A 72,089-nucleotide genomic window follows, 5' to 3' on the forward strand; every position below is an offset into this window, starting at 1 on the left:
ATGACAGCCTGCCTTCCCCTCATTCAAACACAGCCAGGATGCATTTTGGATGAGCCTCTTGGATTCTGGGAATTCTGCAATGACTGATTGCAGGTAGCTCACAAAGAAAATAAGAACTCAAGCTTCGCAATTCTTCCTCTCTGGCGGACTGATGCCATGCAGAGGCTGAGGATCATAAGAGCAGACCCTGTTGGGAGTTAGAGGGTCACTGCCATCCACTCTCCCTGCCTGTGTGGTTTGAAGTCCATGGGTGTTGGCATTCCATCTTTCTTCTCTGTAAAATGATGTGTGAAGCATTTATTGCTACTTTTCTTTCAGGATGATTTTTGTTACAAGCCAAAGCATCCCCTGGGTTAGCTCACACACCAGACTCACTCCAACCCAGGCTTTCTTGCTTGTTTTTAACCAATGCACTGAACTTCTACATGTGGGGGTAAACATTGGTTCCTGCACAAAATAAGCAGCATAAAAATCACCCATTATTATGTATAAAGCATAGACACAGTAATAAACACACTATGTGAAAACAGGGTAGTGCTCTGTTCAGGGGGAGGGGGAGAGATTGTTTGAAAAGGTTTAATAGGGTCACTACAATGACTGGGAAACATGAATCTGACCAGGGATGCATGTGATCTCAGGACTGGAACGGGGCCTTTGGAGGTCCCAGGCCCCTCTGCCAGCCCTTCCAGGTGAGGCCAGCCTGGCATGCTGGTTTTCTTTTTCAGATCCACTCATGCTTGCCCTCAGTGAGGATCTGGTGGCTTTGGCTTATTTTCTGTGTTTTTTTTTTTTTTTCCCCTCTAGGTTTGGCATTGCTGGCTCAACCAATGTGACAGGGGACCAGGTGAAGAAGCTGGATGTCCTTTCCAATGACCTGGTTATCAATATGCTGAAGTCATCCTTTTCTGCCTGTGTTCTTGTGTCTGAAGAAGATAAACACGCCATCATAATAGAGCCTGAGAAGAGGGTGGGTCTGTGTCTGCACTGTTGAAGGCTTGCATGTAGCTGTTTCCCTTCTTGGCTACATGCAAGATTGTATTCACTTCTCCAAGCTAGATTTCCAGGGATTACCCAAGCTCCTCTGTTCAGTCCTCCTGTCATCTTAAACCTCTGAACTCTGTCCCAGAGGCTCCATTGATCCTGTTCTTCCCATTTCTCCAGGGTGTGTCTCCATTCCTGAGTGGTCACTGCTGTGTTTAGGTATCTTCAAAGCCTGGCTTCTGCTAATTGCCTCTTCGATATGACCAATTCCCAGCCTTCATGGTAGACCCACTGCCAAGCTGAATTGGCTCCACATTCCAGTGCCAGCTCAGGTGATGGGATTCCCTGGAGATCAGATTGCTTTGTGAAGGCAGAGAACAAGAGACAGTCTGTGTGATGCAGCATCTAGCTCCAGCCTGGCATGCTGTAAAGCTCAATGACAGACATCTGGGGGGTGCGGAATAACCACTGGAGAAATGTTCAACATTGCAGAGAGGCTCGGGGACTTCGGACATGACATGCTACAGGAGAGAGTTTGTTCAGCTCTTATGAGACAGGGCAGCTAGTAAAGCAAATCCGAGACTAGAAGCAGTTATACTTTCTGTCTTTCCTGGATGGAGGTGAGTTGGGGGCATGGAAGAGTAGCACTGGGAAAGGAAGGGGCAGGAGCCAGCTTAGAGTGACGTGCTCTACAGCCCTTGTAGCAGATCGCCACATGCCACAGAAGTCCCCATCTTTTCTGCAGTGTTGGCCAGTTCTCCAGCACCCCCCCCCCCATGCTGTGACATGCCATCACAGTGGCTGCAGTCTTATTTTCCAGTCTGCAGTTTCCTGCATCCATGGAAATGAATTGTTAAGAGCAAGCAGTCAAGGAGTCCTCTGAATCTGGGGCAGAACATTAAACATTCCCCCCACATCTAAAGAAGCTAATTGGAGATGGAAAATTCCCAGTGATGAGCTGGTAAGCTGGCTCCCCAGAAAAATTTCTCCAATTTGTTGTACTTAAAAAGCTCAAGGGCATAAATGTTCAAAGGCTGGACTGTCACTGACAGTCACTGACAGAGCTTGGAAGAGCCTGTCCAATGAGCTTGTGAGCTGGAGCTGGCCAGCCCAAGCATGCCACTGATGTTTTGCTCCCACCACAATACAGGGCCATTTCTCTTAGGAGTCATATCAGGGATATTGTTGGGAAATCTGTGCACTACAATTTCATGTAGCACCTATCAAACAAGTGACAAACGTCTTACAGATGTAAGTGCTAAGGACATCTTCCCTGCCCCTAAGGCATTACTTCTTTGCCTTACAAGAAAGAGAAACAAATGACTGCTTTTGTTTTTCTTTTTTCCTTTGGCTGCCAGGACACTCCCAAACCAAAATTATGATTCAGTTATACCAGTGATGTAGGAAGTTGTGATTTAATTATCTGTGTTTTACCACTTACATACTTCCTACTCTAAATGATATTTTCTCTGCCTAACATTTAACTGTCTGTCTGTCCATCCATCTTCTCATATCCTTCACTGACAGAATATAAACAAATAAGACTTTATTTCTCACCTTGTCCTTTAGAGTTCATTCAGTGTATACTTACCTTGTTTGCATTTTGTTTTCTTTGCCCAGGGTAAATATGTTGTCTGTTTTGATCCCCTCGACGGCTCATCCAACATTGACTGCCTTGTGTCAATTGGAACCATTTTTGGCATTTACAGAAAGGTAAAGTGTAGTGTAAAAAGCCATTGGATTTGATCAGAAAATGAATGTGGAGCAGAAAGCTGGGGGCTTAAATAGATTCACAGCAAGGTCTCATTGCCCTGCACATTCTGTGCATGCTTTTATCTTAGCACAAAATGGCTAAGATACAGCAATAAAATGCTGGTGGAAGAAGAGACCATTTCACTCTTTCAGCCAAATCTCTCTTTTACAAAGAAACTGAGATTTAAAAAATGTCAAGACAGATATAGTGACAACCTCCCCAAACCAGCCCGACCTGCCTTGTTTTCTTCTTTAAGCCAAAAGCTTTTTTAAAAAAAGTTATTTTCATACAATAAAGAAAACAAAACCAAACAAATCTTTCCCATGAGATGATTCACCCCTCTCTAGTCTAGTCTTCCTCTAGAAATTGGCAGCATCCTTAAAAACACATTTGGTTTCCATAACTAAGGATGGAATTTTAAAAAGAATGGTTATTTGCCCTTGTGAGGGAAAGGCTTTGTGAATGATCCCACCCATTCTGCTTGACTTTCTCCTCCACCACCTCAATTGATGGTGTCCACTGTGTGCTCCTTATGGGGCAACATGGAATGATACAACCTAATGCCCATGACATTTGTGGCCTCTGAGGGAGGAGAAGAAAGATAATGCTCAGCAAGTGCTGGCTGTGCCCAGTGCTCTGTACTTGGCAATCCCAGGCAGCTGTGAGGGTGTAAGCTGGACTTCCAGGGGAAAGGTGTTCATTGCTCTGACTTTTCAGGAGAAAATGCAATCAGGAAGGATTAGGGTTGGCCGGGGGAGGAACTTCTGATCCAGAGATTCTTTTGAGTATGTGAACATTGCAAAGAAGTGGTCAAATTCCTCATTTCAAGGGCACTGAAGAGTATAAGGGTGTTGGGTGACATCGTTCAGGAGGTGACATGAATGCTTGGTGCTAGGCGTGGTGAATCTATGGAGGACTCTCCTGGGTGGACAGCTGTTTCTGTGAAGCCTTAGGGCAAGGAAGGTGAGATAATTAGAGGCCTGTGTCCCATCTTTGTGTCACTGGCTTCCAGGGAAGAAGGTTACTGTTGAGATACACCTGGCAAGCAATCCAAACTGACAAAGGGTGTTCATTTTCTTTTAGTTACACATGGACCAAATTTGCCATTTAGGGAAACCAACTAAAAAAATTTTGTTTCTTTTTCTCACCAACTGCTCAGCCTCTAGTAGCCCTCATTCCCTCTCAGGTTCTGAAAGGCCAGCTTTAAAATGTGCCTCTTACTCTGGGTCGTGGGGAGAAACATCAGCAGCATCTGGCCTGTCCTCTAATGACTCCAGAGAGATGCCACAAACTGTATTTCTGAGAATTTCTTTGATGTGGGAGTAACTGACCACACTGCTCAGTGAGTGTGTGTTTCTATTGACTGATGGAAGCACACAGAATCAATTTTCCCCTGAGACATTCAGCCCTGCAGCCCTGTGCTAATCTGTTTAAATAACGATGGAAGAAGCAGGTGAAGACAGAGGCCTATAATCAGGTTTCATTAGTGGAGCTGGTGAGAAGGCATACTGCTTTTTAGAAGTGATAATGGAGACATGAGGGAATATTACATTAGGAAGATGTGAAGGGGATGTTGATAGGAAAGAAGGATCCTGATGCAGGAAGCTGGGCTGTGGTAGTGATGCAACCAGAATGCTACTTTTGTGCAAAGGGAGGCAACCTCGGGGAGCTGCTCGCTTTCCTTAGCAGTGGTTCTCAACCTGTGGGTCAAGACCCTTTTGTGGGTTGAGTATTGGATATCCTGCATATCAGATGTTTACATTAGGATTCATAACAGTAGCAAAATTACAGTTATGTAGTAACAATGAAAGTAATTTTACAGTTGGGTGGTCACTATGACATGAGGAACTGTGTTAAAGGGTCACGGCATTAGGAAAGTTGAGAATCACGGCATTAGAGGAATATGCTGCCATGCATCCAGTTGATGGCTGGACTGGAGAAAAGGACCACAAACCAAAATGAAAATATGTTTTGTTTTCTCTTTTGCTTTAGAAATCTACTAGTGAGCCTTCTGAGAAGGATGCTCTGCAGTCTGGCCGGGACCTGGTGGCAGCTGGCTATGCACTCTATGGCAGTGCCACCATGCTGGTCCTTGCCATGGATTGTGGTGTCAACTGTTTCATGCTGGACCCGGTGAGACATCTCTTAGGTTGGGCGTTTGGCTGGTAGCTTTAACCTTGTGCATGGTGTATGTGTGTGTGTGTGTGTGTGTGTGTGTGTGTGTGTGTGTGTGTGTTCCAAGTGTGTGGTGCCCTTAGAGGTCAGAAGAAGATGTTGAATCTCCTGGAGCTGGAGTTGCAGGTGGTTGGGAGCCATTCAACATGGGTGCTGAAAATCTATCCTGAGTCCCCTGGGAGAGCAGCAGTGCTGAACCATCTCTCCAGCCCCTCTTTCTTTCTTTCTTTCTTTCTTTCTTTCTTTCTTTCTTTCTTTCTTTCTTTCTTTCTTTCTTTCACTCTCTTTCTTTCTTTTTCTTTCTTTCGTTTTTTGTTTTTGTTTTTTACAAATAACAACAAACCACACACACACAAGGTACAAAGCACAGCATGGTGTCCTCTGTGAAAGGCAGTTCACTCTTGAAAGGACTGTGGGAGTGTGTATAGGGTGTGGCAAATCTGCTGTAAATCAGAACATTGGCTACCTTTGATCCTTAACACAACTGCACTTTCACCTCCCTGGGAGCATGGGCACTTAATAAATAAACTAAGACTGGAGTGGAGGGTGACAGCACAAGTCGAAAGTCTCTGCATAAGGCCTCAGGGGAAAATAAGACAGGTTCAGAGTAAAGTTTAATCTGAGAGAAGGGTACAGCTTCTGAAAGCAGTGATGTTTGCTGAAGTATCATCTTAATCTCCTCATCCTCCTGCCTCAGCCTCTCTAGTATTGGGATTAGAGTTGTGCCCTCTCATGTCTGGCCTTATAAGCTTTCTTTCTTGTTTTATGGAAATCATTGGCACTCTTAAACCCTGGCACCCTTTTACTCCCTCCATCCTTCTCACCACTAGAGACTTTGGGGGCAGTCACTGCACTGGGATGAGATGTGGTCACAGTCCATGCGTTGTTCATGCCTAGAGGAGCTTGTCTACCTTTCTCCCTTGTTTCAAAGGCCATTGGAGAATTCATTATGGTGGATAAGGATGTGAAGATCAAGAAGAAAGGTAACATCTACAGCATTAATGAGGGCTATGCCAAGGACTTTGACCCTGCCATCGCGGAGTATGTCCAAAGGAAAAAGTTCCCTCCAGTGAGTGAGTAGGCAGGTGGAACTGGTGTGGTGTTCATCTTTGGGAGGAATGTCCTTGAGAGGAAAAGGGACACTTGGCATTAAGAAAGGCCTGGACTTCATCTGGGACTCTTGCTTTATGAGTAAATCTACTGATGTAAATTATCCTGGAGATGAAAGGAGAGAGAGGTAGAAACCATAGAACCTAGGTGTTGGGGCTGGAGTGCTTGCTTGGGGACACCAAAATTAGAATATTATTTAGTCTTTATCTCCAAGCATAATCTAGACAATAAAGTCAACCAGATGAGCTCCTTTACAACAATAAAGCATTTGTATTTCTGGGCCCCTGGACCCCAAGTACTTACCACATGAGGTTTGTACCTTCAGGCTTATGTTCTTGATGAATTTCTGTCTGCTGTATTAGTATGGTTGGTGTCAGGCAGGGGAGATGGCTCAATGGCAAATTGCTTGCTTCACAAGTATGAGGACTAGAGATTGGTCCCCCAGGTCCAGCTTACAGTAGGCCTGCTTGTCATACAGTGTAGGGAGGCAGAGAAGGGATCGCCTGAGCAAGCAGTAAGCTAGGACAGCCAAATCAGAAGTTCTGGGTTCACGTGAGAGACTGGGTCTCAATATATAAGGTGGAGAGTGATGGAAGAAGACACCAGACATCAATCTCTAGCTTCCACATGCACATACAAATGTGTACACAACTGCATGCATACCATCACACACACACACACACACACACACACACACACACACACACACACATACACGTAGATGTAACCAACCATCCTTTTAAATAAGAACCACAGAACCAATGCAAAGAAGAAAGCCAAGAGGTCAGAGCTAAAAGCTAAAACCTTACCCTTCCTCCTGCAGTGGTCCTACCTCTCCGAACCAGAGCTACTTTCTGTGTTAAAGTCTTTATATATAGTTTCTGTTCTGCCATCTCATTGGTTGTAAACCCAACGACATGACCGCCTCGTCACGGCCTGTCTGTAAAGGCCTCCAGGTTTTCTATGATTGGTATTGAGATTAAAGGCATGTGCATCCAATACTGGCTGTATCTCTGAACACACAGAGATACCAAGTGCTGGGATTACAAGCGTACGCCACCACTGCCCTGCTTTCCAATGGCTTGCTAATAGCTCTGACCCCGGGGCAACTTTATTTATTAACATACAAATAACATTTTAATACAAATAAAATATCACCACACACACACACATACACACACACACACACACACACACACACACACACACGATGGACAACAGTGTCTACTTTAGTATCTCACTACAGAGGTTACTAGTTAGTGAATATGAGGAAGGAAAATGGCTGATTGTCCAGGGGGCTCTATAGGGGTGTATGATTTTGCCTTACCATTGCTGCCCTTTCTGGAGGATGAAGCCCACATATTAACATGGCAATCAGGGTCCTCAAAGACAGCCCCAGGCTTTCTTGATAGCATGATTTTCTCTCTTTTCCCATACACAATCCCTACACATATACATGCTGGCATGCCCTGTGGCAACAGCACTTACCTCTATGCTGTTAAGCCCTTACTTGTACCAAGTCCTCTCCCACAAAACATATAACTCTGCATATGCCTTGTTCTTTAGTTTGACAAAATCTTTGTCAACCTTCAAGTTAAATTTTTCATATTGCATGTTCCAACCTCACAGCCAGAACCAATCACATTCTTCTTGAGACTACTGCTGGAAGGTGGACTGCTGGAGATATTCAAGAGGTCATGTGCCCATGACTTCCCTTCTTCTTCTTCCCTGGAATGGCGTTGTCTTACGGTTTACTATTGCTGTGAAGACACACCATGATCATGGCAACTCTTACAGAGAAAATATTTAATTGAAGTGGCTTACTTGCAGTTCAGAGGTTCAGTCCATCATGGTGGGGAGCATACAGGCAGTGACACACTTCCAATAGAGCATGTGACCCAGATTAAAGGTGTGCCCTCCAGCTCAAGGTCTGGATTAAAGGCATGTGCCACCAGCCTCCGCATATAAGACCACATTTCCTCCAACAAGGGCACACTTCCTAATAGTGCCATTCCCTATGAGTTTATGGGGGTGAAACACATTTAAACTACCACAGGGATTTTCATTTCATGTTTTAGCTCAGCTCCAAGTGAGCATTTTGTAAGATACTTGGTAAATGACTATGGAATGGAATAAGCATCAGGGACACTAAGAGTACACCCTTTATCTTCCATAGCTCTAATTTTTTGCTGCTCTTAACCTTGTAGGATAATTCAGCTCCCTATGGTGCCCGATATGTGGGGTCCATGGTGGCTGATGTTCACCGAACTCTGGTGTATGGAGGGATCTTTTTATATCCTGCCAACAAGAAAAGCCCCAATGGAAAGGTATGTATATCCCCAAGGAAGTGAGCAAGAAGCAGCAGGTTTTGTTTCCAGCCTGAGGATATGATTTCCTTAGGTAGAAAGGTCATAGAGCTGATGAACTCTCCTGTGGTTGCTTAAATGTCTGTGACAGTCTCTAGATTTGAGGCAAGGCCCAGACTGTATCAACTAAATGTGAAAATGTCTCATGAGGGCCCTTCCAAAGCTATGGCAAAAGAGAATTAATGGAACTCCAACAGGGGGGGACTAAAAGCACTCAAAGCTTCCAGGGGGCATGGGTTTGGCTTGCACAGAATGGGTTCCATTCATAGAGAGAAATGAAATAGTCCTGTCTCATTACCAAGATAGCAAATCAAATATGCATTGCAGAGAGGGGTCTGCTTTAATGGCTCCCAAAAGGCATAAAATAGATGTAGCTAATGAGCTTGGCATTCGCTACTTGGAAAGCGATGTTGTCTGATGAGGGACAAGGATGTGGGGAAACCCAGAGCTTCCAGGTGGATTTTTCCACTGACTACACTGGCCATGTTATGGCCAGCTCTCCAGCAAGTCACAGGGCTGGTGTGCCTTCTAATGCTGGCTAGGGGGCATCCTTTGCATCTTCACGCAAGGCAACAAAAGGCTTCCTTTTCAGGTATTCTGTCCTCTTCTCCACCTCTTTTGTTTTTTGGGACAGTCTCATGTGAGTCAGGCTGTGTAGCCAAAGGTGACTTTGAACTCCTGATCCTCCTTCATCCATCTTCCTAAGGCTGGGGGATGTGAACCACCATGCTGGGTTTTACATAGTACTATGATCAAATTCAGGGTTCTGTGTATGCTAGATAAGCACTCTTAGCAACTGAGCTACATCCCCAGCACCTCTTTTTTATATGAAAGAAGAAATAGGAGGGACAGTGCCCTTAAGATGTCAGGAACTGAGATTGTGGTCTGATGGGTCTGTTCACGGCTCATGGTGTCTGCTTCACTGAAAGCATCTTTCTTTGTTCTTTTAGCACACCTGTCTTGCTGTAACAGTCCAGAAGTATTCAGCCAACTTGCTTTATTGCACTTTTCTCAAGGGATTCACTTTCTTTTTCTTTGACAGAAATGTGGAGGTGCCTCCCTTTTTCAGGTTTTCAAGTCTGGCCCTGATTCCCATATGGAAACAGAGTCAGGAAATACTAGCACAGTCTGTCTGCTCTACAGGCCAACTGCATGAAAATGTGCTCAATAAAAAATTAATATTCACAAGCAAACATCAAGATATATGGCAGACAAAATCCCAACCCTAGAGCATTAGGAGGCTTTCAAGAGGAATGTACAGGGCTGTGGACAATAGTACACTGTTTGGAGGAGCCAGTCTGCCTTCCAGATGTCTGCAGCCAGACACCACTGTGGATTTTTAAAAATGCCTTTAAAACAGACAAAGCTCCATCCAACACACACAGAATCACTCATTAAGTCCAGTCTCTGGCTGTAAAGAGTTTGGAACTGTTAGTACTGCCAAAATGTCACTCTGTCCCAAATCCAGGTGGTCTGCCTTATGTTTGCATCAGGTGGCTGGCTAGCTCTGGCTCCATGAATGGTTTTATTCAACCAAATAGCTAATGGTTTTGTCTCAGATGCATTGTGGGAGCACTGAGGGAACTTTCCTAATTGAGAAGGAGAGAGGGAGAGAGTACCAGTTACTATGGAAACTCCCACCAGCTCTGCAGAGCTTTACAACAGAACAAATCCCCCACCCTGATGCTAACACCTTCTAGCTGAAGACCTTGGTCTCTGGTCTTGTTTTCCAGTTGAGGCTGCTGTATGAGTGTAATCCTATGGCTTTTGTCATGGAGAAGGCAGGAGGACTTGCTACCACAGGAAAGGAAGCTATATTAGACATCATTCCCACTGACATCCACCAGAAGGCACCAGTCATCATGGGGTCTCCTGAAGATGTACAGGAATTCCTGGAGATCTACAAGAAGCATGCGGCTAAGTGAAGGCTGGCTTTGCTCTTGCCTCAAAGCAGAGCCTTTTATCTGGACTTGCAACCTCAAGTGGCACTACCCCATTCTGACTGTGTGTTGTATATTCCTAGACAACAGACCTAACAGTGTGGGTAGTTTCACAGTTCAGTGCTTTGCAATGCCCAGGACTGCCTCACCCACATGCCATAATGCCATTGTAACAGGTAATATGCATTTTGAGAAGGAAGAGAAATAAACACATTCTTCCTTTATATTTTTTGCACTTTGTGTCAACAGAATATTAGACAAATCATCTAATCTCCACAACAGCTGCATAAGTGTAATGCTATGTTGAGTTCGTTTTATCCATAATGAAATGGAGAACTGAGGGTTGATGATATCTGGTGAAGGTCTCCAGCCAGTGGGTGGTAGGCAGGGCTGGGAGATGAACCCAGGCATCCTGGTCACTAAACTCAGTTAATGTCACTTCTTACATGTGCAGTCTTGTTCAGTTTTGGTTGTCTCTGCCCTTCTAGAAATTAATGAATATCTAGCTTCTCAGCCTCCTGCAGGTATCTATAATGACCCAAGATAAAATGACAGTTTATGTTACTATTCAATGGTATTTTTTATGCAAGAATGGCATTGAACAACAAAGCTGTATAATTTCTAGGGAGGGTCTGGTTGTCATAATGAAAATAATTGACCATAAGAGGTAAATTTATGGAAGTAAGCTGTGTGCCAAGCAGATACTTTTTGGGTCAGGGGGCTTTCCTGAGAGGACCTGCCACAGCTGGTCCTATGCAGATGGAGCGTAGTGAGAAATACACCCATTTGGCCCACAGTCTATTCTGCACATGCTTCATCCCTTTCTGAATCAGAAGATCAAGATCGTGGTAAGTTATATCAGGTGTTAGGAATTCTGTATCCTGTGTGAGCTCTCTCTCTCTCTCTCTCTCTCTCTCTGTGTGTGTGTGTGTGTGTGTGTGTAAAACGTGCTTTTTTCACATGTGAATGCTCCACCAATTCCATGTTCTTAGGAAACTTGGTTCAATCACAAGCCTTGGATTTGCTTTTGTTTGCTGACCAAACTGCCTGGTATTGTTTGATTGAGATGTGGGTTCAGTTAATGGAATGCTTTTCAAGAATGCTTATTTGTATGCTCTGAGTACCTCCAAGTTTTTCTCTGTATGTAGCCCTGAGCCAGGAACAGGATCCAGAGTAATAACAGCACAAATATCAGTTCTCTTCTGGTCACTCTTAGATTCAGTCCTGGAGGTTTTTAGATGCTGTCCTTGGAGAGACGAGGTGATGGGACACACTCACTATCACATGAAAATAAACGAGACATGGTTTCTACAGAGTGGCCTTGCCCTGAAGTAGGGGTTCCTTCTACTTTCAAACACACAGCATCTCCTCCCCTCACATAGCAGGCTGCCAGGTCTCTCTGCCGACATCTTTAGTGCCAGCGGAAGCAGGAAGTATCAAGAGACTCCATTCCTCACCCACTTGGTTTGTTCTTGGAGTTTTCATAGCTCTGCCTCTCACCTTCCAACTTAAATCACACAGGAAACCAGCAGTGGGTGCATCACCGTGTATGCGAGAGGGAATCCTTCAGATTGACTGGAAGCAATTCCTGCTTTGGCTTTGACAAGGGCAGGTTACACACAGGGCCTTGGATGAAACAGGTCAGGCAGGGCAGAGATGGAAGCTCCACTTTAGCACTATTAGCTCTCAAAGCCCTCGGAGTAAGTGCAGCTTGATCCTCAGCCTCAGGTGTGGGAATCATTTCAAGATGCCTGTAGTTGGTTCACTGGTTCCCTCTGGGAAGACACATTCACATTCAAATCTCCAGGATAGGCTGACATGACCTTATTTGAATAAAGGGTCTCTGCAGGTGTGATAAAGCTCAAGATTTTGAGATGGGTTCATCTTGGACCCCATGGGTGGGCCCTATAAGATCACATAGAAGGCCATGTGTATTAGTCAGTTCTCTAAAGGAACAAAACAGATTGTGTGCATGTGCATGTGCGTGCGTGCGTGCGTGCATGTGTGTGTGTGTGTGTGTGTGTGTGTGTGCATGTACATGTGCACACACACATACACATGCACACATGCACACATATGTAGCTAGAGTTTTCCTGCCTGGCCCACAGTCAGGATATATCTCTTTCACCTGCCAGTCCCACAGCCTCTCAGACCCGACCAAGTAAACACAGAGACTTATGTTGCTTTCAAACTGTATGGCCGTGGCAGGCTTCTTGCTAACTGTTCTTATAGCTTAAATTAATCCACTTCTATAAATCTATACCTTGCCACGTGACTCGTGGCTTACCAGGATCTTCACATGCGGCTTGTCATGGTGGTGGCTGGCAGTGTCTCTCTGACTCAGCCTTCCACTTCCCAGCTTTATTCTCCTCCTTGCCCCGCCTACACTTCCTGCCTAGCCAACAGCCAATCAGTGTTTTATTGATTAATCAGCAACACATTTGCCATACATCCCACAGCACACATATGCATGCATACATACATACACACACACACACACACACACACACACACACACACACACACACACAGTTATTGGAGGGGCTTCCAGGCCACAGCCTGTAATTCAATAATGGCTGTCTCCAACAGAAAGGCTAAAGAATGAGTTGTTCTGTCAATGAGACAGGAGGTCTCAGCAGTCCCAGTCTGGTGCTGGAGGTTCATGTGTCCTGATCCACTTAGACTTGTGAGTGTTTTCCAGGGAACACAACCAGGTCACCAATAACTCTGTCACTAATATGTTGGCAGTCCTGAAATATCTGTGAGGGGCAGCTGTCACCCTGCCTCTGGACTGTCACCACAGCTGCTCTAAGTTTACACTCTGTCATGTGCCCCCCCAAAACTTCGGCATTTGCAAAGGTCAGCAGCTGCCGTCACAGACCATGTAGGCAACTTGAACTTGTACCATTTAAATGCAGCTGTTCTCTCACTGAGCACAGTGCTTACTGATTTGATTAGACTGGCTGGCCAGCAAGGCCCCATTGCTCCTGCTTCTTCCCCAGAGCTGGGATTACAGGTATACTCCAATATGTCTGGTTTTTAACATAGGTCCTGAAGAATACAAACTCAGGTCCTCAGGCCTATATGGCAAGCACTTTACTAGTTAATCCAATCATCCAGCCATCCCTCCAGCCCCAGAATAAAGCTTTGAAAGGGACCTTTGACTACTTGAGAGGATGTCATAGCTACAGACTGGCAAATCTATGGTCTTTGAGAAAAACAAAATAAAAAAAAAACACATGCACAAATTTCCTTGGTGCCCTTGGAAGTCAGAATAGGATACTGGATCCCCTAGAACTGGAGTTGCAGATGGTTGTGAGCCACCAAACTGGGTGCTAGGAATCAAACCCAGATCCTCTGCAAGAGCAGCCAGTGCTCTTCACAGCCGAGGCATCTCTCCAGCCCTGATGTTTCTTTTCAGATAGAGAAATATTTTTTAAAATAAAAATAAAAATCCAGCTAAACTAATAAATCAACCCTGGGACTAGACGCTTTGCTAGGAATGTCATATTTATATTTCAGGTTTGGGTACCTCCCACGGACAGCCCTCTTGCCATACATGCTTAATGGAAATAAACCCGAAGGAACCTTTGTACAGTCATCCTGGGATTGCCATTAGTTATGTGACCTATGCCCTAGACAAGGTATCTGCCAATCTGCCATCTGAGACTAACAATGAGGCCCTGTGGCAGCTATCTGCAGAGAACACTTTTGTGTCCACATAAGAAGATTTTGTGGGTCATTTTTATTACCTGTTTTTCTTTCCTCTCACCTGCGGCTGATCGTGGCTTCTTGGGATCTTCAAAAACAGGAGCTCAAGTAGAGAATGAGGCAGCCCTTCCCAGCAGCGCTGTTCTATTTACAGCCTGCTTATTGCGCCTTGGCAGCTGCCACCCTCAGGGAGGCTAGGGAGGTTTCCTTGAGGGCTTGCCCAGCTATCTGAGTCACATGGGCTGGGGCCGTTTTCCCTTGGGGCCTGGCCCAGACAGCAAGGCCATCTCTTCAGCGTGCAGGCGGTGAGGCTGCTGCCCCAAGAAAGCAAGGGTTCCTGTAAGGAGGAAAAGAGGCTCTGAGGTCTCACCTGCCACAATGACGGACAGAAGCCCTTTTGAGACAGACATGCTCACCCTGACCCGCTACGTTATGGAAAAAGGGCGACAGGCCAAAGGGACCGGGGAGCTCACACAGCTGCTCAACTCGATGTTGACTGCCATCAAAGCCATCTCCTCGGCTGTGCGCAAGGCGGGCCTGGCTAACCTGTGAGTCCTGGAGAGCGTGTACAGGCACATTTGCCCAGAGCCCTAGGCCCAGGTCAGAGTGTGGGAGCCACCGGTGCTTGCGGTAGAACCCAGGTCCAAAGCTGACTTGCCTTTTGTGCCCTAAGGATACTGCATTTAAGTCCTTTGTGTCTGCTTTGATAAGACAGACTTTGGCATATTTTGCCAGAAAAGGGAAAAAAAAAAAACGCTTAGTGGCAAGCTATGGAGAGAAGTGAGATTTTTTCCCCCCCGTTACCACTGACTGTAATGGTAACACAGTGGTTTATTGCCTCAAAACCTATATTGAATTCTCATGACTTATATTTGCACCAACAGATTCTTACTGGGACTTTAAAATGTGTTTGATGCTATTTTCGTATATAAGGGTTTGGTTGTCACGACTTCTGCCAGTAGGGTGGGGGTAGAAATCACCAGAACACAGATTTACGGGACCCTGCCGGTTATGGAAGGAACCTGTTCTCTTCATCTTCACGTGGTGTGTGGGAATTTGGACATGCTGGGCTGGGGCAGGCAGAGCAGAGTGCCTTCGATTGGTTCTCTTTTGCAGAATGAGGCTGCATTCATGCTGGAGCTGCTGGTGGCCATAGCCAGGGGTCTGGTTTTAAACCACGATGAAAAGAAATCATCTTCCTTTAGACTTCCATTTTGATTGCAGTTATTCCAGTGAAGCCCCCCTTGGAAGGTGAATGGACCTACATGTTTTGGGAGGGTGGGGTGGGAAAAACCCCAAAAGGAGAGCCAACAAATTCCACCCATTTGAATATTTATTCTTAACAGTGTGGTACCTTTAACCCCAAACTGTGACAGCATTCATATCATAAATGCAGTCATAAAACCGTTAAAGAGCTTATTATATGAGTGTCAAGGACTAGTAGTGGGATCCACATTGAAGATGCTTGTCTGCTTCTCTTGCCCATGGATTCGATAAACGGTATTATTATCTCATTTGGCAGAATGGCCAAGCTCTGCCTTTAAGAACACTATTCCAGAATGTGAGGTGCCTACATGTGTGACGATCACCCTGAGTGACATTAGATAGCATCTTTGCCTCTCCTGTGTCCCAACTCTGCTATAATTAGGGTGGTTGCCTATGACCAGTCAGGACTTTTGCCCACACTTTTACCTTTCTTCTGTGCAGGCCTCTCAGCCTCTCAGCTCCACAGCTGCTGTCTTGGGAGAGCTCTCATATATCTGCTACAAACTGCTTCTCAGTGATTCCCTGTGCGACCAAGGGGTCTTAGGGACTAGATAATTAAGTGGTTTATTTAACTTAGTTTTCCTTACCTTGTGGCTGTGAACAATGGTTTATTCTTGCTAAGACCTCCCTGTTTGTGAACTGGGGAGGTACTAACTGCTCCAATTCACAGGGTTGTAGTAAGGGTTAGTAAGTTATTGTGATGACAGTTCTGACAGTGCAAGGCCTGTGATAAATACTCAAGAAATGCCTCTACTTAACTAACATGGTTCCAAGACCAGACTGGAAGAAATTTGAACCCCGGGCTATGTGAGATTGACCACTAGGTGGCAGTCACCACCCTAGAAATGGTGTCAGACTGGGCCCTAGGCCCCTGGATCTGCTCCTCCAGAGAGAGACAGTAGCCACAGCTGATGAGACAGGGCTGCAGGTGTCCTGGCACTGTCCCGGCACTGTCCCATGCAGGTGTGTTTAGCCTTTTGGCATTATGACAGCACACTGTGGTTTACAGATGTGTTGGGCTACATTCATAGCTATCCTGGGATGCACGTGGCCTATGGGCTGCAGGCTGGACATTTGCCCAGCTCTTCATGCTTCAGCAGCAGCTGCCTCAAGACTCATTATTACACACGAGGCTGTGATCCTGATGCAAAATAACTCAATTTTATTGTTCCTGTTGTTATTGGCTTGAATGCTTCTGTTTTAAACCAAGAGGTAACAGCCTCTCACCAGGGTTTTTTCCCAAGGCTCATCATACCATACATCAAATTCTGGATGGGAGTGAAGTGGGAGGGGAGGCTGTCAGTTAGGAAGGAGAGGGGATACATTTGCCACAGTCAGAGTCCATCAGCGGTTCTCAACTTAAGCCACCTGCTCACATCATCTGAGGATTTCTTTAACAAATAAGTGAAATTAAAATAGAGAGAGAGGTAAGTGGCTTTTGTGCCATCCTTCCTCCATTGCGCAGCAAACACTTATTGTGCACAGACTATGGAAATGCAGATAGCAAGATGTGGCTCTTGTCCTTAGCAGGTAGATGATACAGATGGAAGTCTCCCACAATCAGTCTGTGCCTCACCATGAAGGTACCACAGAGGTGTGCCTGGTGTATAGACAGGACATGGAGGGTTCTTAAGGTGCTTAGGAAGGTAAATAGAAAGCATCACACTTTGGGGATGGCAGGAGCAGAGAGGTAAAGAGAGGAACGGCTACCTGGGGTGGAACCGGTCAGATGAAGCAGGGTGTCTATGCTGGTGGAACTGGAGCAGCCCAGGCAGGATTTGACAGTCTCACTGCTGGAATGGGAGGTGAGACACCGAGGCTGTTCTAACAAGATGGTCTTACACGTCTGACATCCATATAAGTACCTGGCTCTGAGTGTGGGTTAGTTAGCTCCCCTGTTGTAATAAATACCAGGATCAAAAGCAACTTGGAGGAGGAAAGAGTTTATCTTATCTTACAGCATGCAGCCTAACAGCAAGAGAAGTCAGAACAGAAACTCACAGCAGGAACCTTATGGCAGGAACTGAAGCAGAAACCAGAGAGGAAAGCTGTTTACTGGCTTGCTCTTCATGGCTTGCTCAGCCACTTTTTTTTTTTTTTTTTTTTTTGGTGTGTGTGTGTGTGTGTGTGTGTGTGTGTAGAATCCAGCACCACCACCTGTTCATGGGTGACACCACACACAGTTGGCTGGGCCCTCCCACATCAGTCAATAATAAAGAAAATGCCTAATGGACATTTCCACAGGCCAATCTCATCAAGGCAATCCCTCAATTGAAGTTCCTTCTTCCTAGGTGCTTCTGGTTTGTTTCAAATTGACAAAATTAAAGTAACATAGAGTAAGGTGAGATTGAGGCTATTGGGAACACCCTGAAGGGTTGAGGCATGAGAAGGGGATGGCTGTATATTACTGTTCTAAAGCTCAAGCCTCTGTGGGTGCCTAAAGCTGAAGCTTGATGTTCCATAGTTGAAAGGCTATGGCACCCTTAGTTATCATGATGTGTCTGATTTTAGGAGCTCTCCCATCCTCTCTAGCTGCAAGTGCCAAGCAGGGGTCTGCATTTTAGTGAGGCTGAATCTGGTCAATCTCCCTGACAGACCAAGGAACTATGACAATGTCCCCAAGGTGTAAAGGAAGTAATGTTGATTGCCACTTTGAGTCATAGCACACTCCCTATATATTTATAATTTGGAGATGGCAGAGGCATGAAAGGAGGGTAGGTGTGGTGGTATTGTGTTCCCCAAAATATTGTGCACCCTAATAAATTTATCTGGGGTCAGAGAACAGACAGCCACTAGATACAAAGGCTAGAAAATGGTGGCATTCATGCCTTTAATCCTAGCACTCCAGAGGCAGAAATCCATGTGTTCAAGGATACAGCCAGGCATGGTGACTCATCACGCCTTTAATCCCAGGGAGTGGTGGTAGAAAGCAGAAAGGTATATAAGGCGTGAGGACCAGAAACTAGAAGCATTTGGCTGGTTAAGCATTTGGCTGGTTAAGCTTTCAGACTTCGAGCAGCAGTTCAGCTGAGAGCCATTAGGATGAGGACACAGAAGCTTCCAGTCTGAGGAAACAAGACCAGCTGAGAAGTTGGCCAGGTGAGGTAGCTGTGGCTTGTTCTGTCTCTCTGACCATCCAGCATTTCACCCCAATAACTTGCCTCGGGTTTGATTTTATTAATAAGACCATCTAAGATTCATGCTACAGGTAGGTGTGCTGTTGGTTTGGGCTCTGGAAGTTCTTTACTGGAGTTAAGACTCCTTCAATGACTTAATCCATCCTGTCTTCTTAGGTATGGAATTGCAGGAAGTGTGAATGTGACAGGAGACGAGGTGAAGAAACTGGACGTGCTATCCAATTCCCTGGTCATCAACATGCTTCAGTCCTCCTACAGCACCTGTGTCCTAGTCTCGGAAGAGAATAAAGAGGCAGTTATCACAGCCAAGGAGAAGAGGGTGCGTCCAGGGTGGGCTGCAGTGCCCCGCTTCATCAGTAGATGGTGCTACTGGGCTGAGAGACAGGCTATCTTGCTTAGTCTTTTTCTGGGATTTTCTTCTATTTTAGGACGTTTGTTTTCTGGAAACAGAGTTTCTCAGTTCTTTAGTTGGAAATCTTACGTGGTCTCATGTCCTTTGGGGTATACGCCATCTAGTGCATCATTAAACAGGCCTTAGCATCTTTGTCTTCTTTTTGGGAAGAGCTACACAATGCATTCGGATTCAGTCCTTCACTATTTCTTATCTATGGCCGTCATTACACATGTCCTCAAGAGGTCTGTGATTCCTCCACGGAGGTGGATCTTCCCATGCATGACAAAACAGACCAATTCAGGGAACAGTTCATGATGATCCTGTGCTCTTGGCAGTTAGCCAGTGCATCAGAAAGGTTTACATCCACTGAATTCACAACAATTTATTAAAGAGTGAAGTTTTCTAGTGACCAAAAATTAGCAAACATTCAATCACAGTATCATTCAGGTTAATTTTTGTCAACATGACCCAAACTAGGGTCACCTGGGAAGAGGGAGCCACATTTGAGGTACTACCTCCATCAGATTGGCTCATGGGCAAGTCTGGACATTTTCTTTATTTATTGTTGATGTGAGAGGTGGGCGATGGTGGGCGATGGTGCCATCTCTGGGAAGGTGGTCCCGGATTGTATAGGAAGGTAGGCTGAGCATGCCATAAGGACTGCAAGCCAGTAAGGAGCATTCCTCTATGTTTCTGCTTCAGTTGCTAACTTGGGCTCCTGCCTGGGCTTCCTTTGATAATGGATTGTGACCTTGGAGGTGTAAGTTAAAATAAACTCTTTCCTCCAAAAGCTGGTTTGGGCTAGAGTGTTTTATCATAGCAAAAGAGAAGCAAAAATTACTGTGTTCTGTGCTGACCTACTGGTCCTTGTCATACACATTGGGAATTGGGCAGCAGAGGGGATGGGGTGGGTGGGTCAGTGGGTGTAATTTCTTTGTAATTGGAAGAAGGACTGAAAAGATAGAGTAAAGCCAAATTTATTAAGCCCTTTACCTCTGTTTGTCACAACCCACATCACATATGTTGTCTTCAGCTTTAAATTTCAACTGATATGGCTCTCACCCCTCCCCACCATGATCTATCACTCCTGCATATTAGTTCCTGAATGTATTCTAACCTACTTTGTTTACCAGGAACAATCGACGATCTGCCTGCCTGGCATTCTTCTGCCAAGTTCTCTATGTGTGTGCTTTCCTTAATCCCAGCCAGGTCTACATCAGACGTTAGTTTTGCTTACTTTCTGTCAACTCACCTACTTAAGTTATCTACGCAGCACTTGCCACACCTTATTGCATGTTTGCCATGTATTGTGCTTTTGAGCTTGAACATTGGTTCACCCACTTGAGCCTTGCAGTAAATGACCCCAATTTTTTTTTCCAGCACACACCAGACACATAACAGACTCCTGCTGAGCTGTGCCCATGAGAAACGGCTTTTGAGGACACAGAAATGCAGGCCCATGGGTCTAAATCTCTTGATAGTGTAAATACCAGTCACATGTGGTTCTAATATAGAGCAGGTGTGGCCATGGGCAGGTGTGCTGACTGGGTGTTTTTCTCTGTGATTTAGGGGAAATATGTGGTTTGCTTTGATCCACTGGATGGATCTTCAAACATTGACTGCCTGGCCTCCATTGGAACTATATTTGCAATCTACAGAAAGGTGAGTAGACAAGCTAACATCTTTCCAGATAGCTCCCAGACTGACAACTGAGCCTGGAGGTCTATCTTTTTCTCCACTCACTAGACACAACACTATAGACAACTCCAGAAACATAATAAACCCCTGCCTTGGGTTCTCCATTGGGAATCTCCATCTACCTTTTTCTAGAATCCCCTAGGAGGGCAAAATGGTAGGACTCCCATGGGATCTTGTTTTGATTGTCTGGATGGACCAGAGATGCCAGGCACTGCACAGACTGAATATTCTTTATCCAAAATACAGGGACCAGAAGTATTAGGGTTTCAGATTTTGGATTTTTGCAAATACATAGTGAGTTGTTTTTAGGGATGAAGACAAAACTCATTATTGTTTTTGTTACACTCCTTGTACCCATGTATGTAACTTTATACAATATATGTTTTACTGTATCTGCGATTTGGCTCTGGCTCACAACACCAGGACAAGTGTAGAATTTGCCTTGCATGGCCTCATGTTAGCACTTAAAAAGCTTCAGATTTTAGAGGATCTTATTTCTTTTTCTCTTTTTTAAAATTTTATATGCATTGGTGTTTTGCTTAAATGTATGTCTGTGTGATGGTGTCGGGTTCTATGGAACTGGAACTACAGATGGTTGTGAGCTACTATGTGGATGCTGGAAATTGAACCCGGGTCCTCTGTAAGATCAGTGTTCTTAACCACTGAGTCATCTCTCCAGCCCCTTATTTATTTATTTATTTATTTATTTATTTATTTATTTATTTATTTATTTATTTACTTACTTACTTACTTACTTATTTTTATTTTTTTTTTATTTTTTTTAATTTTTATTTTGCAATACAATTCAGTTCTACATATCAGCCACAGATTCCCTTGTTCTCCCCCCTCCCGCCCCCCCTCACCTTCCCCCCAGCCCGCCCCCCATTCCAATCTCCTCCAGGGCAAAGCCTTCCCCACAGACTGAGATCAACCTGGTGGACTCAGTCCAGGTAGGTCCAGTCCCCTCTTCCCATGCTGAGCCAAGGGACCCTGCATAGGCCCCAGGTTTCAAACAGCCAACTCATGCAATGAGCACAGGACCCGGTCCCACTGCCTGGATGCCTCCCAAACAGATCAGGCCAATCAACTGTCTCACCCACTCAGAGGGCCTGATCCAGTTGGTGACCCCTCAGCCATTGGTTCATATTTCATGTGTTTCCGTTTGTTTGGCTATTTGTCTCTGTGCTTTATCCGACCTTGGTCTCAACAATTCTCTCTCATATAAACCCTCCTCATTCTCGCTAATTGGACTCCCAGAGATCCACCTGGGGCCTAGTCATGGATCTCTGCCTCCAGATCCATCAGTAGTTGGATGAGGTTTCTAGCACGACAATTAGGGTGTTTGGCCATCCCATCACCAGAGTAGGTCAGTTCGGATTGTCTCTCGACCATTGCCAGCAGTCTGTTGTGGGGGTATCTTTGTGGATTTCTGTGGGCCTCTCTAGCACTTTGTTTCTTCCTATTCTCATGTGGTCTTCATTTACCATGGTCTCCTATTCCTTGTTCTCCCTCTCTGTTTTTGATCCAGCTGGGATCTCCCACTCACCCAAGCTCTCTTTCCCTCGACCCTCGCCCTTCACTACCCCCACTCCTGTCCAGGCTGTTCATGTAGATCTCATTCCATTTCTCTGTCGTTGGGCGATCCCTGTGTCTTTCTTGGGGTCCTGTTTTCCAGGTAGCCTGCCTGGTGATGTGAGTAGCAGTCCAGTCATCCTTGTTCCACATCTAGTATCCTGTTATGAGTGAGTACATACCATGTTTGTCTTTCTGAGTCTGGGATACCTCACTCAGGATGATTTTTTCTAGATCCATCCATTTGTCTGCAAACCTCATGATGTCATTGTTTTTCTCTGCTGAGTAGTATTCCATTGTGTATATGTACCACATTTTGTTTATCCATTCTTCAGTTGAAGGGCATCTAGGTTGTTTCCATGTTCTGGCTATTACAAACAACGCTGATATGAACATAGCTGAACAAGTGCTCTTGTGGTGTGGTTGAGCATTCCTTGGGTATATGCCCAAGAGTGGTATAGCTGGATCTTGGGGGAGATGGTTTCCCAATTTTCTAAGAAATCGCCATATTGATTTCCAAAGTGGTTGTACAAGCTTGCATTCCCACCAGCAGTGGAGGAGAGTTCCCCTAGCTCCACATCCTCTCCAGCATAAGGTGTCTTCAGTGTTTTTGATCTTAGCCATTCTGACAGGCGTAAGGTGGTATCTCAGAGTTGTTTTGATTTGCATTTCCCTGATGATTAGGGATGTTGAGCAATTCCTTAAATGTCTTTCAGCCATTTGAGTTTCCTCTGTTGAGAATTCTCTGTTTAGTTCTATAGCCCATTTCTTAATTGGACTGTTGGGCATTTTGATGTCTAATTTCTTGAGTTCCTTATATATTCTGGATATCAGTCCTCTGTCAGATGTGGGATTGGTGAAGATCTTTTCCCATTCTGTAGGCTGTCGCTTTGCTTTGTTGACCGTATCCTTTGCCCTACAAAAGCTTCTCAGTTTCAAGAGGTCCCATTGATTGATTGTTTCTCTCAGTGTCTGTGCTACTGGTGTTCTATTTAGAAAGTGGTCTCCTATGCCAATGTGTTCAAGACTACTTCCTACTTTCTCTTCTAGCAGGTTCAGAGTAGCTGGATTTATGTTGAGGTCCTTGATCCACTTGGACTTAAGTTTTGTGCACGGTGATAGATATGGATCTATTTGCAGCCTTCTACATGTTGATATCCAGTTTTGCCAGCACCATTTGTTGAAGATGCTTTCTTTTTTCCATTGTGCACTTTTGGCTTCTTTGTCAAAAATTATTTGTTCATAGGTGTGCGGATTAATGTCAGGGTCTTCAATTCGATTCCATTGGTCCACATGTCGGTTTTTATGCCAGTACCAAGCTGTTTTTATTACTGTAGCTCTATAGTACAGCTTGAAGTCAGGGATCGTGATGCCTCCAGAGGTTGTTTTATTGTACAGGATTCTTTTGGCTATCCTGGGTTTTTTGTTTTTCCATATGAAGTTGAGTATTATTCTTTCCAGGTCTGTGAAGAATTGTGTTGGTATTTTGATGGGGATTGCATTGAATCTGTAGATTGCTTTTGGTAAGATTGCCATTTTTACTATGTTAGTTCTGCCTATCCATGAGCATGGGAGATCTTTCCATTTTCTGACATCTTCTTCAATTTCTTTTTTCAGGGACTTAAAGTTCTTGTCATATAGGTCCTTCACTTGCTTGGTTAGTATTACCCCAAGGTATTTTATGTCATTTGTGGCTATAGTAAAGGGTGATGTATCTCTGATTTCCTTCTCCGCTTTTTTGTCCATTGTATATAGGAGGGCTACTGATTTTTTGGAGTTGATCTTGTATCCTGCTATGTTGCTGAAGGTGTTTATAAGCTGTATCAGTTCCTTGGTGGAATCTTTGGGGTTGCTCAAGTATACTATCATGTCATCTGCAAATAGGGAAAGCTTGACTTCTTCCTTTCCAATTTGTATCCCCTTAATCTCCTTATGTTGTCTTATTGCTCTGGCTAGAACTTCAAGTACTATATTGAATAAGTATGGGGAGAGCGGACAGCCTTGCCTCGTTCCTGATTTTAGTGGAATTGCTTTGAGTTTCTCTCCATTTAATTTGATGTTGGCTGTTGGCTTGCTGTAAATTGCCTTTATTATGTTTAGGTATGTTCCCTGTATTCCTGATCGCTCCAAGACCTTTATCATGAAGGGGTGTTGGATTTTGTCAAATGCCTTTTCAGCATCTAGTGAGATGATCATGTGGTTTTTTTCTTTGAGTTTGTTTATATGGTGTATCACATTGACAGACTTTCGTATGTTGAACCATCCTTGCATCCCTGGAATGAATCCTACTTGATCATGGTGGATAATTGTTTTGATGTGGTCTTGGAGTCTGTTTGCCAGTATTTTATTGAGTATTTTTGCATCAATGTTCATGAGGGAGATCGGTCTGTAGTTCTCTTTCTTTGTTGTATCCTTGTTTGGTTTGGGAATCAGGGTAATTGTAGCCTCATAGAAGGAGTTTGGTAATGTTCCTTCTGTTTCTATTGTATGGAACAATTTAGAGAGTATTGGTATTAACTCTTCTTTGAAGATCTGGTAGAATTCTGCACTGAAACCATCTGGTCCTGGGCTTTTTTTGGTTGGGAGACTTTTAATGACTGTTTCTATTTCGTTAGGGGTTATTGGACTATTTAAATAGTTTATCTGGTCTTGATTTAATTTAGGTATGTGGTACCTATCCAGAAAATTATCCATTTCTTTTAGGTTTTCCAGTTTTGTGGAATAGAGGTTTTTGAAGTATGACCTGATGATTCTCTGGATTTCCTCAATGTCTGTTGTTATGTCCCCCTTTTCATTTCTGATTTTGTTGATTTGGATGCTCTCTCTCTGTCTTTTGGTTAGTTTGGATAAGGGCTTGTCTATCTTGTTGATTTTCTCAAAGAACCAACTCTTTGTTTCATTAATTTTTTGTATTGTTCTCTTTGTTTCTATTTTATTGATTTCAGCTCTCACTTTGATAATTTCCTGGCATCTATTTTTCCTGGGAGACTTTGCTTCTTCCTGTTCTAGAACTTTCAGGTGTGCTGTTAAGTCACTAGTGTGAGATTTCTCCAGCTTATTTATGTGGGCGTTTAGTGCTATGAATTTCCCTCTTAGTACTGCTTTCATAGTGTCCCATAGGTTTGGATATGTGGTGTCTTCATTTTCGTTGATCTCTAGGAAGTCTTTAATTTCTTTCTTTATTTCTTCCTTAACCCATTGGTGATTCAGGTGGGTATTGTTCAGTTTCCATGAGATTGTAGGTTTTCTGTAGTTTTTGTTGTTGTTGAAATCCAACTTTAGACCATGGTGGTCTGATAGAACACAGGAGGTTATTCTAATTGTTTTGTATCTGTTTAGATTTGCTTTGTGACCAAGTATGTGGTCGATTTTAGAGAAGGTTCCATGGGGTGCTGAGAAGAAGGTATATTCTTTTTTGTTAGGATGGAATGTTCTGTAGATGTCGATTAAGTCCATTTGAGTCATGACATCAATTAAGTCCTTTATTTCTCTGTTAAGTTTCGATTTGGGGGATCTGTCCAGTGGTGAAAGTGGGGTGTTGAGGTCTCCCACTATTAATGTGTGGGGTTTTATATGTGATTTAAGCTTTAATAATGTTTCTTTTACATATGTGGGTGCCCTTGTGTTTGGGGCATAAATGTTCAGAATTGAGACTTCATCTTGGTGGATCTTTCCTGTGATGAGTATGTAATGCCCTTCTTGATCTCTTTTGATTGATTTTAGTTTGAAGTCTATTTTGCTGGATATCAGGATGGCTACACCCGCTTGTTTCTTAAGACCGTTTGATTGGAAAGTCTTTTCCCAGCCTTTTATTTTTAGGTAGTGTCTATCTTTGAATTTGAGATGTGTTTCTTGTATGCAGCAGAAAGATGGGTCTTGCTTTCGTATCCATTCTGTAAGCCTATGTCTTTTTATAGGTGAATTAAGTCCATTGATATTGAGGGATATTAATGTCCAGTGATTGTTCATTCCTGTTATTTTTTGGTGGTGATGTGTGTGTACTTTTCTTCGTTGGGGTCTACTGCTGTGGCTTTATCTATTGCCTGTGTTTTCGAGGTTGTATCTGACTTCCTTAGGTTGGAATTTTCCTTCTAGTGCTTTCTGTAGGGCTGGGTTTGTGCATAAATATTGTTTAAATCTGGCTTTGTCATGGAATGTCTTGTTCACTCCATCTATGACGATTGAAAGTTTTGCTGGGTATATTAGTCTAGGCTGACATCCATGGTCTCTTAATGTCTGCATTACATCTGTCCAGGACCTTCTGGCTTTCAAAGTCTCCATTGAGAAATCGGGTGTTATTCTGATAGGTTTGCCTTTATATGTCACTTGGCCTTTTTCCTTTGCTGCTCTTAATATTCTTTCTTTATTCTGTACGTTTAATTGTTTAATTATTATGTGGCGAGGGGACTTTTTTTGGGGGTCTAGTCTGTTTGGTGTTCTATAGGCTTCCTGTATCTTCATAGGCATTTCCTTCTTTAAGTTGGGAAAGTTTTCTTCTATGATCTTGTTGAATATATTTTCTGTGCCCTTGAGTTGGTATTCTTCTCCTTCTTCTACCCCTATTATTCGTAGGTTTGGTCTTTTCATGGTGTCCCAAATTTCTTGGACATTTTGGTTCATGACTTTGTTGACTTTAGTGTTTTCTTTGACTGATGAATCCATTTCTTCTATTGTATCTTCAACGCTAGAGATCCTCTCTTCCATCTCTTGCATTCTGTTGATTATACTTGCATCTGAAGTTCCCAATCGTTTTCTCAGATTTTCTATTTCCAGCATTCCCTCTGTTTGTGTCTTCTTCATTTTTTCTATTTCCCTTTTCAGGTCTTGGACTGTTTCCTTCATTTGTTTCTTTGATTTTTCTCGATTTTCTTTCAGTATTTTATTGTTCTCTTCCAGGACTTTATTGATTTCTTCTAATTTGTTTGCCCTTTCCTCTAGTTGTTTACAGCGTTCTTCACATTTTTTTGTCTTTTCCTCTACACGAGCCTCTAGCTTCTTCATGATGACATTCATAAGGCTATTTTCTTCTGCTTCTTCCAATTTCTGATGTTCAGGTCTAGGTGTTGGAGGAGGGCTAGGGCCTGGTGATGGTGTATTACTATTCATTTTGTTGTATGTGTTTCTGCCTTGACGTCTGCCCATCTCCTTGTGGTTCGTTCCTGGCCTTATTCGCACACTTGGTTCAGAGCTGACAGATTCAGGAAGTCTCTCTCTCTTGTCCAGATGGGAGCTCTCTTGTCCAAATTGGAAGTCCAGGACAGGATGGAAGCTCTTGTTCAGAAGGGAAGTCCGGGGGAGGATGGGTGCTCTCCTCTCTCTCTCTCTCTCTCTCTCTCTCTCTCTCTCTCTCTCTCTCTCTCCTCCAGATGGGAAATCCACGGCAAGATGGGAGCTGGGGGCCAGCCTCTAAGTCTCAAGAAGAGGCTTGGGGCTCAGGCGGATGGGCGTGGGGGCAGGGCGTGGAGACTGCAGGGTCTGCCAGGGGTCTTGGAGAAGGAGATCCTTCCCGGTGGGGCTAGAAGGGCACCTGCCCAGGGACCAGAACCTGGGGCCAAGTTGGGCAGGTCTTCCCTGGAGTTGCTGGTGCCCAGGGATGGGGTCCGGGGCAAGCTAGGGCACTCACCTGTGCTTCAGAAGGGAAGTCCTGGGCAAGATGGGAGCTGGGGGGCCTGGCCTCTAAGTCTCAGGAAGAGGCTTGGGGCTCAGGCGGATGGGCGTGGGGGCAGGGCGTGGAGACTGCAGGGTCTGCCAGGGGTCTTGGAGAAGGGGATCCTTCCCAGTGGGGCTAGAAGGGCACCTGCCCGGGGAGCAGAATCTGGGCCCAAGTTGGGCAGGTCTTCCCCAGAGTGGCTGGTGCCCAGGGATGGGGTCGGGGGCAAGCTAGGGCACTTACCTGTGCTTCAGAAGGGAAGTCCTGGGCAAGATGGGAGCTGGGGGCCGGCCTCTAAGTCTCAGGAAGAGGCTTGGGGCTCAGGCAGATGGGCGTGGGGGCAGGGCATGGAGACTGCAGGGTCTGCCAAGGGTCTTGGAGAAGGGGATCCTTCCCGGTTGTGGTAGAAGGGCACCTGCCCGGGGACCAGAACCTGGGGCCAAGTTGGGCAGGTCTTCCCCGGAGTGGCTGGTGCACAGGGATGGGGTCGGGGGCAAGCTAGGGCACTCACCTGTGCTTCAGAAGGGAAGTCCTGGGCAAGATGGGAGCTGGGGGCCGGCCTCTAAGTCTCAGGAAGAGGCTTGGGGCTCAGGCGGATGGGCGTGGGGGCAGGGCGTGGAGACTGCAGGGTCTGCCAGGGGTCTTGGAGAAGGAGATCCTTCCCGGTGGGGCTAGAAGGGCACCTGCCCAGGGACCAGAACCTGGGGCCAAGTTGGGCAGGTCTTCCCTGGAGTTGCTGGTGCCCAGGGATGGGGTCCGGGGCAAGCTAGGGCACTCACCTGTGCTTCAGAAGGGAAGTCCTGGGCAAGATGGGAGCTGGGGGGCCTGGCCTCTAAGTCTCAGGAAGAGGCTTGGGGCTCAGGCGGATGGGCGTGGGGGCAGGGCGTGGAGACTGCAGGGTCTGCCAGGGGTCTTGGAGAAGGGGATCCTTCCCAGTGGGGCTAGAAGGGCACCTGCCCGGGGAGCAGAACCTGGGCCCAAGTTGGGCAGGTCTTCCCCAGAGTGGCTGGTGCCCAGGGATGGGGTCGGGGGCAAGCTAGGGCACTCACCTGTGCTTCAGAAGGGAAGTCCTGGGCAAGATGGGAGCTGGGGGCCGGCCTCTAAGTCTCAGGAAGAGGCTTGGGGCTCAGGCAGATGGGCGTGGGGGCAGGGCATGGAGACTGCAGGGTCTGCCAAGGGTCTTGGAGAAGGGGATCCTTCCCGGTTGTGGTAGAAGGGCACCTGCCCGGGGACCAGAACCTGGGGCCAAGTTGGGCAGGTCTTCCCCGGAGTGGCTGGTGCACAGGGATGGGGTCGGGGGCAAGCTAGGGCACTCACCTGTGCTTCAGAAGGGAAGTCCTGGGCAAGATGGGAGCTGGGGGCCGGCCTCTAAGTCTCAGGAAGAGGCTTGGGGCTCAGGCGGATGGGCGTGGGGGCAGGGCGTGGAGACTGCAGGGTCTGCCAGGGGTCTTGGAGAAGGAGATCCTTCCCGGTGGGGCTAGAAGGGCACCTGCCCAGGGACCAGAACCTGGGGCCAAGTTGGGCAGGTCTTCCCTGGAGTTGCTGGTGCCCAGGGATGGGGTCCGGGGCAAGCTAGGGCACTCACCTGTGCTTCAGAAGGGAAGTCCTGGGCAAGATGGGAGCTGGGGGGCCTGGCCTCTAAGTCTCAGGAAGAGGCTTGGGGCTCAGGCGGATGGGCGTGGGGGCAGGGCGTGGAGACTGCAGGGTCTGCCAGGGGTCTTGGAGAAGGGGATCCTTCCCAGTGGGGCTAGAAGGGCACCTGCCCGGGGAGCAGAACCTGGGCCCAAGTTGGGCAGGTCTTCCCCAGAGTGGCTGGTGCCCAGGGATGGGGTCGGGGGCAAGCTAGGGCACTCACCTGTGCTTCAGAAGGGAAGTCCTGGGCAAGATGGGAGCTGGGGGCCGGCCTCTAAGTCTCAGGAAGAGGCTTGGGGCTCAGGCAGATGGGCGTGGGGGCAGGGCATGGAGACTGCAGGGTCTGCCAAGGGTCTTGGAGAAGGGGATCCTTCCCGGTTGTGGTAGAAGGGCACCTGCCCGGGGACCAGAACCTGGGGCCAAGTTGGGCAGGTCTTCCCCGGAGTGGCTGGTGCACAGGGATGGGGTCGGGGGCAAGCTAGGGCACTCACCTGTGCTTCAGAAGGGAAGTCCTGGGCAAGATGGGAGCTGGGGGCCGGCCTCTAAGTCTCAGGAAGAGGCTTGGGGCTCAGGCGGATGGGCGTGGGGGCAGGGCGTGGAGACTGCAGGGTCTGCCAGGGGTCTTGGAGAAGGGGATCTTTCCCGGTTGGGGTAGAAGGGCACCTGCCCGGGGACCAGAACCTGGGCCCAAGTTGGGCAGGTCTTCCCCGGAGTGGCTGGTGCCCAGGGATGGGGTCTGGGGCAAGCTAGGGCACTCACCTGTGCTTCAGAAGGGAAGTCCTGGGCAAGATGGGAGCTGGGGGCCGGCCTCTAAGTCTCAGGAAGAGGCTTGGGGCTCAGGCGGATGGGCGTGGGGGCAGGGCGTGGAGACTGCAGGGTCTGCCAAGGGTCTTGGAGAAGGGGATCCTTCCCGGTTGTGGTAGAAGGGCACCTGCCCGGGGACCAGAACCTGGGGCCAAGTTGGGCAGGTCTTCCCCGGAGTGGCTGGTGCCCAGGGATGGGGTCGGGGGCAAGCTAGGGCACTCCTTACTTATTTTTAAACATGATCTTGGTAGGTAGTTCTAGCTGGCCTTGAACTTGCAATTTTCTTGCCTCATGTCCCTGAAGGCTGGGATTAGAGGCACGCACCACCATAAGCAACAGAGTAGGGACACTTAGCTTGCATTAGGTTCTAGGAATATGCATCCTCTACTTCTTTGTGAGTTTCAACACTTACTGTTAGTTTTCTGTTGCTGCTGTGGTAATTTATCACCCTATTGGAGGCTTAAAACACCGGTTGACTATCTGTTACTAAATCAGAGAAGGCTTAGCAGCATTATCTGCTTAGGGCTCATAAACCAGCCAGTTTGATTTCTTTAGTACCTAGAAGCTGGGGTAAGGTGTGGAGAGAATTTGCTTCTGGGTGAGTTAATGAGAGTTTAGGTTGATGGTGGAATTCAGTTCCATTTTGTGGTAGGTTGGAGGTATCTTTGCTAGAGGTCCTTTTCAGCTTCTAGAAGCTGCCTTTTTTTTTTTTTTTTTTTTTTTTGGCTAATCTCTAAGATAGCCTCTCCTTACCATTGCTTCACTCTCCCTGACTCTAGCCATTTGACGCCAAATGAGTTCAAGTTTTCATTTGATTAGATGGGACTAATATTATTAGGATAACCCAGAGTCATCTCCCTACTTTAAATCTATAACCCTAATGTGATGGTTTGAAAGAAAATGGCCCCTAAAGGGAGTGGCACTATTAGGAGGTGTGACTTTGTTGGAGTAGGTATGACCTTGTTGAAGGGAGTGTCTCACTGTGGAGGCAGGCTTTGAGGTATCATATATGCTCAAGCCACACACATTATCTCAGTTCACTTCCTGTTGCCTGCAAAAGATGCAGAGCTCTCAGCTACCTCACCAGCAACATGTCTGCCTGCACGTTGCCATGTTCCACCATGAAGATAATAGAGTGAACCTCTGAACTGTAAGCCATCATATTAAATGTTTTCCTTATAAGAGTTGCCATGGTCATGGTGTCTCTTCACAGCAATAGAAACCCGAAGACACCTGATCATATGGGCAAAATCCATTTTGCTCTGAGATGTAACATACAGATTCTGGGAGTTAATGAAGTCTTGTTGCCATTCTGCCTACCTTACAAGTTTACAAGCAACGAAAGAGGGAATCTTAAGGGTTGGTCTGTGACCACCCAGCGTGACCATAAGTTCCACACCAGACTTCACAATCCAGACACCATTTGTCTGTATGCCTGTTGTGGATTCTCCACATGTGCCTTGCTGGTGTTCCTTCTAGATTACAAACTCTCGAATGAGCAGGAGGCAATCACACGAGACAAGAATAGGATAATGTTTCAAGGTTAAGTGACACTGAGATGAAGAAGTGAAGGGGCTTTTCTTCTAAGAAGAAAGAAAGTGTGATATACGGTTTGAAGAAGGCACCCAGTTATACCTTTAGGGGGCTTTCCATATTTTTTTCTTGGACATGAATCTTCTCTGCATCACACTTCTGGTGCTTTTCTATTGCTGTGAAAACACACTATCCAAAAGCAACTTGGGAGGAAAGGGCTTATTTTATCTTACACTTTACAGTCTATCACCGAGGGAAGTTAAGATAGGAACTCAAGGTAGGAACCTGGAGATAGGAAATGAAGTATAGACCATGGGGTAATGCTGCTTAGTGGCTCACTCCCCTAGCTTGCTCGGCTATATTCCTTATATAACCCAGGCTCACCTGCCTGAGGATGGTGCCACCCACAGTGGGCTGGGTCCTCCTCCATCAATTAGCAGTCAAGAAAACTTCCAATAGACACACCCACATGCCAATTTGATGGAGGTAGTTCTTCAACTGAGTTTTTCTCTTCCCAGATGTGTTGAGTTGACAACCACCATATCTGGGCTAGTCTTTGCCTCAGACCCAGGAGGTGGCTACCCACAACACTGCAACCATTTGACTGAGGAACAGTGGAAGGACAGAGAAGGAGAGTTAACTCAGCTTGACTCACTGAGTCAGTAACTGCAGGATATTAATTCAAATGGGTTCCCCAACTTCATCATTGCAGCTTTTAACATCTGGAGACCAACTGTGTTGGAAACAAAAGAGTATAATAATTCATGGCATATAGCCATTATGCTCAAATTTAGAAGAACTTGAACACAGGGATTTTGCCTTAAGTTTTAAATAAAGTACAGGCTCTAATGGCCAGTCCAAATAAGCATGGATCTCCTTGAGTGATATTTCTAAAGAAAATGTAGACATCAAACACACCAATGGAGGAGTGCTAGTGTGTCAAAGAATATTTGTTTGATTATCTCATCACATATCTGGAACACTAAATCATAAAGTCAGAATATGAGGGCTGGGGCTGTATCTGGGGCCACAGTCAGTAGGCAAAGTGTATTAGTTGCAAAATATGAAGACTTGAGTGTAATCCCATGGACCCACATATAAATGTCAGGTGTGGTGTGCTATGGGATGTTCTCTGTGCTGTGAACGTGTTGCTCTGATTGGTTAATAAATAAAGAGCTGATTGGCAGGAAGTATAGGTGGGACAAAGAAAGAGGAGAATTCTGGGAGGAGGAAGGCTGAGACAGAGAGATGCTGTCAGGTGCCTCTGCAATGAGAAGCAGATGTTAAGATACTGATAAGCCACGAGCCATGTGGCAACTTATAGATTAATAGATATGGGTTAATTTAAGATATAAGAACAGATAGCAAGAAGCCTGCTACAGCCATACAGTTTATAAGTAATATAAGTCTCTGTGTGTTTACTTGGTTGGGTCTGAGCAGCTGCGGGACTGGCGGGTGAGAGAGATTTGTCCTGACTGTGGGCCAGGCAGGACCAGGAAAACTATAGCTACAGTGGTGGAATGCACTTGAAATTCTAGTGCTGAGGCAGTGGAGACAGGCAGATCCCTAGGGTTTGCTGGCCAATCAGTGTAGCCTAATTGGTGCGCTCCAGGCCAATGGGAGACCTTATCTCAAAGGAAGTGGACAGTGTTCATGAGGATAAACCTGAGGCTGTCCTCTGGCCTCTACATGCCTGCACACACATTTTCAAGCACACACACACACACACACACACACACACACACACACACACACACACACTTTTCCCACCCATGCACACACATACATGTGAAAAACATGCTGAGGAGTAAATACTCATGGCTTCTAAGTTTCTACCAACTAAAATATTTCAGCAACACATGCTTCATGATGTGGTGGGAGCTTTTTGATTACTGAAGCTCCAAACTCTTCATTTGTAACATGGAAATAATAGTGCTGTCTACTTGCAGGGCGGCTGAGTAAAGATCACTGTAATGGTTAGGGATGTGGCTTGAGCATCTTCTAGTGCTCTTGACAGGATTCAGCCTTCAGAGAGACCCAAGAATAGTCTTTGCACTGGCTCAGTCTGAGCTGTTCATGAGCCAGCAACTCACCTCCTCTGGATACATTTGCTGCAGCTTAGACTTTTCCCCGAGTCAGCCCCATTTTGTCCACTGTACAGCATGACAAACACTGAAATGAATAATTTTTCAAAATATACAGTTTAAACATGAGGTAGCCATATTATCTTTTCATCATGGTGACCAAATCCATGGTTGCTTGGTCCCATGCACTTGGACAGACATCATGGTGGTGAGAGTGTATGCTGGAGGAGATTCTTCCTCTAATGGAGGTCAGGAACCAGAGCGAGACAGAGAGGGGCAAGAGAGAGCCATCAAAGACATAACCCCAGTGGCCTCCTTCCTCCGTGTGTCTCTTTTGATAATGTTTCTAACGAAAATGTAGACTGCAAACACACTAATGAAGATGTACTTTAGTACAACATGTGAAATTTCCAGAATGTCCCCAAAAAGTTCCAGTGGCTGGGGACCAAGGCTTTTTCTTAACATGTGAACCTTGGGCCCTAAGGATGCTCATATTCAAACCATAATAGCAGCTAAGATGGGAAAGTAAATCTCAATTTCTCTTTCCAGGACAAGGGTTGAAGATGCTTACTGGCTGAGTTAATTGAGGTGAAGGGGGTAAAGGCTACAGTGTTTTTGAAAAGTTTTCTCATTCTGAGGATGGCTTCCTTCCCTCATTTCAGTAACTCTGGGGTGCAGTAACTCTGGGGTGCAGTGCCTGGGGTCCAGGCACAATAACACACCACGTATTTATTCTTATTTTCCATAGACCACAGAGGATGAGCCTTCTGAGAAAGATGCCCTGCAGCCTGGCCGCAATATTGTGGCTGCAGGTTATGCACTTTATGGCAGTGCGACCCTGGTGGCTCTTTCCACGGGGCAAGGAGTAGATCTCTTCATGCTGGACCCGGTAGGTACTGAATGCAGTGGCATTTGTTCTTGGGGACTCATGGGCTTCTGTGTTTGAATACTTGTCCCATGGAATAGTTTTCTGGTCATTTTGAGTACTTATTTTTGGAGTTAGAGAACTATGTCGTAAAAAATATGAAGGACCTCATGTAATGTTTTTTATAAAAAAAATTTATTTTAACTGACACATAAAAACACAAAATTGTTCATATCCAGTGGGTCCCATGTAATGTCCCCAATGTTTAAATCATGCTAATATATCTCTTTGAACTTTCTTTTTGGTGAAGACTTTCAGCCTCCTTTTGCATAGCTTCTGGAGAGTTTCTTTCCACAAATGCATTCACCCTATGTAGTTTACAGACCATCATGATGTAACAATCCCAGACCAATGTCCAGACAGGCCCATAGATCCTTAGGGCAGCTCTGTTCTTGACCCTCTGTGAGATGATGGGTTCTGTTCTCTGATGGCCCAGCCCAGCTGCCTCTTACTTCTGTGATGACCAAACACTGGACGTATGGCCAGTGTGCATGAAAAAAAGGGAGTTTTACATTATTTAAAATATTAATTAAAATAGGCCCATGTGACTAGTGGTTTCCTTTGTGGGCAGCAAGGGCTTGGAGGATTTTCCCCAATGGGCAGGAATTCCATAGTAGGGAGAGTGATGGGTGGGGAAATGGTCCCTTCCAGTACTGTGTTATTGTTCACGCTGTTCATAATAATAGAATGCCCAACAGTAAGAGAGGAAGAGCCATGGTCTTTGGACAGATGAAAATTATGACAGCATAGTCCAGGCCAAATGCAGAATTTTGAAAAAGAAGGCTAAGCTCTTATGGAGTATGCAGATTAAAAAAAGAAAAATTTTAAAGTACTTCCAAACTATAGAATTCCTCCTTTAAATGTGAACTTCACCTGTCAGTTGCAAGGTGCTTTATTAAGATGCCAAGCTCTAATAAAAATCCAAAATTGTGACCAAAGACTGCTTCAGAGACTCCAGTATTCACTTTAGTGGGAAATTAAGCATTTCATTTCAATTCAGGTTTGCAAGTGTTTATTGAACAACTTGAATACTCCAAACTGCTATTCTAGGCAGCAGTGATAAAGGAACTCTCAAATGAAAATCTCAGTCAACCAACAGGGCAGGCTCTATGGTATGATACCCAGTGACTTTTCAGATATAAAAGCTCACCACTTATCGACCCTGCAGACCCAGCCTCCTTCCTGCATCAGTTTGCTAACATCCTGGCTTCTTATTTTCAAAGAAGAGGAAAAATTCTGAGAAATTCTGTGTTCACAAATATGAACTTTGGGCAAAATCCTTTTGAAAATTGTTCTAAAATTTCAGCCAAAAGTTAGGCAGCACCAGTTAAGTGGTGGGGTGGGGAGGCACCCACTCTAAGCAATTTCCATCCATTCATGTCAAAGCAGCCCTAAGAGGGACCCCCCATCATTCTTGTTTGTTCCAGTTTTCTGATGAGGTAGGCAAGGCACAGTGAGTCAGTGATTGACAGTAAGCAGTTTGGCTTAATTCTGACCAACCTGCCCTTGACTATAAGCCAGATACCTTCTACAACACTATGAAGAATATGTGGAGACCATAGGGAACACAGAGCCAACTTGAAGGCTACAGGCAGTCGTCTTCTCTCTGTCTGCCACCATGACTGTCTGAATAGAGGTCAGCATGAGAGCTTGTCTCTGTGTCTGAAAGAGAAACAGAGCACAGCATAATCTCTCCCAGCCTTTCCTTTGGGCCACATCACACTTCTGAAAACAACACTGCACAAAGAGCAGTATATGAAGCTTTCACACTGTTTGGGATGGGGATTTCAAACTGAAGGACTTTTGATAGTTATCATAGATAGGAGTTCCCAGGTTCGGCAGCAAAGCTTGCAGGAAGGAGTTCTCTGGTGAGTTGGCCAGATCTTGCCTGATGCCAAGGATTTGTAGTCTGATAACCTGATTTTGTTGCATCACATCTTTTGTTCAGGCACAGAAGGATTGATGTCTGTTAACTAAACTCTCAACTGAGGGAACAAATCTCAATGTCAAGGCATTTATTTGTAAGTGGGGGACAGTGTTTCAAAGTGATAAGGGCCTGTTGCCTGATAACAATAACCAGGTATTGTTGTTAAAGTGTGTGGCAGGCCATGTGACCATCAGTCACTGCACAGTCATAATGGAGGAGCATAATTTCCATAGCTACCTTTGTCCTACTATAAAGAACAACACTCCAAGGGGCCAAGGGTTCCCATCACCAGCTCAGGCTGCATAGATGAGGCCTTTTCATGGCCTGACTGAAGCAGGACATGCCCCTATGTGCAGCTGGCTGGCAGATATCCTTGTTTAGGTGAGTGTGCAAGTGCTAAGCCCTTTACTGATGGACAAGAGAGAAGTGACTAAGCCTCAGCCAGGCAAAAGGTGTTGATGTGTTGGGAGAGCTGAGGACCCAGGTCAGACATGAACAGATATAGAGGAACATGAGGTAGGAAAGTCAGGAGTGGACTTGAATCTTGTCCAGCCAGGTCTTGGTACCACACACTGGTTATATGTTTCTTGCTCAGTTTCAAGGACTAGGAAAGAATAACCAACTTTCAGGATAAGGCACATCCACAACTTTGGGCTAAAGAGGATAAAATGAGACTTTTCTAGACTAGCATTTAAAGAGAACACCTTTCTCTTGAGATGGGTTCTCACTATATAATCCAGCTTGTCCTCAAAATCATGGTCCTCCTGCCTCAGCCTTCTGAATGCTAGTACTCCACTCTAGCTAACACCAGCACACCTGGCAGAAGAGCACTTCTTTAGATAAAGTTAGGATTCTCTTAAGGGGTAAAACTAGGGGCTGGGAAGATGACTAAGTGGGTAAAATACTTGCTGGCCAAACATGGGGACCTGGGTTCAGGTCTCCAGCATCCCTGTAAAAGGTGAACACAGAGGGCAGGTGCTGTGGAATAATCTTTTCCTACACTGTGAAGATGTGTTTCTCTCATTGGTTTAATAAAGAGCTCAATGGACAATAGCTAGGTGGGAGAGAGAGAGAGAGAGAGAGAGAGAGAGAGAGAGAGAGAGCGCTCTGGGAAGAAGAAGGGTAGAGTTGCAGCCAGCTGGAGAGGGTGCAAGACATGTAAGAGAACAGGTAAGTGCTATGAGTTATGTGGCAACATGTAGATTGATAAAAATGGGTTAATTTAAGTTGTAAGAGCTAATTAGTAACATGCCTAAGCTATTGGCTGAGCTTTTATAATTAATAATAAGTCTCTGGTGGTTATTTGGGAGCTGACTGGCAGGACAGAATATCCTACCTACAGGCAGGCACCTGCAGTTCCTGAGCACCACTTCTGGTGATATGAGGTGGAGACAGGAGAGTCTCTGGAAACTCATGAGCCAATTGGCTTGGCAGACACAGCAGTGAGCAGGAGAGATCACACTTCAGACAATGTGGTAGGCAAGGACTGACACCTGAGGTTGTCCTCTGACCTTCACATGTTCTGTGGTACACCTGTGTCCACACCCACACATAGTTGTGTAAATGCATGAACACACACAACACCATACAGGTGTGCACATATATGAACACACCTACACACAGGTTCACACAAATATACACATGCACGTACACACATATATATGCATACATGCATATAAGCACACAAACACACACACAAACACACACACAAACACATGCTTAGGAGTGCTCATACAGATATGAAAATATACTCATAAACACAGGTGTGTACACACATATGAACACACACAGGTGTGTGCTGTAGAATAATCCTTTGGTATACTGTGAAGATTTGTCACTTGGATTGATTTAATAAAAAACTAATTGGTTGATAGCTCAGGCTTATTACTAACTAACTCTTACAACTTAAATTATCACATTTCTATTAATCTATGTGCTGCCATGTGGCTCCTGGCTTTACCTGTCCTCCAGCGTGTCTTGCTCCCTCTGTGTCTCCTGGTGACTCCTCTGACTCCTCCCTTCTTCCTCCTAGCATCCTTACTTTGGTTGTCCCATCTATGCTTCCTGCCTTGCTACTGGCCAATCAGCTTTTTATTAAACTAATCTGAGTGACAAATCTTCACAGTGCACAAAAGGATTATTCCACACTGTGTCCTGCCTTTTGTCTAATTAAAAAGGAAGGTTTTAACCTTAACATAGTAAAACTATGTATAACAAAAACAGTTATCAAGTAAGAATTACAGTTACAATACCCAGTCCATTTTTATTTGGCAAAATTAGAGAAAATACTCTATTATTTATCCCATCTTGATAACTTGAGTCTAAAGTTTCATATCTAATTTACCTTTTTATTATAACAAATGAAAATTATAATTATAACTATCTAGTCTTCAACTCCATCAAAGACCCCAGAAGGATATAATATTACCTGAGTAAGCAGGAAGTGCATAGCAAGTGATCTTCAAAAACTGAGAGAACTGACAGAAACAGGTAGCTGTCTGGACAATCACCCAAGTTTTTTCTGTAATGTTAGGGCACCCATCCCTGGCATATAGGCCTAGAATATCTGACGGACTTTTTTGAGAAGAGGGAATTTGGAAGGACTGTCCTACCTTGTCTTGGTAAAGTTTGGCAGTTGCTGTTTTTTTGCATCCTATTGGTCCAGTTTGGACAGTGACTGTCAGCAATTGATGCAAGGGCAGTTTCTTTGCCCACATGGCTAGCTTTTGCCATAAAGAAAGAAAACCTCATATAGAGTTTTTTTCAATGCCCATCATCTCTGAAGTAGATGGTGCTGCCAGGAACAGACTTGTCACACTGTAATGAAAAGCCTTAGGTTACTAAGCATATTAAATCCATATTCTGTAGGTCTTTGAAGTGTTTGAAGACCATCTATCTATCTAAATATATTGGTATATTACTTAGAAAACATACCTAACATGACTAAAAGTTTGACTATTACAGATGACTATATTTAATTATATATTATATTTTTAAATGAGCTGAATAAACATAATACCCTAAATAAGAGTAAAAACATACACACAGTATGAGAAAATTAACTTTAAAATTGTATCAATATACTAAAATATATACCAATATAAAGGATTTTGAGATTAATAGTTGGTTTTTGGATTAAAGTAGATTCAATAATCTACCTTTTAATTCTGTCATTTCTATATCACATCCCCCTTTTTTTCCGTTATAAAGAGATCTTTGAATTTAGCTCTTTTGCTTAGTTGTTTTATAACTATTACCAATAGGAACTTTTAACAACCCCCCTTAAATGATAATAAACATCCATAACCTATTTTTTGGGAATGTGGGCATCATTCTCCAGACTACTTCCTGTTGTTTGTGGATGCTGTTATCTTTGGGGGAGCTTTGATAAAATCAAGATAATTGTTAGGATAATTGGATTAGTTTGTGAGGCTGAGCCATCTCAGTCAGCAGCCTTGAAACTGTTCTGGATGATGAATCACCTGGACCAGCAATTTTCATCTGTGTCTAGTCACCTTGTTCTAAAAATACGTAAACCTTCAAAGGTAACATACATAGTTGCATCAATATAAATATAGGCTGTGCATTGTATACAAGTCAGCCAAAGATGATTTTTTTTGTTATATGTTTGACCAGGTAAAATATACATCATATGTTCTTGTAGTTCTTTTAGGTTTATTTCTTTAGATCTATAGTCTTGATTTCAGGAGGTCTTCCTCAATCAAACTTAAATTTCTTTAACCAAGAATGAATCCATAGCTTCTCATTTCCTGTGGAAATAAAAACATAATCTCTCTCCTGAAACAATAAACTTTTTCACTTAAATCTTGAAGTCAAGACATTTTCAAATATATAGGTTGGTTTAATCTAGCCGTCCTTACAATCCAGTGTGTACTAGCAGCCAAAAAATTTCAAAGACAACACAATAACATACAGGGTCCAGAATCTCTATGTATTTTTCATCTTTACATGGCTTCTTAAAATATTATTTTACTCCATTTTAAAGACTTTATTTTATTATTTTAAAACTATATATTTCTTTTTTATGACTGTCTATACCTTCTCTTTTCTTTCCCAAGCCTACACATATTTTCAAACACACCACGACCCACTTAAAGGCTCTTTCATCTGAATCTGTCATTAGTGCACATCTGCAGCCTTTTCTGTCTGCATAAAATTTCAAACCTACCATGCAGTGTGCTAGTGGAGCTTACACTGGCAGCTTAAGCCCACAGGCAGTAGCTAAGAGATGCCTTTCTGTACCACTGCCCATGTGAGAGACTGCAGGAACACACCATGCAACTTAGCTCATGGTGTACTGACAGCTACCAGGAGATACATCTCTGTACTGTCGCCAGCATGAGAGACATGAGACTAGAAGTCGAGAACACACACACATGAATACACAGGTGTGCACACACATGAACACCCCTGACTGAATGCCAGGAGCTAAAGACCATCAGGGACACACTACTTATAGTAACAAGAAGTTGGTTTCTTTGGCAAAGAGAAAGAGTTGTGAAATGGAGCTGGGGTGGGCTTGTTAAGGCACTTACTTGGTTATCTAAGGGGGATTTGAGGAGGAAGAGGTCTGTTCTGGATGAGATATTGTTTATATGTGGGTGAAACTCAGGACTGGGTGTCTTCATCTAGCATCTTGCAGGCAGGAATGCTGAGGATCACACAGAGACTCTCAGGAAAGGAAGCGGCTTCACTCCTCTGTCAGGAGAGAGGAAGGGGTAGATATCTCTGTAGTTGCTGAGTTTCCTAGTCTCTGTTCTATTTCAGACATGGTTGGCATAGTTTTGTCTATGTATTTGGGGAGTAAAGCTGATATTTCTTGGGCAGCTTCTGGCCCGGCTTCCAGCTGTGAGCCCTCACCTCTACATATTCTTCAAGCCGCCACCAGAATTAACACAGGCATGGTCTCCAGGCCTGAAGACAGAAATGTTTAAGGCAACATTAGCCATATCAGTCCTGAGGGAGGAGATAACCAGAACCAGATGGGAAGTTGATTAAGGGATGCTCTGCAGAAACTGCAGGGGCCATTGGCCACAATTTTATTAAATTATGTTATGAGAATTATTTTAGTTTTTGCTGCTTATCTCCTTTTGTGGAGTGAATCCAGTAATGTTTGAAGGCATATCTTCTTTTCTCCTGGGAGATGTGGTCAGGAGATCAGTAAACAGTAATGGTTTTCAAGACAGACTCATTAACATAGAATAATTGGACCACAAACTGATGTTGAAACTGTATCTCTCTTTTATCTGTGTAGCTTTGTTCTCTCATTGTTGATGCCCTGAAGACATTAAACAGAGGAAAAGAACCTGGGGATTAGTTCAGCTAGGTTGCTTAGAAATGACATTGAAAAAAAGTCCACATAAAGGAAAAATATCATGGTATCTTTCCTTTGATCTGTTTTATTTCTTATTCCATTACTTCTTGGGCATATAATTTTATTCTCCCTATCATTAACGAAAACACCACATGGCAGGTTCCAGATCACCCTAGGAAAGCCCACTGTTCTTCAGCAGGCTGTTATCTTCTAACATCTCCTGATTGTTGTGTGGTGTGCTACTGGTTTCTGTTTCCTGGTGTGGCTCAACTTCCTGAAGTCTCTTATCTCTCCAGGCTCTTGGGGAATTTGTGCTGGTAGAAAAAGATATCAGAATTAAGAAGAAAGGGAAAATTTTTAGCCTCAATGAGGGCTATGCCAAGTATTTTGATGCTGCCACCACTGAGTATGTACAGAAGAAGAAATTCCCTGAGGTGAGTGAAGACAACTTGGGCTAACAGCAGGGAGCATGCTGTCTCCGTGATGTGCTAAATGAATGACACCTTCATCTCTTTAAAGGGGTTGATGCCACTATTTACAGCTCTGGCCTGCATGAGTTTGATGAACTCTGCTCTTCTTCATGAACAATCAATTTTCTTTGTACTTTAAAATTACATATTAAAAAGAATACTCCCCAAACCAGTCCCTCTGGGAATTTGTCAAGGGGCCACATTTTGAAAATTTGTAACTTCAGCCAGAACTACTATCAGGTCATCTGTTTGCTAAGCTATAATCTATAGATTTTGAATACCCAGGTATCTCTGCTTTAAGATGGTATATGATCACATCTGGGAATGTGATGCACCAGATAAAGCAGCTACTAATATTGGTCTATTATTAAGTAAGACGCAGGAGTCAGATTTGAGACAAAATCCTGATAGATCCAAAGACTGACAGAGGAATGATCAGCTGACCCTGCCTTCCAGATCAAAAAGGCCTGTGAATCTTTCTAAGTTCCTCCCTATTCCTTCCTGTGTCTCTCTATCCTAATCTGGGTCTGACAAAAACTTTTTGGTTAATTCTGGCCAGATGAATGCTGACTCCACCCTCTGATTCAAAGTTTAACTTTATTGGAAGTTTTGGGAGTGTCAGAGTGCAATAAAAATATCCCACAACATTTCTTTCTTTTTGTCTAAATAAAAAAGGAAGGTTTTAACTTTAACAGAATAAAACTACATACAATAAGAACAAGTATCAGGTATTATCTAAATAAAAAGGAAAGGTTTTAACTTTAACAAAGTGAAAATATATACATTAAGAAAAATTATCAGGTAAGAATTACATTCACAATGTCCAGTCCATTTGTACTTGGCAAATTCAGAGAAACTACTTTATTATCTATCCTATCTTGATGAATCCAAAGTTTTATACCTAAACTACTTTCTATCACAACTTGTATTATCAACTTAAAATATCTTTTTAAACCTTAAAACATTTTCTTAGATAAACAACTTAAGCTTTTATGTTTCTTAACTTTATACACTTTACACCTCTTTTGTGAGTCTCTTTTTCTGAATTTGGTAACAAGGAAAATTGTAACTATAACTATCTAGTCTCAACCTCATCAAAGACCCGAGAAGGATATAATATTATCTGAGTAAACAGAAAGCACAGAGCAAACAGCTTCCAAAACTATAGAAACAACAGACATCTTGGCTGCCTGGACAGTCACCCAAGGTTCCTCTGCAATGTTGGGGGCATCTGTCCAGGCCTACAGGCCTAGAATACCTGACAGACTTTGCTGTGAATCATGAATGTTGAAGGACGGTCCTACTTTGTCTTGGAAAAGTTCTCCAGTCACCTTCTTTTGTGTCCTGCTTGCCCAGTTTGGACAGCATACTGTCAGCAGTTGAGGCAAGGACAGTTTTTTGCCCAGTGACTATTTTTGCCACAACAAAAGCAAACTCTTTATAGAGGTTCTTTGATGCCCACCATACTTTTTTTTAATTAAATTGGTGCTGCCAGGAGCAGATGCATCTCACTGTCATGAAAAATCCTTATGTTATTAGAATGTCTTAAATGCCATATTCTATAGGTCTCTGAAGTATTTGAAAACCATCTGTCTATCTAAAATATATCTCTTTTTGACCTTGAAAACAAACCTAACATGAACACAAATTTGATTGTTAGATTATGCTTTATTTTTAATTATCCTAAATAGTTTGTAATAATAACTTTCAAGAACTAGAGATTTATATTATATTGCTAAATCAGCTGTATAGGCACAATACCTTAAAGAAGAGTAGACACATATATACAACATAACAAAAATAACCTTAAATATATATATATACACAAAAATCCATACCAATGTAAAATGTTTAAGACTAGTAGTTGCTTTTTTAGTTTAAAAAATAGATTCAATAATCTACCCTTTTAGCCTGTCATTCCTATAATTCCCCCTTTTTTCTTTTCAGAATGAGGTCCCTGAATCTAATTTCCTTTGCTTAGTTTTCTCCCTCACTGTGACCAATAACAACTTGCAATCCCCCCCAAAGATGACAAACCACCACCCCTCTTGGGAATGTGGACATTAAAATTACTTCCTGTTGTCTGGGGAAAATGGCATCTTTAGGGACCATGAAGAATTGAGATAATGATCAAGTCCTGAGAAAGCCAGCTGTTGTCCAGTTTTGATGTGATGGGAAAGTGCAGGGCCTATCTGAAGTCCTGGCTGGAGTAGTCTATGATGCTGGACCATCTTAGCTAACCACCTTGAGATTGTCCTTAGAAGTCTGTAGTCCAAAGCTGTCAGCTTGGTGGCATTATCACAATCCAGGTGGAATTGTCATTGGGGGGCCCCATCATTCTTTTGGAGATTTTACAAGTGGCTATTAGGAATAGTCACATTTCATTGCAGAAAACTTAAACATTTTAAACGCCATATGCAGCATCTCAGAGAGGTTAAAGGACCACAATCTATTAAATATATGCAGGTACACAAGATTAATTTTTAGTTAACTGCTTCAGACTCAAACTTGAAATCATGTACAGGAAGCTAAATGAAGCCTTTTTCTAGAATTAGTTAGTACTCTATATGACTATTAATATCACAGCAGAAAGTTTATATATATATATATATTATATATATATATATATAAATCTTATAAAATTTGAGATAATATTTATACCTTAGGAAAAGTTTTAAAGAGTCAAAATAAAACCAGAGGATTATGAGATTAGTGGCAATAGAATAGATCTTTAATTTTGCTTTTCATCTGTCCCATACCAGGTGGCTCTTCTGACATGAGACAGAGATTTTGGAGTTTCCTTTAAGAAGCATGCTTGGGTTTAGTGAAGGAGAGGGTCACACTCCAACTCTAAAGCCAGCTTTAATTTTTAATTGAATTGGGACTACAAAAAGACCATTTACCATATTTGTCTGTAGAGAACAGCAGAAACAAACACTCAGGAAGATTTATAAAATATTATCCAGTTAGAAGTGTGTTGTACCATTAGGCCAATTTACTCTTTTTCTTGGGACATTTTCTGTGGATGATTCACTCTTCTTCTTCAGATGTCTTATTTGTTCAGTGGTCTTCAGATTCCTTAGTTGGATGTTTTTATTCTCCTGGAAAGACAAAAGGCAAACCCTGCCCCAGTTCTAACTTTGGGAAGTTTCTCTTTCTGGCAGGTTATATCTGATGAAATAAAAGGCATTTGTAGTCTTCTAAGTTAGTTTAGATTGAATTGTTGCACTGCTTGATGAACTATCACCTCTCCTAATCAAGAGGTCTCTCCTGTTTAAATCTAGTTTTGTCAGTTATGATGGTATCCATAGCTTTTTTTCTCCTGTGGAAACAAAAGCAAAACCTCTTCCCCTGTGTAACACATATCCTAGTTTCCATTCTGAGGTCAACACATCTTTAAAATATATATGGGCTGATTTAATTCAGCAGTTTTTTTCTACTGTCCAGTGCCTGTGTGCAGCTGTCATTCCTTTCTCATTAGCATTTTAAAATTTAAAGTTAATAAAGCATTGTGCAATTTAACTTTGGGGGTATTTATTACCTATTTCTGTTTATTAAGCATATCTTTTAAAGTGCAATTAGATCTTACTATAGCTGTCTGTATGTAGGGTTGCATGGTATACCTGTAATATGCTTTATGTTATAATATGCAAAAAATTGTTTCATTTACCTAGATATATATGCTGGAGACATTATCTGTCTGAATTTGTACAGGTATTCCCATGATGGACATAACTTCTAATAAATGTATAATTACAGAGTCAGCCTTTTCAGAACTCAAAGCAGTTGCCATTGAATTTCTAAATATATGTCTATGGTATGGTGCACATACTTTAATTTTCCAAACTCCACAAAATAAAATACATCCATTTGCCAAATTTCATTTCTTTCAGTACCCTTTTGGTTACCTTCTGCATGTAGTAGAGTCTGGTTATACAAAGAAGAAGTAGGTTGCTTTCTTATAATTTACTTGGCTTGTTGTCAAGTGATAGAAGAATCTTTCTTCAAATCTTTGCTATCAACATGGTAATTCTTATGAAATTCTGAGACTTCTAGCACATTTCCTATTAATATCTGATTGATTTCATCATTACCTCATGCTAGAGGGCCTGGTAGACCCATATGGGATCTGATATGTGTTATATGCAATGTCTGATTTCTATCTCTGATTATTTCTTGAAGGTCAATAAATAACAAAGTTAATTCTGAATCTGGAATAAGTCCAGTAGTTTCAATATGTAAAACAACTCTTTTTGTATATTGAAAGTCAGTAACTATATTAAGAGGTTCTGGGAAATCTATTAATACCATGAGGATAGCATATAATTCTGACTTTTAAACAGAATCATAAGGGCTTTGAGCCACTTTACTTAAATTTCCTGACTTATAATCTGCCTTTTCTGATTTATTTGCATCAGTACAGAATGTAGGGGCTTCAGAAATTAGTGTCCCTCTGACTATATGAGGGTGAATCCAATTAGTTCTTTTTTAAACTGAAGTCTCTTGATTTTGGTATATTTATTGCTAATCTCTCCCAAGAAATTACTGCCATCTCTTCACCAGTGTTTATTTTCTGCCCATAATGAGGCAATTTCAGTATTAGTATAAGGTACCACAATTTCTGTTGGGTCTATTCCTGTTAATTGATGAAGTCTCAATTTTCCTTTCAGCATCAATTCAGAAAACTTTTCTACACAAGTCTTTCATTTTTTACTCTGTGTGGTAAAAAATATCCATTCCAAGATATTATCTTTTCTCTTCATAGGAATTCCTGTAAGAGAATGCATAGAAGGTAGTATAACCAGAATACAATCAAGCTCTGGATCCAAGTGACCCACATATGCGTCCTATAATTTTTCTTTTACAAAAGCCAATTCTCTCCCAGCTTCAGCTGATAATTTTCTTGGACTATTTATGTCTTTATCACCTTGTAATATTTGAAATACATTACTTAGTTCTTGAGTAGTTAATCTGATTGTGGGTCATAGCCAGTTATTATCTCCTAGCAAGTTTTGAAAATTATAAACACCCACACCACTCCATACAGTATTATGTAGAGGGGAATGGCAAGAAAAATATCTACCTTCTTAGCACACACAATCTTTCCTTCTCCCTCCCTCCCTCCCCCTTTCTCCCTCCCTCCTCCTCCTCTCTTTGTGTATGTGTGTGTGTGTGTGTGTGTGTGTGTGTGTGTGTGTGTGTGTGTATGTGTGTGTGTGTATGTATGTGTGTTTAGGCCAGAAGATACCTTGGGTACTATTCACCTATTTTTCCAGACAGCATCTCTCATTGGTCTGGAGCTTGCCAAGAAGACCAGGCTAGCTGGCCCATGAGTCCTAGGAATCTCCCCATCTCTACCTCCTCAGCACTAGGATTACAAGCATGTATCCCCATTCTCCACTTTTTAATGTGGATTTTGGGATTGAACTTCTGTATGCAAGCACTTGTCCAATTTAACTATCTTCCCTGTCCCACATAGTTTTGGGGTTTTGAATAATTATTAAAATGATTATTTTTATTTTATGTTTATAGGTGTTTGGTCTGCAAGTGTATCTGCATACCACTCGCACACCATGTGCCAATGGAGGACAGAAAAGGGCATCATTGGATCTCCTGGAACTGGAGTTGTAGATAGTTGAGCTGCCATCTGGGTGCTAGGAATGGAGCCCAAGTCATCTGGAAGAGCAGCCAGTTCTCTTAACCATTGAGCCATCTCTCTAGTTCCAGGAATGTGGAGGCCATGCCAATTCTGCTTCTAACCCTGGCATGGTGCAGGGTATCTGCTAAACCAGTTGGTTCTCATCTCTTCCCTTTTTTGTCGTATAGGATGGCAGTGCACCTTATGGGGCCCGGTATGTAGGCTCCATGGTGGCTGATGTGCATCGTACCCTGGTCTATGGAGGAATCTTTATGTACCCAGCCAACCAGAAAAGTCCTAATGGCAAGGTAACTTCCTGTATCCACTGGGTGCCATGATAGTCAGTGAGATATTGTGATTCTTCTGCTCCAGGCTACTGTTATGGTGTGACTACTGTTATGGCTACTGAGCTGCTTCTGGGCACATGTTTCCTTCATAGCACAGAGGAAGAGAAATAAGGTTTATTCATCCTAGTAAGTTTTGAAGCTGTGGTAGGTTTGGGAAAGTAAAGGCTAATGTGATTATGATGGGCAGGTTTTATGGACCCGCTAATCCTCTGGCCTCATGCCCACTGTTTGCTACAATTGCATGCTCATCTCCCACTTTCTCTGTAGTTTCATGCTCATCTCTCACTTTCTCTAGAGTCACATGCTTTCATAGGCTATATCTGATTTTTATCAGCAGCTCTAACTGACCAAGGATCATACTTCCCAGAAAAAATGTGTTGTACGCATGGTCTTTGCATTTGTTCTTCAAGGATTTATATGTGCCCTGAGCTCCACACAAGAATTCAGAATAAAAACTTCTATTTATAACCCCTTCAGTGTCCCTAGAAAGGTAGCTTACAGAAGAGCCAGTAACAGCTTTATGAGACAGTATTGAAAACAGTCACTATCAAGTAGGGATCTTGTTATCCAAATTCACCTATCATGGCAAGAACTGCCCACAGAAATGTGTCTGAATTTGGCCAGCCACAGGTGGATCTTCACACCAACAGAAGCCATGTATTATGCATCATCCAAGTTGACTGCTGAGATTTCCCTTATTGGAATGCCAGATTCAAAGCAGATAAATCTATCACAGCCTATGAAACTGAATGAAAATTGTCGTAAACACTGATTTGTGTATCTGGCATCTCTCTTTATGAATGTTTGCTCATATTTACTGACCTGCTGACCTCAGGACCATGGAGAAGTCTGCAAAAGAGGGCCATAGGAAAGGAAAGCATAGCAGAGTATCAAGTGAGATCATGTAGATGTGAAACTCTTGAACAAACCCATACTTGACACATGCTTAATTCCAGGAGGTGGACCCCATACATGTTTATTAGAATGTAAGAGAGTCCAAATTGTCCACATATAATTATACAAATGTGTCTTAAACACAGAGGCATTTCCACATGGAGATGTGTTCATTGCATCATGACCATCATCCATATTGAAGATACACCCAGTTCCTGATCTCCATGCTTTAGCTCTCTGTGTCCATATCTGTGAGCGCATGAGCATGTATATGTGCACACATATATCCGTCTTATGTGCTTGACTCATATGATTGTGGTAGATCTTAAAAACCCTCCACCAAAAAGGAGACTGCATGGCCTGAAGGGCAAAGCACCATGAAGTTTTTGCTCTGAAGGCCAGTTGTGTATAACAGAGGTATCCAAAGTCCTCACCCCTAAAAGTGCATTATGTGCTAATGTTGATTTTTTAAAATGCATCTTAATTGACAAATTGGTTACAGTCCTACTTATAGCCCAACATCCAAATCCTCCTTCCTATCCTCAAGTCCCCAAGACAAAGAAAGGGAGGAGGAAAGGGGCAAATCCTAGAAGCACCTACAGCAAAGATTCTCCCTGGCTGAACTGTCAATATAGAGTAGGCTGCCAGTGTCCCTCCAAGGGATAATTAAAGACAAAAATAGCTTCCAAGTGTGCCCATGCACGTTAAGTCTCCTTTGTGTTCTATCAAGTGCCTGCTACTGTAAGGGTCTCTGGCGAAGTGTTTGGCTGACGTGTTAGTCATATCCCCTGGAGTCTGAACTTGCTGTCTCTTGAAGGTCTGGCCCTTCAGCCCAGACTGTAGATAATTTGTTCCTATCCTTGAGACAGAAGCGGCAGTACCAATAATAGTAACAAATAACTAAAAGCCAGAAAATGAACAAATGAAAAACCAAGCAGGTAGCAAAGGCATAGATGTTACCAGACAGATTGATACATTGCTTCAGATTCACCTGGTCAGTGGTGCCTCCTGAGAGGTTACCAGTCCATGGTACTAAGAGGTGGATACCAGCCTATGGCCCAAGGAAACACTCATGCTCAGGAGTCACAGACAGCTCAGCAGTTCACACTGCTCTCAATATTTAGGAGCATGCCTTGGGCTGTCTGACCACTTTAAAAAAAATGTGCACACCTGTCTTCATTTTTCTGCAGCTCCGGCTCCTGTATGAATGCAATCCTGTGGCCTATATTATTGAGCAGGCAGGAGGCATGGCAACCACAGGCACCCAGCCTGTACTGGATGTGAAGCCTGAGAGTATCCACCAGCGAGTTCCCCTTATTTTGGGGTCCCCTGAAGATGTACAAGAATATCTCACCTGTGTTCAGAGAAACCAGGCAGGCAGGTAGTGAGCCTGAACAATGAGCCCCCTTCTCTTTGTCTTGTACTCTGTTGTATGAAGGGTTAGACGAATGATCAATGGAGATGGCAGGAGAGGCAAACAAATCAAATTTGCCAGGTCCCTTTCAGAATATCATCCTGCTGCTAAGGGCAGGTTTAGAGGCCAGAGGTAAAGATATGGTCAAAGGGCTAAAATAAAGCATGGATGTGAAAAGAATTCCTTTCTTGGGTCTTCTGTCATGAACAATGTAAATGGGCAAAATAGGACTATGACTTTCAATCTTCTAACTCACATCTAGCAGCTATCCATCCACCCAAGGGTAAAAGGCACATGATCAGTTAAGGATCCTCTGCCCACATACATAGTGCATGCATATACATATGTATATGTTGATTATTAGTAGAGATTTTGTGTTTTATTTTGGGTAGGTTTTGAGTTAGGAATCTCATGACTACTAAATGCTGAGTTCCTCATTGAACCTTTTTCAGTCTGTGAATTGGATGGCAAGCAACCACACAGAATGTGGTTACCTTTCAGCAAAGCCAGATGTAACATGGAGTTCATACTTAAATTGAATGCCTATAGGTTTTAATTTTTGCATGCTCATTTTTGGGAACTATTTTAAGAGACCCTAGAATCTAACAAAAATGAACTGGTCAAATGGTTACCCTTGCTCACATTGTGTCAAGACTAAACAAGTCATGCCTGTACAGTATCAACTTGTTTGAATGATAGGTGCTATGTATGTGCATGAACCTGGAAGATCACACACACACACACACACACACACACACACACACACACACACACAAATAGAATTTGTATAAAGTATTTGCAAGTACATAACACCACACAAATGCACAAACTAAAATTTTTGGGTTTGTGATTTAGCATTTTCAGACCATGATAGGTGAAATCCTGGGAAGAAAACACAATTGAGGTATAATTCTGACTTAATAACTAGGAGAGCCAACCACTCTTTCTCCTAGAATATCAGTACCATACTCGCTTCCATCTTTAAGATAAATTACATGTTAGACCACAAGAATTCACTAGACAAAAACAGAAAAAAGCCAACTTAGTTTTGTTACTTATTTATTTATTTATTTATTTATTTATTTATTTATTTATTTATTATTTTGTTTGTTTTTCTTTTCTTTTTTTTGAACCTAGCACATTATATATATATATATATATATATATATATATATATATATATATATATAAAATTTGTGTACACACATACATATATGTAACAAATATAATCACATAAAAAGAAACTAACATCTTGAGCATGGGGATTCATGGGAAGGATTTGAGAGAGGGTAACTGGGAGGACTTGGAGGGAGGGGAAAGTGGTGTAATACTATTTCAATTAAAACATTAAAAATAATAAATAAAATGAAAGAGAACATCTCATTCTTCCACTAACTGTTATAAATTATGACTGTTCCATGTCATGAACAGGATATACAAAAAATACAGTGATACCCAGTCTGGCTTCTTGCAAGATAGTCTCATTACAACAAAGTGGAAGATGGCTTAGTGTAGCCCTGTAACCTCATACTTAGATTTTTTTTGAAAATAGAACATTTGATTCATGAATGTGAGATGAGGATGAAGTTTTCAAGACAGGGTTTCACTGTAAGCCCTGGCTATCCTGGCACTAGCTCTGTAGACCAGGATGGCCTCTGTTGTGAGAGATTCCACAGAGCCTTGCATCTGGTTTGAATTCTGGAGTGCTAGCATATAGGCTTTGAACTACTTTTTTTTTTTTTCAGTGACCAATACCTTTTGTTTGAAATGCTTGATTCTTATCTGAGTCTTTTACGAAGGAACCTAGTGTCTTTGAAAAATTTAGTTATAAGAATATTTGGCAAACCAAGCGATCTCATGGCTGAGAGTTACTTAGGCAAATTCTTCCTTCAAACAACTCCAGATAAGAGGTTTTGGTATGTGGAAATTTACTTCCTATGAGGTGAAATTGTGTAACAATAAAAAGACCTTTTGCAAAGCCAGCGCAGTTAGCTCACCAGAAGCTGGCTCCCTATTGCTGCTTTTCTAAGCCTAAATTCATCCTAGAGTGACCGTTTTCTTCCATGGACCCACACAAAACAGAACACTGACAGGCCGTGAACTCAGAGATCTGCCTGCCTCTGCCTCCTAAGTGCTGGGATTAAAGGTGTGCACCACCACTGCCTAGCAATTTTATTTTATTTTTAAGGACCTAATTTTGTAGATATTTTTGAAAATGAAAATTCAGAACTTTTTTCTAGTTAAGTAACAGTGGTGTTAAATGGGTAAATGTCACAGATTCACATCACAACATGGATGGACCTTCAGTGACTCAGCTGTCATTTCCTGCGTGGCAGAGGCTAGCCTGTGAAGGAGAAAGCCCTCCACCATACATGCCACTCCCAGCCTGCTCACTCCTTCTTGCTCTCTAGCAGTTCACACAACAGGGTACCAAGCATTTGAAACAATTCCACAGTGGTTTCTCTGTTCTACAGCCATCTATAGCTAGCCATTCATGCCCCGATCTTCACCGCCCCCCCCCCCCCCGGAAGAACAGAAAGAATACAGCACAGCAACCTTACTGCAGTCATCTCATTTAAACACTGAGCTAGAAGGCACACTTAACAGATTTAAAAAAGGCAGAGGGTCAATTCCCGAATACCAATGGTTATCTCAAAGAGGACTCTGAAAACCACTGCAGAGTAAGGACAGGACGTTTCCCACTCATGTGCAGCTCAGAACTAGAAGTGCAGTGGTTTAAATTCCATTGAAATACTGCAGTACTGCAAACCATGACAGAATCTTAATGTTATGGTGATCATACACTGATAGTTTGTGATGAAGCTTCTGGGATCTGCAATAGAAGTCCCTTTGGAATGTGAAGCATAAAGATTTTCCAATTTCCATTATGAATATAGTTACAAAAATACTCAACAAAATACTTGCAAACTGAATTCAAGAACACATCAAAAAGGCCATCCACCATGATCAAGTAGGCTTTATTCTAGAGATACAGGGATGGTTTAATACATAAAAATCAGTCAACGTAATCCTCTATATAAACAAATGAAAAGCAAAACCACAGGATCATCTCATTAGATGCTCAAAAGTCTTTGACAAAATCTAACACCCCTTCATGATAAAAGTCTTGGAGAGAATATGGATACAAGGGGCATGCCTAAACATAATAAAGGCAATTTACAGCAAGCCTATAGCCAATATAAGATTAAAGGAAGAGAATCTCAAATCAATGCCACTAAAATCAGGAACAAGATAAAGCTGTCCACTCTCTCCATATCTATTCAATATAGTAACTGAAGTTCTAGCTAGAGCAATAAGACAACTAAAGGAGATCAAGGGGGTACAAATTGGAAGGGAAGAATTCAAAGTATCATTATTTGCAGATGATATGTAGTGTACATAAGTGACCACCAAAATTCTATCAGGGAACTCCTACAATTGCTAAACACCTTAAACAATGTGGCTGGTACAAGATTGACTCAAAAGAAAAATCAGTAGCTTTCCTAAAAACAAATAAAAAATAGGCTGAGAAAGAAATCAAGGAAGCAATACCCTTTACAATAGTCACAAATAATATAAAGTATCTTGGGGTAATTCTAACTAAATTACCCCAAGTGAAAGACTTGTATGACAAAAAACTTCAAGTCTTTGAAGAAAAACATTTAAGATGTTATCAGAAGATAGAAAGATCTCCCATGATCACGGATTGGTAGAATTAACATAGTAAAAATGGCCATCTGACCAAAAGTAATCTATAGATTCAATGCCATCCCCATCAAAATTTCAACACAATTATTTGAAAACTTTGAAATCACTATTCAATTTCACATGGAAAAACAACAACAAAAAACTCACCCAGGATAGCTAAAACAATAATGAACAATAAAAGAACTTCCAGAGGTCTCATTGTCCCTGATCTCAAGGTCTAGTACAGAGTTATAGTAATAAAAATCTGCATGGTATTGGCATAAAAGCAGACAAGTGGATTAATAAAATGGAATCAAAGGCCCAGAAGTAAATCCACATACTGAAGGACACATGGTTTTTGACAAAGAAGTCAAAATTATACAAGGGAAAAAGAGAAAATATGTTCAACAAATGGTGCTGGCATAACTGGATGTCAACATGTCGAAGGCAAATAGAAGTGGCTCAAATACCTCAACAGAAATCCAGTTACACTGAACCTGATAGAATAGAAAGTGGGAAATACCCTTGAATGCATTGGCATAGGGGATAACTTCATGAATGAATAGTACAGGCATTAAGACAGACAATAAAATGGGACCTCATGAAACTGAAAAGCTTCTATAAGGCAAATGACACCACCAACAGGACAAAACAGCAGCCTACAGAATGGGAAAAGATCTTCCCCAAGCCCACATCTTACAGATGGCTATTTTCCAAAATATATAAAGAACTCAAGAAATTAGATATCAACAAACCAAATAAACCAATTTAAAAATGGAGTACAGCTCTAAACAGAGAATTCTCAACAGAGGAATCTCAAATGACAGAGAAGCACTTAAAGAAATGTTCAGCATCCTTCATTACCAGGGAAATACTAATCAAATTGAGATTCCATTTTACACCAGTTAGAATGGCTAAGATCAACAACACTAATGACAACTCATGCTAGAGAGGATGTGGAACAAGGGGAACACTCCTCCATTGCTGGTGGGTGTAGATGTAACAGTCTTATTAAATAAGAAACACAGAGCCAAATGCAGAATTAAAAGCCCAAGAGGTCAGAGCAGAAGCTAAGAGCTGAGACTTAAAACCGCCTTCTTATTCTTCCTGCCACTGCCGTCCTTCCCCTCAGAAAGAGGCCTACTTCCTGTGTGTCTGTCTTTTTATTGACTTTCTGTTCTGCCTTCTCATTGGTTGTAAACCCAACCATATGGCCTCCTCATCATTGCCTGTCTGTACAGACCTCCAGGTCTTCTATGGTTGGTATTCAGATTAAAGGCATGTGTCTCCATGCTGGCTGTATCCTTGAACACACAGAGATCTGCCTGTCATGTGATTGGGATTAAAGGTGTGCACCACCACTGCCCAGCTTCTGCTATGGCTTGCTATTAGCTCTGACCCCCAGACAACTTTATTTATTAACATACAAATAAAATCACATATGGTGGTATTTTATTTGTACTGAAATGTGATTTTAATTGTATGTTAATAAATAAAGTTGCCCGGGGGTCAGAGCTATTAGAGCCATAGCAAGAGTGTGGCGGTGGTGGCACATGCCTTTAATCCCAGCACTTGGTAGACAGAGCTAGGTAGATCTCTGTGTGTTCAAGGATACAGCCAGCATTGGAGACACACGCCTTTAATCTCAATCTCAACCATAGAAGACCTGGAAGTCTCTACAGACAGGCAGTGACGAAGCAATCATGTGTTTGGGTTTACAACCAACGAGAAGGCAGAACAGAAAGACTATAAAGACATACACACAGGAAGTAGGTCCCTTTTGGAGAGCTCTCTTGGCTGAAGCAGGAATGGTAAGGCTCTTAGTTCTGGCCTCTTGGCTTTCTTCTCTGAATCGGCTCTGTGTTTCTTATTTAATAAGACGGTTGGTTACATCTACAATCACATTTCAGCACAAATGAAATGTCACCACAGGTGGGAGTGCAAACTCATACAGCCACTGTGAAAATCAGTATGGCAGTTCCCCAGAAAACTGGGAATTGATCTACCTCAAGATCCACCTATACCACTTTTGGGCATATACCCAAAAGAAGGACACTTGCTCAACTATGTTCATAACAGCTTTATTCATAATAGCCACAAACTGGATACAACCTAGATATTTCTCAACCAAAGAATGGATAAAGAAAATGTGGTATACTTACACAATGGATCATTACTCAGCTGTTATAAAAAAAAATTGACGTCATGAAATTTGAAGAAAAATGGATGGAACTAGAAAAAATAATTTTGAGTGAGGCAACTCAAACACAGAAAGTCAAACATGATATGTACTCACATAAGTGGATATTAGCTGTATAATAAAGGATACTCACACTATAATTCACAGATCCAGAGAAGTTAGATAAAGATGAGAGGTCTGGAGAGTGGTTCATGGATCTCCATGGGAATGAGAAATAGAATAGATTTTGTGGGTAGACTGGGGTTGGGTGGGGATGGGAACAGGAGGGATCAGGTGGAGGAGGGAGGCATGGAGGGAGAGAGTACAGGGAGAGATTACTGAAATAGGTGGGCACTTAGGGGGCAATATGAAAACCTAGAGCAGTGGAAACTTCCTGGAACCTATGAGAATGACCCTAGTGATGACTCCTAGTAATGGATGATATGGAGCCTGAAACAGCCATCTTCTGTACCAGGCCAGGCTCCCAGGGTTGGGACTGGGATACCAACCCAGGTACAAAATTTATGACCCACAACCTGCCTTGCCTGCCAGATATGCTGGGACAATGGTGGCTCAGAGCTTGTGGGCGTGGCCAACCAATGACTGGTCTAACCTGAGGACCACACCACTAGAGGGAGCCCATGCCTGATGCTACCTAGATGGCCAGTATCTAGAAGCTGGAGGGTTCAGAGACCAAAGGTAGAACCAAAGAAGACTGACAAAAACAAACAAACAAACAAACAAAATGAAATGACTCCTAATGATATTCTGCTATACTCACAGGATAGGTGCCTAGCCCAATTATCATCAGAGAGGCTTCCTCTAGCAGCTAACAGGAGCAGATTCAGAGACCCACAGCCAAGCATTAAGCAGAGCTCAGGGAGTTCCAAAGAAGAGGGAAAGGAAGGATCTTAGGAGCAAGAGGGGTTGAGGACATCAGGAGAACAGGACCTACAGAATCAACTAAGCAGAACTCATAGAAGGTCACAGAGACTGAAGCCACAACTATGGAGCATGGGTCTACATTAGGCCTTCTGCATACATGTTATGGTTCTTCAGCTTGGGGTCTTTGTGGAACTCTTAACAATGGGAGCAGGGATGTCTCTGACTTTTGCCTGCTCTTGGGACCCTTTCCCTCCAGCTGGGTTACCTCATCCAGCCTTGAGATGAGGGTATATGCCTAGTCTTACTGGATCTTGTTATGCTGAGTTAGGTTGACATCAGTAGGAAGCCTGCTCTTTTCTGAAGGGAAATGGAGGAGCAGTGGATCTGGTAGAAAGGGGATATGTGTGTGGGGGACTGGGAAGAGAGGAGGGAGGGGAGACTGTGGTTGGGATGTATTGTATGAGAGAAGAATAAATAAATAAAATAAAATAAAATAAATAATTCCATATATATTAATATCAAAAACAAAAATTTACAGGATAGGAGCAATGATATAGAGATTAGTATGCATAAGAAGTTCATGAATCAATTTTTGGTAATATTCAACTAGAAATTGTAATAGAATTATATTCAGGTATTATAAGGGCCATTTTACCATTGTTTATCTTAATTCAGCTCATAGTAAAGTACCTGTGATGGTTGATAATCTAGTCTTGTCGTGGACATTGACATCAAAGGACTCTCACACCTTTCCAAACACTGCTTGCATTGTTTGAAGTTCCAGCTGGTAAATTCTCTTCAAGGTGAAACCCAAATATATGGCTGGAAATGTTTTCTTTTGGATTCAATCTTAATTTTATTTGTGGAACTAATATATTCTGCCGTCTATTTGTTACTTAATTCCTAATTTCTCAGATGATAATGGTTCAGCCACACTTTCCTCAGAACTAAGGCAATGCTGAGGAGGGAAAACCACCTACAACAGTTGAATGGACTCAGTGACTGGATTGTTTGTTACCTTGAATCCAGCCTTGAGTGAATTGTCATGTTCCATGGGATTCCCACATTTCTGTTAGCAGAACACTTGTATTTCAATAGTTCCTCATGGCAACTTAGGTAAAAAGTATGCACAAAAGTGCTGTGCATTAAGTGCCTATGCTTATATAACTCAACAGCATTTATATCCCAATAACACATCTAAATTAAGAGAAAAAGTGCTTTTATTTTTTAAATAATGAAATTTTCTAAGGAGATGCATGAGACATTGAACACTTCCTCCAATATAAAATTAAAATAGAGAAATCCACATTTATTTTCAGTTCTATAGTGATTTTGTGTCTTTTACTTGTTTTTATCATAGTGTTCTCTGAAAACAGCTTTCAGAAATAATAGCACTTGTTTGTTAATTTATAAAAGAGATTTTTGGCTGTATACCTGTTCTTGACCATCCAGTATTTCTTGCCATCAGACCCTGTGCATTTAAAGCCACAGCTGACAGCCAGAACAGCATGGTCCTGGTCCTTACTGCTACACTTGCATCATAATAGATGCCTGGAAAATAAAATCAAAGCTAGGGTGAGAGGCTCAGTGTCCCACAGTGACTTGTTGCCACCAGCAATGAAGAAAGTATTTTGGTGGAGTTTATTGACATGATATAAACTCCAGATAAGACATAAAAAAGCCAGATCTATTGTTATCAATATTGCTGTTAGAACAGTGGTTCTCAACCTGTAGGTCATGACTCATGTAGGGGGGGGTACCATGTCAGATATCCTACATATCAGATATTTACACTATAATTCATAACAATAGCAAAACTACAGTTATGAAGTATCAATGAAATAACTTTACAGTTGGAAGTCACCACAACATGAGGAACTGTATTAAAGGGCTGCAGCATTAGAAAGGTTGAGAAGCACTGTGCTAGAGACTGTCACAAAAATTGCAGAAATACAAAATAACATAGATCTTTTTGCAAGACAGTTTTCTATATGCACATAAAACTGCTCTTTAAAACCTTGTATTTCTACCTAGAAAACATCAGTCCAAAAGAAACAGCATAAAATTATAGGAATGGAATCTTTGGTAAAAATCTTTAAGACACAACAATGGAAAAAAGATTAAGTAAAGCTACCCAGTAAGTGATGTAGCTATTTAAAAAACTAGGAAGTACTCATATCCATAGGGATGTGCTTATGCCATTGTCAAGCAGAAACTGCACACACGGCTCTTGATATGCCATGTGTAAGATCCATGAGGCTAAATACATTAAATTTTGTGTACAAGGAGGACCTCAAACTGCTATGTTATGTGACATCATAATTATTTTTATGAATCATTAGAAGGAAATACACTTACCACTACTATAGAATTGGAAGGAATCTTGGCTAGTCAATAGCAACAGACACAGACCCCACTGTAGCCATGGCACTTTTCAGGGCACCTTCATCCTCTGGGATTTGCACAAAGCCTGGGTTATTAGCAGCAGAATTCTCAGGTGTATACCTGCAACTTTGCCCCTTTTAGAGGTAAAGGGAGAAGAGACTCAGTTGCTTCTACTCGTCTCTTGGCAAGTATGAGTTAGAACCACAATACTTTGCAGAGGACACTGAAGTCTGGGCTGTTATAAATCATTCCAGGAATTGAAACGAATTGGGAGATTTGGAGCTCAAAATCGTTTCCCATGTCTTCAATGACAAGCCAGAGGTCTTCTAGTCCATAAGAAATATTCATGTGGAGAAGTCTGTATTATATGTGGAATGGTTTGCATATTCTCTGTGTGCAGAGAAGCAGGAACAGCTACATGGAAACCATTGCATCAAAAAGCTGTGCAAAAACTGGTACTGTAATGAGACTACTCATGCCATACAGTGATTCCGTTTTCCAATGTTGATTCTGAAGATAGTGGATTATATCTGCAATTGTCCCTTTCCCATAGCCTGAGCTGGAATGACAACATAGGCATCGCAGTTACAACTTTTCCTAAGGACAGGACTCCTCAATGCCTTCATTGTCCTTCACATACAGGAAGGCTGGTCAGTCATGCCACCAGCGCAGCCCAGGCTTCCCTGAGACTGAGAGCAGTCTAGTAAGTTCTGTTCACTCACTAACATCAGCTTGCCAGTTTTCCAGAACATCTGATCTTCAAAGACATATGATCCCAACAGGAGCAACAACTACCCTCAAGAGAGAAAATTGGTTTTATCTGAAAAATCCACAGTAGGTGTTTGACATCATACAAAGCAAAGCAGCACTTTGTTCCAGTTGGTCAAACTCAGGATGCCAATTCTTTCTTGGCTTCCCAATGAGCACTGGATGATGGAGACATGACATGTCATGACTGATCTTTCACAGGAGTCACATAGCCTTCCATTCTCCAGTCCACAGATCTGGGGACTTTACCCAACAGGGTTTTCTGGAAAACTCTTCCTTACCTGTGTTTCTGGCTTGTTAGGCCATTCATCACTTTCCTGAATTCTGTACTGTGCAGGGAAAGGAGCTGGTTAAAGAAACCCACCCTGACTCTGGAGCCCAGAATCAGTAAAGGAAACATAGCTTGGATCTGGGACCCAAGCCAGAGACGGAAACACTTTGTCCCTGAACCCAGAACCAAAGAACCATGCCTGGCTCTGAAACCAGTGCCAAAGAAATACTCTTTGTCCCTAGAATCAGAGCCAGTGAAAGAAATATGGCCTGGCCTTAGAATTAGAGCCAAAAAAGCTAAGAAAAGACAGTGAAAGAAAGACAGTTTGGCTCTGAAATCAGGGCCATCTCTGCCCCTGACCAAGGAAACCAACCAGTCCCTGAGCAGAAAAAAACTAACCAATCCCTGGACAGAAAATCTCCCTGGAGAAACTCCACTCCTAAGAAATCCTACATAAACCACCCTGCCTGTTCAGTTGGGGACTGTTCTTTCCCATCCTGGTAGAGGCAGCCACTCTCCTGGACTCCTCCTTCCGAAATAAATCTCTTTCTCCAAAGAGTCTTGGGTGTGAAGATCTTCATTTGCCACCGGCACAGAGAAGAGGAATCCTGCTAAGACATCCCTTAGGGATTGAGCAGAAAAAACCTCTCAGAAACATTCCCTTGGGGTGGGGTCAGAAAAAGCAACAACTTTTCCCCAGAGCTGGAGCTGGAGAAGACTGCTGCATTTCTGAAGGGTTTTCTCCTTTAGCAGAGTGAAACAAAAGAAGCAACATCTTGGACCAGAGAAGAAGCAGAGCTCTACTGGGAAACCCCCTTAAGTGGAGGCTGAGTAAAGTTCAGCTGTAGCGGCTCTCCAGGAGAGGAGCAGGGTTGCTATATCCGGTGGGGAGACCATCCCCTACTGCACCCCAACTCCAGGTATTGCCTGACTCCCCAAGCAGTCAGGATACCTTTCCCCCAGAGTTGCAACACCTGTTTACATATTGGTCTTCAAGGAAAAACACATAAATTGTTCTGAAGCAAGAGAATACTTGCAAAGAGCTGACAACCAGAAGTACAGAGCTCAGCCATCCCTGTAATACTCACCAAGTCACCAAAGACATTCATCTTCATGGTAAAGTAATGCTCTCCCTAGCCATCTTTTTCATTGTGCATCTCAATCGTGTTCATGTTCTTCTCTCACACTGTTCTCCTCTCTCCTTCACTCTGTAAATAAATGCAAGTTCAACCCAAGCCATGGCCAGTGATGGCTGTACAGTTCTGGAAGACATTTTACATACCCTGTGGCAACAAAGATGCTTGCCATATTGTGCTCATAATCAGTGTCATTAACTCACACTTTGTTATGAGCTGGGCTTTAGAACCTATGGTATGGTCATAAACTCTGGGCATGGCATATTCTCTGTGGGACCCCTTTGTACAGTTTCTATGTTACTAACTGGGCTGTGTGGAAGTGAACACAGGATTATTAAGAAAAAAAAACCATAGAGAGTGAGATGGAGTCAAGAGGATGGATAGAGAGATGCATAGGAAGTTGAAGGGAGGGACATGAGTTTGAGGATTTTTTTTTTTTTTGAGATGGCAGAGGATAGGGGGAGTTGTCCTATTTGCCATTGTTTTATCAGATAAAACAGGCTTTAAATGAAGGGAGGGACAGACATACGTCAAGGTTAGTAGTTTAGCAGGTGGGGAATTACAGTTCTAAAACTGTGTGTACCCAGAACAGAGCACCCAGATCTATATATAGACATTCTTAAAGCTAAAAAGAGAGATGGGCTAGAATGCTAATAGGGACTTAACAATCCACTGTTTTGATATATTTGTAATCTAAGAAATAAAGCTAAAGATCAGGGGACAGAGCCAGCCACAGAATTAGCAACAGAGCCAGGCAGTGGTGGCACACACTTTTAATTCCAGCACTTGGGATCACACACCTTTAATCCCAGCACTAAGAAGGTTGAGACAGGAAGTGATATGGCTGGGCAGAGAAAGGAATATAAGGCAGGAGGAGACAGAAGTCAGGTCCTTTCAGCTGAGGACTCAGGGGCATTCAGTCAAAGGATTCGTGGAGTTGGTGAGGTGAGAAGTAGCTGTGGCTTGTTCCTTTGTTTCTCTGATCTTTAAGCATTTACCCCAACATCTGTCTCTGGGTTTTTATTATAAGACCATTTAGGATTTGTGCAACAACTCACTCTCATGGATGGACAGATCACCCATGTTAAAAACAAAACAAAACAAAACTCAGAAGAATTAAATTGAATCTTAGGCCAGATGGTAGTAACAGAAATCTGCAGAACATTCTGTCTAACAGTGGCTGAAGACACATGCTTCTCATCAGCATAGGAACATTCTCTAGGAAAGATTATGAGAGGCCACAAAGAAATTGCAACAAATTTAAAAATAATCAAAATCGTATCAAGCATTTTTCCAACCACAATGTAATAAGACTGAATATCAATATCAAGGAAGGATTCTGGAGAATATAAAAATGCACAGAAATCAAACAATTTACTTTTCAACAACCAGTGAATCAAGGAAGAAACCCTGAAGGAAATTGCATATATATTTTTTTAAAGAAAGAGAAGAAACCAGAGACAGTACATACTCAAAACTATGGGATATATCAAGAACAGTCTAGGAAATTTAAAATAATCAACATCTTTATCCAAAAATAACAAAAGAAAGATCTCAAATATGTAACCATCCTGTATTTCAAAGAATGGAAAAAAAACCACCAAACAAGAGCAAACCAAACCCAGACTTGGCAGAAGGAAAGAAATAAGGAAATCCAGAGCAGAAATAAACCAAACAGAGGCCCAAAACAGTATGAAGATCAGATAATCATTGCTTCAGTTCTACACCAAACAATGAGCCAACTAGTGTCCAGTGGATAGTTCCTAACCTGTGGCCACATAGATGGTGTCCGTGAAAAGTCAGTGGGTTGAATACTGGAGAGATGGCTCAGGAGTTGAAAGCACTGGCTATTCTTTCAGAGGACCTGGGTTTAGTTCCCAGCACCAACATGGCAGTTCACACCTGTCTGTAACTCCAGTTCCAAGGCTTCATAATTAACACAAAATAAAAGTAAATTATGTATTAAAAGTCAGTGGATCAAGCCAGACATCAAGCCTTTATGCCAACAGCCAGGAAGCAGAGGCAGGAGGATTTCTGTGAGTTTGAGGCCAAGCTGGGAGACCTAGTTGAGACCCTGTTTCAAACAAAGCAAAACAAAATAAACCTGAAACCAAACCACATAACCCTCTCCCCCCCTCTACACACACACACACACAGTGGGTCATAAAACCAAGAACGAAGGTATGAAAGTGTTAATGAGACAGTAGGAAAAAATGGAGGAATGATAGATGTGGGAAGGAGATCAGGAGGGTGGAAGTGGGAAAAGACAAAATTCACTGTAATAGATGTATGAAACTGTTAAATAATACATTTAATAAAAAACTGAAAAACCCAAACAATATTCTTATTTATTTGATTATAAACAGAGCCATTCACTAGCATTGGGCCATTGGAATGGAGAGGCTGATGGTGATGAGGTGAGCAGACATACGTGGTCCAGGTGGGCATGGTGTGATCCAGAATGTGAGTGTGGGGTGTGGCTGGTGACAGGCACAGCCCGAACTGTTCCTGCCTCTGGGAAGATCTTCCTGGAGGTGCTGTCTTGTAAGGTATTGTAAGCTGTTGACAGGAGGTAGATAGTATGAGAAGAACAACAAAAGCCCCCTGTACCCCTAAGTTTACATAATCACCGTGAGTATCATGGAAAACTGGATAGTGTTGGGATTTTTCCATAAATGATGCCACAGTGGATGACATTTGCATACTTAGGGAACCCCGCTCCTTCCATCTGGGTCTAAGTGCATTCTACCATGTAAAAGCCACATCTCTTGGGGGGTCTTCTCTGGCTTCTCTAAATTGTGGATGGTTTTTCCTGTCAGCTTGTAGAGATTTCTCATCATTTTTCCTGATGAGAAAGTGAAAGCTAATTTGTCAGGGGAATCCATGCTGAAGAGAGAAAACCCGGAGACCTGCCAGGTTCAAAGTGCAATGCAGCTCTGGCTCACTCTCCCATGTGCTTAGATAGCTCAGGGGCTGCTGTGTGCCTGGGCCAGTTAGGTACATGGGAGAGTGAGAGAAACCAGTGAATAGAAGACTCAGCCAGGGAACAAGTCAGTAACAGACAGTGTAGGAAATCAGGGCTTAGCAAACAATGGCCTACAAGGTGGTATCAGTCCATCGCTTATCTCTAACTAAAATGCATTGGGATGCAGCCACATCTGTTCCTTCCTCTTCTTTTTGGCATGAGTGGGAACCGGGCAGGGTGAGGTAGGTGCATCAGGGACCTTCTTTGCAGGAATGTGTCCTGCCTCCTAGTGTACGTGGTTGGCATGGCAGTGGATGAGAATGGTGTGAGACAGTGATGGAGGCTGCCACTGTCACCACTCTGAAAGCTTGAAACTGACCCCTGAAGGAAGGCGCCTGCCAGAGAAAGCACAGGGGACAGTAGAGGGAATAGTGTATACAAATGAGTTGAGGAAAAGAGTTGGTCTTATCTAAGGGAACAGATAAGAAAGGATATTGGCTGGGCCAATGTGAGAGCTGGATCTTGGTGATGTAGGGAGTCAGTAGTACATGATGGGGTTAGACAGGCAGGTGCAGCTCACAGGCCTGGGAAATGGGCTGATTTGGTTCAGGTGGGCCAAGCAAGCGGGTGTGAGACCTGCCATACATTTGCCATTTTCTATGACCCCTCAATCTGCAATGTCAGGGTCAGGAGGAGGAGCACAGAGCCCTGGTAGCATTAGATGTTGGTGGCCAGATAAAGTATGCTGGGACTTGGTTGTGTTTGTGCAGGCTCTGTTAGTATCTGAGCCTTGGGCAAGAAAACAAATGGAAGCTAACAGTCACACAGGTGTTTAAAGCAAGCAATCAATGCTCACCAGCAAGTGAGCAGAGCATGTCTACTGAGTCCACCTTAATGACCACTTGGATGGTTCCAGTTCAGACTTACATATCACTGGGAGCAGGTAGTTGTACTCTCTTTCCACCCTGGGCTCAACCAAACTGATGAAGACTGGTGTTCACATTCAAGCCTTATGTGTATTCCAGTTACACACATATACCAAGAGGACATAAGCTAGAGAAAGTTTTAAGGCAACAGATAACATTTAGTAAGCTTGGAGTCCCAGATTTCTACCCTCCAGGGAGGGTTGTTTGGTGGACAAATTCCTGTTCAGGGGATTTAGAGTGTGATTTTGTGGCTAGCCCTGGCTTTAGGGTGCTTTCTCCTAGGTATTATTAAATACAGATCTTGGAGGGATTTTTGTGCCACCCTCCAAAAAAATTAATGTTTGCACCACATTCCGTAACCAGATACTCCAGATCAGAGAGCACAGACCTGTGGGTGGATAAAAGTTGCTTTCTCAGGAGATTGCTGTGGGCCTGGTGCTCCTGCTCTCGCTTGCCATCTAGTGGTAATAAGTGAAAACATGCCAGATTTCAGAAGAGCAATGAGAGAGTTCAGAAATCTGATGGAAGACTGAAATGCGTATATTTCAGTTCCCCAAGGTTCTCAGCAAGAAGGATGAGGGGGGTCTTCCTGAAGAGTGATGCTGGGTTTCATTGGAAGGAGAAAACGCAACAATGTTTGGCATTTTCTTATCTTTGGAGATTGTGCTGTACTTTGCTCTTCTTGACAGAGAACAGGCTCCTGGTTTGTTTCCAAAGCCATGGAGAGAGAGAACGGCATATCTTAGCCAAAGCCACCATCTTCTGGAGGGAAAACAGTGCATCAGGGTTTTGGGAGAGAGCAGAATCCTTTCTTATCTACTGGCCATTGAAAAGTGAGACTGTATGTTTGTACCATGACTCAAAATAAGTAACACCACAGGCAGGAACTTGTTTGGGGTTAAGACAGTAATTTCCTGGGTCAGTTACAATTTTGAAAATGTGTGAATAGAGAATTGCTGACAAAATGTCAAAGCTCTCTTCTTCTTCTTCTTCCTCCTCCTCCTCCTCCTCCTCCTCCTCCTCCTCCTCCTCCTCCTCCTCCTCCTCCTCCTCCTCTTCTTCTTCTTCTTCTTCTTCTTCTTCTTCTTCTTCTTCTTCTTTTTCTTCCTCTTCTTCTTCTGTGCTTTGCTGGTGAGCCTGCTGAGATTCAAGCTAGAGTAAGACACCACAACAATATATAGATTAACCATATTCTCCATCCATGGTGGCCCCAGCATTTTATAGCATACCTTTCACAACATCTTATTTATCCTTATGAACTGAAATTTTTAGGTGAATGTGGTTGTTTTTCTGTCAACTCATTGGCTGCACCCGAATCTACTGATATTTTAACTACTGTCTGCTTATTGGCTTCACCTGAATCTACTGATATTTTGGCTACCTTCTGTGGCCCCGCGGCCCCACAGTAAGCTCCCTGCCACTCAAGCCTTGGCCTAGAGGATCTTCTGGTCCTGCTGACATCAGCTCTGCTTCTGCTGCAAAATGTAGTTTTTAAACTAAGTCTCTATTATTCTATTACCAATAAAGACTCAGGAGTCAGATGTTGGGGTGAAAATCTGCTAGCTCAGAGAGGCCCAGGAGTAAGCAGCTGACCTTTCTTTTTGGCCAGAGATCCAGCAAGAGCCTCTATCCATCTGTCTTAAACCAAAAAGACTATGAAAGTTCAAGTCCCTCCCTACTACTTCCTGTGCATCTCTCTTTATCTGTCTTCCTGCCTCCTTTGGCTAATTCCTGTCAACTAGTTGCTGGTTCCACACCCTGATCCAAGGTTGGTTTTATTAATACAGCCTCAGGTTTTAGAGTGAGATCAAATATCCCACAACATGTCCTCCTTTTTGTCTAAATAAAAAGGAAAGGTTTTGACTCTAATACAGTAAAATTACATACAACAAGAACAATTATCAGGTAAGAATTACATTCACAATGTCCAGTGCATTTGCATTTGGCAGCTTCAGAGAAAGTACTCTATTATCTATTGTAGCTTGGTGAGTCCAAAGTTTTATACCTAAACCACTTTCTATCATAACTTGTATTACCAGGTTAAAAATATACTTTTAGACCTTAAAACATTTTCTTAGATAAACAACTTAAGCTTTCATGTCTCTCAACCTTTATAAACTTTACATTTCTTCTGTGAGTTTCTTTTCTGAATTTGGTAACAAAAAATGGTAAAACTTTAATGATCCTTCAACCCCATCAGAGACCTGAGAAGGATAAAATATCTGAGTAAACAGGAAGTGCAGAGAAAGCCACTTCAAAAACTGTAGAAATGACAGAGAAAGCTGACTGCTTGGACAGTCACCCAAGGTCCCTCTGAAATGTTGAGGGCATCCATCTTTGGTTTACAGGCCTACAACATCTGACAGGCTTTTCTGTGAAGCAGAAATTTTGATGGACTGGCCTACTTTGTCTTGCAAAGTTGGTAGTCAAATTCCTTTATGTCCTGCGTGCCCAGTTTGGACAGTATACTGTCAGCAATTGAGGCAAAGGCAGTTTCCTGGCCAGTGGCTAGTTTTGCCATGTTGATAGCAAACTCCATATAAAGGTACTTTATGCTCATCATCTTCTTTGAGGTACATTGGTGCTGCCAGGTGCAGACATGTCTCACTGTCATGAAAAGCTTTGTTATTAAAACATCTTAAATGCCATATTCTGTAGATCTCTGAAGTGGTTTGAAGACCACCTATCTATCTAAAATATGAAAATATATCTAACATGACTACAAGTTTGATTGTTATATATTACTAACTTGCAGGGTAAAAAGGGCCAGGTAAAAAGAGACCAGAGCCAAGAAAACATACTCTGCCCCCAACCAACTCAGGAATTGAAATACAGCTTTGAGTATGAAAACAAATCAATCCCAGAGCACAAAAAACAACCAATCCCTGAGCATGAAACTAACCAATCCTCAAGCATGAAATCCAACCAATGTCTGAGCTTGTCTCAAACTCAAGAATTATGATCCTACCAATCCCCACCCTGAAAATCTCTTAGAAAGCTCCACCCCTAAGAAACACTACATAAGTCCTATACCTGTTCAGTTTGGGGCTGCCCCTTTTCCACCCTGGCAGAGGCAGTCACTCTCCTGGATTTCTCCCTCCCAAGAAGTCTTTTGAGTGAGGTTTGTTGTAAGGACTTTCTTTCATTGGAGTGGAGCAGAGATATAACAACTTTCACCTGAGCAGAGCAAATCCGTAAGGCTCTTGACAGAGTGGAGCAGGAGCAGAGCAGAACTGTAACACTTTGGCTAGGGAAACCCTCTCCTGCTGGTGCAGGGTTGTTATACTTGCATTAGTGAAAACTTTCCCAGAGCAAGGGTTGTAACTTTTCTGTTGGGGTACCTTTCCCTTCAGAGCTATAGGTATTCCTTGGCTTCTGACTGCCAGGATACCTTTCCCTTCCAAGCTGTAATACTTACATAATTACTCACCTGCATTTCTTAATTATCCTAAGCAGTTTGTAATAATAGCTTTCAAGGACTAGAACTTTACATTTTTAAATAAGCTGCATAGGTACAATACCTTAAACAAAAGTAGAAACATATACAGCATGTTATAACAAAAATAGCCTTAAAATTGTATCAATAAACAAAATCCACCCATTGTAAACTATTTGAGATAAGTAGTTGCTTTTTAGTTTAAAAGTAGATTTAATAATCTACCCTTTTATCCTATCATTCCTATATCCCCCACTTCCCTTTTTTCACTAGATAGGAGAGAAAGAGGGATAGAGGAGAGAAACAGAAAGGAAGAAATCCCTTAATCTAACCTCCTTCGTTTAGTTTCCTCCCTGACCATGACCAATAACAATTTGCTAATAACCTACTAAACAATGGCGATCATCTATAACCCACTGAATCACCAAAAACTACCCACCCCACCTCTTGGGAATGTAGGTTTCATGTCCTTAAAATTAGTTCCTGCTGTGTGGGGGCAACATCATTTTTAGGGGACCCTGAGAAAATTGGGATAATGGCCAAGTCCTGGGAAAGCTAGCTATATCATTTGTTGTCCAGTCTCTGTGTGATGGGAAAGTGCAGGGCTTAACTGAAGTCCTGACTAGAGTAGTCTGTGAGGCTGAACTCACAGCTAGCAGTTTTGAAGTTGTCCTGAGCAGTTTGTAGTCCAAAACTAATTCTTGGGTGGTGTTTGTCAGCTTAATGGCATTACCACAGTCTAGGTGGATTTGTCATGGCAGGGCCCCATCCTCTTTTTGGAGACCTCAAAAGTTACTGATAGGAATAGTCATGCTTCACTGCAGAAAACTTAAACATTTTATATGCCATGTGCAGCAGATCTCCAAAAGGTTAAAGCACCACAATCTATTAAGTTCATCTGGGGTGCAAAAACTCAGTTACTAATTACCTGCTTCAGACTCAAACTCACATTTTAAGGCCTAATCACCCTTTTACATCCTGAATTAGCATGTTCAAAAGTCAAAGATTCAATTAATAATATTCATCTTCCTAGTGGTTCAGATACTATTCTATTTACAGCTGAAGTCAATCTTTGTAAAAAATTAGTGAAGGGTTTCTTTGGGGCCTTGTATAATTTTTGTTAATGACTCAGACCTGTTTCCTGATTTTTCAACCTTGTCCCCAGCATTAAGGCTGCTAAATGACATAAGGCCAAGGTGTGGTCATCAAATTCACACAGTCTTTGCAACTCAGCATATTGGCCTTCACCTAGGAGCTGATCTTGGGAAATATTAGTGTCTTTAACCCTATTTCATTGTTCCATGGACCTAGTTTCTTCTTTCTACCATGTTCACCATTGTAACTGAGGAACAGCTTCTGATATTGCTGTTATCAAATCTTTCCAATTCTGGGGGAAGGTTCTGTTCTGAGTTGCCCATGAATTTAACATCTGTTTTACCTACAGTGAATGCATACCATATGAAACAACTGCTTTCTTAAATCTCCTCAAATATAATATTTCTATAGGATTCCATTTAACTTCTTGACAACCTTGGGGGTGCCTGTTGTCTCCTGGTAATTCTTGTATAGTAACTGGATAAGCTAATTTTTTTTAACAACCTTGGGCCACATCTCTTCAGTTTCATCATGTGGTGGCCTGGTAGAGGTTCTTGTCTAAATTCCTCTTTCTGCATCTGAGTATATAGTTCACAATAGTTCTTTCTGAGGTTTGTATCTGATCAATCCACCTTTTATATTTGTCACAAAAAGCCACTATGGCTATTAAGGATAAAATATGAATTGCTAAGACTGATAGTACTTATAATTTGTAGGGGTGATCTGTCACAAATTGCTTGCACACAGTTAGCTTGTACTTCTCCAGCTGGTCCCTTGTCCTACAAAAGGGTCCTGCTGTGGGATGGTCTGTATGTCAAATGTGTTGCTGATTGGTCAATAAATAAATCACTGATTGGCCAGTGGCCAGGCAGGAAGTATAGGCGGGACTAACAGAGGAGAACTGAGAGAACAGGAAGCTGGGTGAGGGAGACACTGCCAGCCGCCACCATGACAAGCCGCATGTGAAGATCCCGCTAAGCCACGAGCCATGTGGCAAGGTATAGATTTATGGAAATGGATTAATTTAAGCTGTAAGAACAGTTAGCAAGAAGCCTGCCACGGCCATACAGTTTGTAACCAATATAAGTCTCTGTGTTTACTTGGTCGGGTCTAAGCGGCTGTGGGACTGGTGGGTGAGAGAGATTTGCCCTGACCGTGGGCCAGGCAGGAAATCTCTAGCTACAGGGTCCAGTACATCTGAGCCTCTCTGCAAAGGGTGAATTCTATAAGGAACTCTCTTTCAATCATGCCATACTGTTCTTAATGTCCCCCTCCTAGAATTAGGAGATGTAGTTAATGTCCCCTGTTTTGACCTCATATGTGCCCATTAACTTTTATTGCTTCTGACCCTATCAGTTCTGAATCAGAAAAGATCCCAGGGTCTGGAATAACAGTTGGTATTTCCAGATAAGAAACCCAAGAAGCATCAGTTTCCAAAGTATTTTAGGGGGAAATATTTGAGAATATTTGAGAATATGCACACAGTAGTATTCTGTGCTGTCCTGAGGTCCACTGATTCTAACTGAGTGATAGACCATCTCCACAGGCTTTGCCTTGTGGAGACCCATTGGATAAAGCATTCATATGCTGATCTGAAATA

General features: G+C 42.8%; 2 protein-coding genes across 2 annotated transcripts in view; both read left to right on the top strand.

Moving 5' to 3' along the window:
* Nucleotides 1–10,549, top strand: part of Fbp1 (fructose-bisphosphatase 1) — a 22,813-nt gene extending 12,264 nt beyond the window's left edge. Inside the window, exons 2-7 of the mRNA XM_059262223.1 lie at nucleotides 805–967; nucleotides 2,602–2,694; nucleotides 4,727–4,867; nucleotides 5,841–5,978; nucleotides 8,227–8,346; nucleotides 10,119–10,549. Coding sequence (XP_059118206.1) covers nucleotides 805–967; nucleotides 2,602–2,694; nucleotides 4,727–4,867; nucleotides 5,841–5,978; nucleotides 8,227–8,346; nucleotides 10,119–10,310 — 847 coding nt within the window. The 3' untranslated portion in view covers nucleotides 10,311–10,549. The remainder of the gene's footprint in view (nucleotides 1–804; nucleotides 968–2,601; nucleotides 2,695–4,726; nucleotides 4,868–5,840; nucleotides 5,979–8,226; nucleotides 8,347–10,118) is intronic.
* Nucleotides 10,550–14,324: 3,775 nt separating this feature from the next.
* On the top strand, nucleotides 14,325–50,918 carry Fbp2 (fructose-bisphosphatase 2). The gene is made up of 7 exons (XM_059262760.1): nucleotides 14,325–14,584; nucleotides 18,596–18,758; nucleotides 20,403–20,495; nucleotides 34,555–34,695; nucleotides 42,290–42,427; nucleotides 48,290–48,409; nucleotides 50,533–50,918. Exons 1-7 carry the CDS (start codon nucleotides 14,415–14,417, stop codon nucleotides 50,725–50,727), a joined length of 1,020 nt encoding a protein of 339 aa, XP_059118743.1. The 5' UTR covers nucleotides 14,325–14,414; the 3' UTR covers nucleotides 50,728–50,918.
* The last annotated feature ends 21,171 nt before the right edge of the window (nucleotides 50,919–72,089 follow it).

This window comes from Peromyscus eremicus, chromosome 5 (genome assembly GCF_949786415.1).
Source record: "Peromyscus eremicus chromosome 5, PerEre_H2_v1, whole genome shotgun sequence".
In the NCBI taxonomy this organism is placed as follows: domain Eukaryota; kingdom Metazoa; phylum Chordata; class Mammalia; order Rodentia; family Cricetidae; genus Peromyscus; species Peromyscus eremicus.

Excerpts from the sequence above, each read along its gene's own strand:
- Fbp2 (XM_059262760.1), top strand. The coding sequence starts at position 14,415 with ATGACGGACAGAAGCCCTTTTGAGACAGACATGCTCACCCTGACCCGC. Across the intron at positions 18,759-20,402 it reads TCACAGCCAAGGAGAAGAGG|GGGAAATATGTGGTTTGCTT; the intron begins GTGCGTCCAGGG and ends TCTGTGATTTAG. Across the intron at positions 42,428-48,289 it reads AGAAGAAGAAATTCCCTGAG|GATGGCAGTGCACCTTATGG; the intron begins GTGAGTGAAGAC and ends TTTGTCGTATAG.